The sequence below is a fragment of the Rattus norvegicus genome, chromosome 13 (assembly GCF_021556685.1).
Source record: "Rattus norvegicus strain SHRSP/BbbUtx chromosome 13, alternate assembly SHRSP_T2T, whole genome shotgun sequence".
Classification (NCBI taxonomy): domain Eukaryota; kingdom Metazoa; phylum Chordata; class Mammalia; order Rodentia; family Muridae; genus Rattus; species Rattus norvegicus.
The window spans coordinates 34,764,685-34,835,000 of record NC_141546.1 but is presented as its reverse complement, the minus strand read 5'-3'; the positions used below and the strand labels follow the sequence as shown (position 1 = coordinate 34,835,000).

The 70,316-nt window shown below is 43.5% G+C and overlaps 1 long non-coding RNA gene across 1 annotated transcript; it reads right to left on the bottom strand.

Moving 5' to 3' along the window:
• Window positions 1-13,489: 13,489 nt before the first annotated feature.
• Window positions 13,490-50,809, bottom strand: LOC120096233 (uncharacterized). Its single transcript, XR_015635464.1, has 2 exons — window positions 50,643-50,809; window positions 13,490-14,575 (listed from the first exon to the last, which is right to left on the bottom strand). It is a non-coding gene; the product is annotated as an uncharacterized LOC120096233 (long non-coding RNA).
• Between the last annotated feature and the right edge of the window lie 19,507 nt (window positions 50,810-70,316).

Sequence of the window (70,316 nt, the reverse complement as noted above, 5' to 3'; positions counted from 1 at the left end):
GAGAGCCTAGGTTGGAACCTGGTGTGCTGGCAAAGAGATGGGACAAGAGGGGAGCTTGCAGATCCCCATGGGAGATAGACCTCTATATACATACCTTTTTGTGGTTAATGCTGATTGTCAACTTGAATCACCATGGAGACACACCTTTAAGCATCTATGTGAGAGGCTGGGTTAACTGAGCTAGGAAGGCTTGCCTCCTAACTGGGAGCTGCATCATGCTGTGGACCGGGGTCCTAGACTGAAAGGATGCTGTGCTTCAGCATCCACCTTTCTGTATTCCTAAGTATAGAGGTCATGCAACCAGCTGCCTCACACCCCTGCTGCTGTGACTTCCCCACCATGATGGACTGTACCCTCAAACTGAGAGTCAACATAAGCCCCTACTACCTTAAGTGGGTTTGGGTAGACATTCTGTCCCAGCAAAGCAAAAAGCAGACAACATGAGTTGTAGATCCCAGGTCTCATTTCTCCAACTACAAAATAATCACTAGACATTCCTCTTGCCGACACTACACCTATAGAGTAGATATTGGAGGCTGTGTTCACACCAGCTCCTTTAAGGATGAGGGCGTGAAGTGGCCGGCACATAATCTACTGTGTATCTATGCAGATACATAATCTAATACAATCTACTGTGGCCAACGAGGAACTTACATAGCTAGAGAAGTCAGAATCACCAGGAGATTCTAGGCAAGCTCTCAGGAGAACCAGCTTGCCAAAGGAACTTTGTCCTCTGACACCATCAAGAGATCGTACCCTCAGCTTTAGGTACAGTGCTTTCTGCACAGACTTGAAGACCCCATGTTTAAAAGCTGGCCATGGAAGTTACTGTCTAATAATCCCTGCACTTGACAGCTAGTCTAGCTTTATCAGTAAGCTTCAGGTTCAATGAGAGATCCTCGTTCAAGAAATAAGGCAGAGAGAAATTAAGGAAGATAGCACATGTTGGCCTCTGCCCTCCATAGTCACATGCATTAGCACCTAGGTGCACACGTGCTCGTGTGTGTGTGTGTGCATGCTAAGAAGATAGTCAGACAGTCTGCAAGTGACAGCATCTACAACCTTTTCTGCCTTCCCTCGTATGGAGCATCTTGTGCCCTATGTTCAGACACCAGAATATGGTTGTGGTATTTTCTTCTGTCTCACAGATGGAGCTGATTCAGGGATAGAGACACTAAGCAGCTTGCCCAACATCCCTCAGCAGGCAGTTGCTGCTCTCTGAATTATCACCAAACCCTGCCCATTTCTCCATGGAGGCCAGGGAGTTACAGTGTCAATCATTACACTTAAGAAAACACTCCTAAAGTTGACTCCCACAACTGTTTATTTTGCCCAGCGTCACGGGCTCTGCGGACACAACATGGCCAAAGAGAGGCCATAGTGAGGTCATTCTCCTTACGCAACAACAGGGCTGGGCCTAGCCAGGGGCAGCAATGGCAGTACAATCTGAAAGCTGGTCTTGTTAACACACTTCACACTGCAGCTCTGGGCAATAATGGAAGAAATACAGTCGTTAAATTTTAATTAGGAAGAAAAGATGTTCATTATTAGTTGTCATTCCTCATTGTCTCCTAATTATGCTCCTTGCATGATAAAAGGAAAGACTACATTTCATTTGCATTGTTCTTGCTTGGGGCTTTTGGAAAGGAAAGGCGTTAGGGATTCTCTTTCCTCTCCTCACCTGAACTGTCCCACTATGGACTCTGCCTGAAAAGCCAGAAGGTAAGGGGGAGGATGGGAAGTCAGAGCCCTGTCCCCACCACCTACAGAAGTCAGGGTGGTTTCCATACAGTTGGTCAGTTCTTCCTTTGACTGCTTTTTCCTTCCTTTCTTTTTCCCTTCTTTCTTCTCTTCCTTCCTTCCTTCTTTCCTCCATCTTTCCTTCCTTCCTTCCTTCCCTCTTTTCCTTCCTCCATTCACCTTTACCTTCCTTTCCCCCTTTTATTCCACAGATTATGAAGTCTGGGTTGGCTGTCTGTACCCATGAAGACTGCTAAGTCCTCTGTACCTTCTGTGATGACCATCTTACCCTTCTGTTTGTCCAGTCTCAACCCCCGAGAGCACCTAATCTCCCTATGACCCATAGGAGACACTTAAATAGTAACTGTGACTGCTCATGTTGACTGTTAATTTTACAGGACCTAGAATTATCTAGCAGGAGAATTTGGGTATGCCTGTGAGCTTCTGCATTGGGTTAATTAAGGGAAGAAGATCCACTCTAATGATGGGCAGCCCCCACCATTCCATAGTCTACAGTCCTGGACGGTATTAAAAGGAGAAGGCTAGCTGAGCATCAGCAGTCATCTCTCCCTGCTTTTACAGCGAGCACATCTTTCTTCTCTTCCTTCCTTCCTTCCTTCCTTCCTTCCTTCCTTCCTTCCTTCCTTCCTTCTTTCCTTTCTTCCATCGGAGCCATCTCCCCAGCTCGCTGTATTACATAAACTTGTGGAATCATGGTCCATCTGCAATAGAAAGGTCATTGTGGAGCAGACGTCTGTGTCTAGATAAAAATCAAGGACTTACAAGAGCCTCTATGAATCTCGTGATGCTACCCAAAGTCAGTTACAGGAATAGCAGCTTGAAGTCATCAGTGAAATGGTTGGAGCACATAGGTCTAAGGGTGTCCTGTGAGAGCTCTATACCACCTGGCCTATAAACAGTGATTTTACAGTATTTGGTCTCTGGCAGCCAGGTGTCATGAAATAGGTAGGGCTAGCAGAGTGATTACTGCAGAGACATGAGGCAGTTGAAATCCTGTGTGGTACTAAGCTTAAGAGATGCTGAGTGACAGGTGCTAGGTTCACAATCGCAGAGGATACTCAGGACTTAGACTCTGACTCACCTTAATTAATCACACTCCACAGACAAGAGTAGATACTTGGGCCTTTCTGGCCACAAGACCTCGGAGAAAGGGAGGGGTGATCTCATCACCAGATTTTATATTATAACCCCAGGATACCTCTGTATTCTGTGAATGTGGTTGAGCTAAAGGCCAATGCTTTGGGGATCTATGTACCAGTCCTATACAGTCCTCCACTGCCTCCCCTCTCACTGTCTCTGGTCATTTCTGTGTACCCATTTCCAATTGAGTTTGAGAGCAGAATCTGGTACTAATCCCAGAGCCTTCACGGAAACATTGATCTTCCCCTGCCTGGAATGTTGATATTTCCTGGCGGTTCAAAAGCTCTCAATCCTCAGAGGCATGAGAAATGTTCTCTGGCTTCACCACCATCCACGGAGAAGAAGTTCCCATGTGCTCTCTCTAGAGCATTCAGTCAAACCCTGACCGGTTATAGTCTTTCTGCCAAAGAAGCATTTTTATTTTCTGTTTCCCTGTGTGACTGCTTAGAAGAGGGACTTTTCTCTATGTGACTGGTTAGGAGACAGGATCTTTCCTGTCATTCTCTTCCCCTCTGATTCTCTCCTCTCCTTTCTCCCCTTTGTCCCATCTCCTCTTTCCTCCTCTTCCTTCCTCTCTCTCTTCTCTTCTCTATCCTCCCCTTTGTACACTCCACTATCTCTCCTCTTTCCTCTCTTCTGTCTCTTCCCCTTCCCTCTCCTCCTTTCTTTTCCTCTCTTAAAGATTGGGCCCATGGCATGTAAAGCCCACCAGACCCTGGCTGCTCTGGATCTCTACCCTAATTCATCCATGCAGAAGTCTCTGTAGGCCACTGGTCCTGCCTCAAGAGCTCAGAGTCTCAGGTGTGGTGGGATGACCCCTACGGTAGCATCTAGGGATGAGAACTTCACAACGAGGCTTGGGGGAGTTTGAAAGGGTCCACAGTTCATGCAAATACACCATGCACCACACTGTGCAGAACTTGTGAAATGACAGGGCTCCCGCCCACCTCAGCACACTAACATCTCCTGAATGAACTGCCACAGACCAGAAGATGCCTGGAAATACCTGGGATACGTAGAGAAAGGAGCAGCAATATGTGCAGACTCCAACTTCCCGGAAACTGTAGGGTGTTGGGTCAGGAAATGCCATGCAGAGAAGACTGACTTGGGAGCCTGAGAGCCTGAGAGCCTGAGAGCCTGAGAGCCTGAGGGCTGGAAGAAGAGGGATTCCAAGGATCAGCACCAGCCTTTGGAACTCACCTTTGAACTACCACACTGTAGGTGTTTGTTAAGTGAGAGAATTGTCTTGTGAGTTAGAATGAGTTTGCTCTATGCAGGAAACTTCAAATAACCCAGCTAGCTAGATGGGTAATCTCCTCTAAAAGGGTAGAACCCAGAGAAGGACTGAGAAGTTAACCACCATCTGCAAGGATAGAGACACAGGACTGGTTAGCAGGCTGGGGTCCCAGGGAGGGTAGGAGTTTGAGAGATGGCAGGAGAAAGAAGATGGTCCTGAGCACAGAACACAGCCCCCAAAGGGGACATAAAGATGGCAAGAGCAAGGACGGTGGCTGTGGAGCAGCCAGGCTGGGTAGGGTTTGCTGCGCATGCTTGCAGACCTCAGCTTGGCTCCCCAGAACATATGGGGTAAGGTTCTTTGGGGGTGGCCTGGGTGCCTATAATCCAGACACTTAGGAGGCAGAGAGGGGAGAAGCCCTGGAGACCACTGGTCATAGAGGGCTAGCTCAATCAGGAAGCTCCAGGTTCAGTGACAAACTGTCTCAAAAACAGTTGAGGAAGAACTCAGATGTTGACTGTGGCTTCCACACAAATGTGTATATAGTAGCGTGTACACACACACACACACACACACACACACACACACACACACACACACACACACAGCTTTTGTGATCTTCCCTCACAATCCCCCCCAAAAGGCCCCCATTCCTCCTCCAGGCAACTGTTATTTCTTTAGTGTAGCTCTTTGCTTCTACCTGTGTCACAAGGCTGTTCTGAGGTACTAATGAAATAAAGATCAAGGTGTCTTGGAAGCTTTCAAGCTCCGAGTGCAAGGGAGGGAATTGGTAGGAGGTGTTGAGAGAGTCTTGCCTTCCATCTAGTGGATGAAGCAGAAGAAAGGGTTTTGTTAGAGTGGGAAAGTCCCCCCTCCCCCTTCCAGGTTTCTACCTGGAAACCTTAGGAATTTTGATGGATTTCTATGTCCATTCATCTACTCGTTTATTCATTCATATGTTTAGGGCAAGCACAAAAACATGACTGTACCACTGTCAGCTCTAGGCTGAGTATAACCATGCATCCCAGATGTTAGACCCTAGTCTCTTCTTATATGGCTAGAGAGTCCCAAGTGAAAAGGATACCTATCATAGAAAGGAAGTCTCTTCCTGGCCCAGAAAGGCAAACATTGCGGTGCCATGGAAATGCTAAGAGGCCTACACAATGCTTTTAAGGGGTTGCTGACAGCTGTCATTAGGGAGCATCAAGGAGCCAGTAATAATCACCACTGAGTGACTGTAAACACCACCACTTCCCATGAGGAAATATAACTTGTTAGCTTTTGTCTGGGCTGCAGAGAGGAAAGGCAAGCTCCCTCCGAGAGGGCATCTACCAGAGTCAAACATAAAATCAATCGTATGGTTCTAATTTAATTTTAATTCACATTTTTATACATGGAGTTTGTTAGGAGCGCTGACATTTCTGCTGTGGAAATCTATAAGGGCTGAATTGTCCTCACATTAGAGGATTTTTAAAAGAAGTTCTCTGCCACTGGGTTGCAATTTGTTAAAACAAACAATAGCACAGCCATGGCACAATCGCATGAGGAGACATTAGCCGGACTAAGCGGAAATCAAGTGATCTTTTCAGCCTCTTCTCTTGCGACTGAACTCCCGGGTAATGCCACCAAATGACAAATTGCGGGACGCATGTAAGAGCAGTGCCTTCAAAAAATACAATAGTTATACAAGCCATCTATTGTTAATGAAGAATATAATGCAATTTGCCTGTCTGTAATACAATTATGCAAATCAAACGTGGAGTTATCCCAAAATCTCTTTACATTCCGATTAAAATGAGATAATTTATCAAACAGAATATGACTGGTTATGTTTATGTGTGGCACATTAATCCTGTTACAATAATGTATCCGTCTCCTAATGGAATGGATTTGTGCAATCTAACAGAAAATGACTTTTGCACTATCCACAATTATAAAAATATTCACAGCATATCCATCCGGAGCAATAGCACATGCCCACAACGATGCAATAAACCCATTAAAACAAGCAGCGCTTATGAATGGAACCTTCATGCCAACAGCAGTGAGCGTGCCCTCAATTTTACTGTGCTCATTATCCCAGCAACCCTATGGCTGACAGATGCTAGGAGTAAATTAGTTTAACTTTCTTCGTCTTTTTTTTTCTTTTTAAAAAATGTTGTTTCTTTATTTGTGTGTATGTAAATGCTCCTGCATAGGTGTGCGCATGTGTGTAGAGGACAGAGGTTGGCATTCAGTGTGTCACTGTGCCTCTCTAATTTTCATCCAAGAGGCTACCTCTCTAGGGCTGGACTCCTAAGCACAAGCTACCATGTCTTGTTTTCTTAAGGAGGCTCTAGGGGATAGAACTCAGGTCCTCGTTCTTTTGGGGCTAGCACTTTATTGACTAAGTCATTTTCTTCCTCCTCTTTCTCCTTTGATCTTCTTCTTCCTCCTCCTTCTCTTCTTCAAGAGTTCTGCCTGGAAAAATGGCTCAGCAGATAAGAATCTGCTCTTGCTGATAATTGGGCTTTATTTCCCATCACCAATCTCTAGGAGCACACAACCTCCTGTAATCCCAGCCCCAGAGCATCCATACCCTATTGGCCTCCGTGGTCAGTGTACCCACTCACATGAACAAACTCGCACACAGACACACATATACATACACAATAAAATATTTTTTAAAAAAGAAATAAAAGGCATTCACTTTAATAGCATTTGAGGCCCCATTTTCCCAATCAGGATCTTTCATTTGGACTAATAACGATATGATTTACATGTGAGAGATTTCTAAGCCATCTTTTTTTTTTTTTTTTTTTAGAATTTTTTTCCCATCTTTATTAACTTGGGTATTTCTTATTTACATTTCAAATGTTATTCCCTTTCCGGTTTCCATGCCAACATCCCCCTAACCTCTCCCCCTCCAATTGTATATGGGTGCTCCCCTCCCAATCCTATCCCCATTACTACCCTCCCCCCAAGAATCAAGCAGGACCAAGGGCTTCCCCTTCCACTGGTGCTCTTACTAGACTATTTATTGCTACCTATGAGGTTGGAGCCCAGGGTCAGTCCATGTATAGTCTTTGGATAGTGGCTTAGTCCCTGGATGCTCTGGTTGGTTGGCATTGTTGTTCATATGAGGTCTCAAGCCCCTTCAGCTCCTTCAGTCCTTTCTCTTATTCATTCAACAGGGGTCCCGTTCTCAGTTCAGTGGTTTGCTGCTGGCATTTGCCTATGTATTTGCTGTATTCTGGCTGTGTCTCTCAGGAGAAATCTACATCCAGTTCCTGTCACCCCGCACTTCTTTGCTTCATCCATCTTATCTAGTTTGGTGGCTGTACATGTATGGACACATATGGAGCAGGCTCTGAATGGGTGTTCCTTCTGCCTTTGTTTTAAACTTTGCCTCCCTATTCCCTGCCAAGGGTATTCTTGTTCCCCTTTTAAAGAAGGAGTGAAGCATTCACATTTTGGTCATCCCTCTTCAGTTTCATGTGTTATGTGCATCTAGGGCAATTCAAGCATTTGGTCTAATATCCACTTATCAATGAGTGCATACCATGTGTGTTTTTCTGTGATTGGGTTACGTCACTCAGGATGATATTTTCCAATTCCATCCATTTGCCTATGAATTTCATAAAGTCATTGTTTTTGATAGCTGAGTACTATTCCAGTGTGTAGATGTTCCACATTTTCTGTATTCATTCCTCTGTTAAAGGGCATCTGGGTTCTTTCTAGCTTCTGGCTATTATAAATAAGGCTGCTATGAGCATAGTGGAGCACGTGTCTTTGTTGTATGTTGGAGCATCTTTTGGGTATATGCCCAGGAGAGGTATAGCTTGATCCTCAAGTAGTGCAATGTCCAATTTTCTGAAGAATCTCCAGACTGATTTCCAGAATGGTTGTACCAGTCTGCAATCCCACCAACAATGGAGGAGTGTTCCTCTTTCTCCACATCCTCGCCAGCATTTGCTGTTGCCAGAGTTTTTGATCTTAGCCATTCTGACTTGTGTGAGGTGAAATCTCAGGGTTGTTTTGATTTGCATTTCCCTTATAACTAAAGATGTTGAACATTTCTTTAGGTGTTTCTCAGCCATCCAGCATTCCTCAGCTATGAATTCTTTGTTTAGCTCTGAACCCCATTTTTATTAGGATTATTTGCCCCCCTGCAGTCTAACTTTGTGAGTTCTTTGTATATTTTGGATATCAGCCCTCTCTCTGTTGTAGGATTGGTAAAGATCTTTTTCCAATCTGTTGGTTGCCGTTTTGTCCTAACCACAGCGTCCTTTGCCTTACAGAAGCTTTGTAGTTTTATTAGATCCCATTTGTCGATTCTTGAAATTAGAGCATAAGCCATTGGTGTTTTGTTCAGGAAATTTTCTCCAGTGCCCATGTATTCGAGACTCTTCCCCACTTTTTCTTCTATTAGTTTGAGTGTATCTGGTTTGATGTGGAAGTCCTTGATCCACTTGGACTTAAGCTTACAGGGTGATAAGCATGGATCGATCTGCATTCTCCTACATGCTGACCTCCAGTTGAACCAGCACCATTTGCTGAAAATGCTATCTTTTTTCCATTGGATGTTTTTGGCTTCTTCCTCAAAAATCAAGTGACCATAGGTATGTGTGTTCATTTCTCTGTCTTCAATTCTAATCTATTGGTCTATCTGCCTGTCTCTGTACCAATACCACACAGTTTTGTTTTGTTTTTTGTTTTTTGTTTTTGTTTTTTTTTATCACTATTGCTCTGTAATACTGCTTGAGTTCAGGGATAGTGATTTCCCCTGGAAGTCCTTTTATTGTTGAGGATAGTTTTAGCTATCCTGGGTTTTTTTGTTATTCCAGATGAATCTGCAACTTGTTCTGTCTAACTCTATGAAGAATTGGACAGGAATTTTGATGGGGATTGCATTGAATCTGTAGGTCGCTTTTGGTAAAATGGCCATTTTTACTATATTAATCCTGCCAATTCGTGAGCATGGGAGATCTTTCCATCTTCTGAGATCTTCTTCAATTTCTTTCTTCAGAGACTTGAAGTTCTTATCATACAGATGTTTCACTTGCTTGGTTAAAGTCACACCGAGGTATTTTATATTATTTGGGATTATTATTAAGGATATCATTTCCCTAATTTCTTTCTCAGCATGTTTCTCTTTTGTGTAGAGGAAGGCTACTGATTTATTTGAGTTAATTTTATACCCGGTCACTTTGCTGAAGATGTTTATCAGGTTTAGTAGTTCTCTGGTGGAACTTTTGGGATCACTTAAATATACTATCATGTCATCTGCAAATAGTGATATTTTGACTTCTTCCTTTCCAATCTGTATCCTTTTGATCTCTTTTTGTTGTCTGATTGCTCTGACTAGGACTTGGAGAACTATATTGAATAAGTAGGGAGAGAGTGGGCAGTCTTGTCTAGTTACTGATTTTAGTGGGATTGCTTCAAGTTTCTCTCCATTTAGTTTAGTGTTAGCTACAGGTTTGCTGTATATGGCTTTTACTATGTTCAGGTATGGGCCTTGAATTCCTGTTCTTTTCAGGACTTTTATCATGAAGGGGTTTTGAATTTTGTCAAATGCTTTCTCAGCATCTAATGAAATGATCATGTGGTTTTTATCTTTGAGTTTGTTTACATAGTGGATTATGTTGATGGTTTTCTGTATATTAAACCATCCCTGCATGCCTGGCATGACACATACTTGATCATGATGGATGATTGCTTTGATGTGTTCTTGGATTCATTTTGAAAGAATTTTATTGAGTATTTTTGCTTCGATATTCATAAAGGATATTGGTCTGAAGTTCTCACTCTTTGTTGGATCTTTGTGTGGTTTAAGTATAAGAGTAATTGTGACTTCATAGAAGGAATTCGGTAGCACTCCATCCTTTTCAATTTTGTGGAATAATTTGGATAGTATTGGTATGAGGTCTTCTATGAAGGACTGATAAAATTCTGCACTGAACCTGTCTGTACCTGGGCTCTTTTTGGTTGGGAGACTTTTAATGCCTGCTTCTATTTCTTTAGGAGTTATGGGATTGTTTAAATGGTTTATCTGTTCCTGATTTAACTTCGGTACCTGGTATCTGTCTAGGAAATTGTCCATTTCCTCCAGATTTTCAAGTTTTGTTGAATATAGGTTCTTGTAGTAGGATCTGATGATTTTTTTGAATTTCCTCTGATTCTGTTGTTATGGCTCCCTTTTCATTTCTGATTTTGTTAATTTGGACACACTCTCTGTGTCCTCTCATTAGTCTGGCTAAGGGTTTATCTATCTTGTTGATTTTCTCAAAGAACCGGCTTTTGGTTCTGTTGATTCTTTGTACAGTCCTTTTTTGTTTCTACTTGGTTGATTTCAGCTCTGAGTTTGATTATTTCCTGCCTTCTACTCCTCCTGGATGTATTTGCTTCTTTTTGTTCTAGAGCTTTTAGTTGTGCTGTCAAGCTGCTGATATATGTTCTCTCCTGTTTCTTTCTGCAGGCACTCAGAGCTACGAGTTTTCCTTTTAGCACAGCTTTAATTGTGTCCCATAAGTTTGGGTATGTTTTACCTTAATTTTCAATAAATTCTAAGAAGTCTTTAATTTCTTCCTTGACCAGGTTATCATTGAGTAGAGCATTGTTCAACTGCCATGCATATGTGGACGTTCTTCCCTTATTGTCATTGAAGATCAGCTTTAGCCTTTGGTGGTCTGATAGGACACATGGGATTATTTCTATCTTTTTGTATCTGTTGAGGCCTGTTTTATGGCCAATTATATGGTCAATTTTAGAGAAAGTACCATGAGGTGGTAAGAAGAAGGTATATCCTTTTTTTTTAGGATAGAATGTTCTATAAATATCCGTTAAGTCCATTTGGTTCATACTTCTGTTAGTCTGTCTATGTTTCTGTTTCATTTCTGTTTCCATGATCTGTCCATTGATGAGAGTGGGGTGTTGAAATCTCCAACTATTATTGTGTGAGATGCAATGTGTGTTTGAGCTTTAGTAAGGTTTATTTTATGTATGTAAGTACCCTTGTATTTGGAGCATAGATTGGTAGATTTTCCCCTTTGGTGAATAAGAAGTGCCCTTCCTTATCTTTTTTGATGACTTTTGGTTGAAAATAGATTTTATTCGATATTAGAATGGCTACTTCAGTTTGCTTCTTCAGACCATTTGCTTGGAAAGTTATATTCCAGACTTTAACTCTGAGGTAGTGTCTCTCTTTGTCTGAGGTGTGTTTCCTGTAGGCAGCAAAATGCTGGGTCCTCATTATGTATCCAGTTTGTTAATCTTTGTCTTTTTGGGGGGAGAATTGAGTCCATTGGTGTTGAGAGACATTAAGGAATAGTGATTGTTGTTTCCTGTTATCTTTGTATTTGGATATGAGATTATATTTGTGTGCGTGTCTTCTCTTTGTTTTGTTGCAAAACGATTAGTTTCTTGCTTTTCTTATGTTGGGCTTTACCATTTATTGTCCTTTGTAGGGCTGGATTTGTAGAAAGATATTGTGTAAATTTGGTTTTGTCATGGAATATCTAGGTGTCTCCATCTATGTTAATTGAGAGTTTTGCTGGATAATAGTAATCTGGCTTCACATTTGTGTTCTCTTAGGGTCTGTATGACATCTGTCCAGGATCTTCTGGCTTTCATAGTCTCTGGTGAGAAGTCTGGTGTGATTCTGATAGGTCTGCCTTTATATGTTTCTTGACCTTTTTCCCTTACTGCTCTTCATATTCATTCTTTGTTTTGTGCATTTGGTGTTTTGACTATTATGTGACAGGAGGAGTTTCTTTTCTGGTCCTATCTATTTGGAGTTCTGTAGGCTTCTTGTATGTTTATGGACATCTCTTTCTTTAGGTTAGGGAAGTTTTCTTCTATAATTTTGCTGAAGCTATTTACTGGTCCTTTGAGTTGGGAGTCTTCACTCTGTTCTATACCTATTATCCTTAGGTTTGATCTTCTCGTTGTGTCCTGGATTTCCTGTATGTTTTAGTTCAGTAGCTTTTTCCATTTTACATTATCTTTGACAGTTGTGTCGATGATTTCTATGGAATCTTCTGCTCCTGAGATTTTCTCTTCTATCTCTTGTATTCTGTTGGTGATGCTTGTATCTATGGCTCCTTGTCTCTTCCTTTGGTTTTCTATATCCAGGATTTTCTACCTTTGTGCTTTCTTTATTGTTTCTATTTCCATTTTCAATTCCTTTACCTGTTTGATTGTGTTTCCCTGTAATTCTTTCAGGGAGTTTTGTGTTTCCTCTCTAAGGGCTTCTACTTGTTTACTTGTGTTTTCCTGCATTTCCCTAAGGGAGTTCTTTATGTCTTTCTTAAAGTCCTCCATTATCATGATCAAATGTCATTTTAAATCTAGATCTTGCTTCTCTGGTGTGTTTGGATATTCAGTGTTTGCTTTGGTGGGAGTTTTGGGCTCCATCGATGCCATGAAGTCTTGGTTTCTGTTGTTTGGGTTCCTGTGCTTGTCTCTCGCCATCAGGTTGTCTCTGGTGTTACCTTGTTCTGCTATTTCTGGCAGTGGTCTAAGCCATCTTCTAAGAAAGCATTAATCCTGTTGTTATGTCTTGGTGGGTCTTACAATGTGTGCATTTCTATAAGACAAGAGGTTTGCAAACATGCCTATTCTCACCTTCCTTACTTGAGTTCATTGTATTGGGAAATGTGTGTGTTATGCGTAGAAGCCTTGTCTGAGCTGCACTTTTCAGAGGGACACAATTCTATTCTTTTAAGGACATCACAGCCAAGGAGCAATGAATCGCATCGTCCAGATAACCAAGATCCTAAATAATTGGCAGAGGTCTCTCTTGAGCTTCTATTGCCAGGGAATAGTGCTTCTGTGTTTATACCAATCTCCCCTACCTTGATGAGTCATTGGTCTTGACAGTGAGCAATAATGGCCTTAAATCTTACACCTCTTGGCTCTGTTCACCATGTCAACATTTTCCCATCTGCATGCCTCCACAGCAGGCATGCAAGTTGACTTAGACAAATGTTGATCTTTTGTGGGAAAAGTGTAAACCCTAGTGTATCTGCAGGTTCTCAAATGTTTATCCATGCCTATAAATAACTTCCAGGCAGTTTTGCTTCTGATTATGCCTAAAATACTATTTCAGGGGCCTCGGAATGGTGAGAGTGTTCTCTTTCCTCTCTGATTAGACACTGCACGTTGCCACATTTAAGTAGAGTGCCCATAAACACATCAACTTCAACTTGCAAATCTGTTGTCTTGACTCAAGCCAGCATCTAATACAACTATGGGAGATGGTAGTTTTTTATTGAGAGTATGTTTTTCTCTTCAAGATATAGGAGATATTTAAGATAAAAGGAGGAAAAGGAAGGAAGGAGAGGGGGAAAAGGAAGGAAAGCAGGCAGCTGCAGTGCATATTCCCTGTTTAATTAACAATATTGTCAAAGAAGTAAACTGCTTTTTGACTTAGAACTGAATTACATCCTCATGAACATCCATAAATTAAAACTGCCATTGTGTCAAAAAGCATGTAACAATATGATTGACAGAGCATCACAACTTACAAGTAGTCCACGGTAGAATGTGGCTCGCTGTATAAAAAGACTAGTCTCAGAAAGGATCCAGATGAAAGATTTGAAGAATAGTTCTTACAGGATGCTCATCAATCTTGTACCACAATAAAATTGAAAAATGTAAGCCAAACCATCTCAAGTTGGAGACCTGTCATTTGGCAGGTTTGTACCAACATGCAATTGTGAATCTCAGGTATCTTCTGCTCTCCTGTAGCTTCAGATCCTACCCAGACCATTTGTAGATGACATTACCATTTCATGATGTCAAAAGATTGGATATCCCCGAAGGTTTTAACCATTTTTCATGGACATTTATTAGTGAAATTATTATAGGGCAAGTCCTTACTGCTTAGGGATTTTGGTGAGTTGGGACTTGGTTGTTTATTCAGTTCAAGGGCCTATGCTCCATCACAGCAGAGGGGATGTGGCAGCTGGAGCCAGAGGACAGCTGGCACATTACATTCATAGTCACAAATCATGTAGAGTAAACAGGAAGTCGGGCTGGGCTTCTCAAGGCCCGCCCCCAGTGACGCACTTCTTCCATCAAGGTGCAAACCCTAAAGATCACAGTGCTTTCCCAAATGGCATCACCAATTTAAATACATGAGGCTGTGGGGGAACATTTTACATTTAAACTACAACAGGAAGCCATTAGAGTTTCCCTTTCCACAGTGTACTAGCTGTTTTGGGGTGTGTTTGAATTTTCTTTGGCTTAAGTGAGAGATGGCTGTGCCAGGTGGTGACATTCCATAAAGGAACAGTTTTTGCTGTCCAGGATCTCTGGGAAGAATTTGTACCCTTTATTAGAAGGGTATCAAGGAGATCTTCCACTCAGTCCGATGTCTCTTGACAGGAGATCTGGCCTTTGATCAACACTGGTGGCAGTGAAGGCAATGTCAACACAGTAGGGGAGAAAGTCCTAGAAGACAGAACATATGGAATGCATCAGCCTCCTTGCCTCTGGCTGATAAGGGAGGCCCCTGCCTCCTTCACAAATGCTAACATGTACTCAAAGCTTGGGGACGAAGACAATGGCAAAAGAAAGACTAGGAATTTGATGAATGGTGCAGTACCCCCTGAGCCTCACCAGGCTGTCTTCATAGGATGTCCTGAGTGGGCTTAGGATTGGGATTTCCAGACTGCTCTGAGGATGGACTGAAGAAAATGAGATGAAGAAAATGTCCTCTGATGAGATCCGGCTGTAAGCATATCCGTGAGGAGTTGAAGAGCAGTTCTGTCTTAATCACGAACTATAGTGGCTCTTATACCAAAGTGACAAGTGTGTGCAGGGAATATTCTGGGATTTTAGGATGTATCTGTGAGCAAACAGGGCACAGTCTCTGTCTGCATGCAACATGCTATCATAGTGGAGAAAAACGGGAGATAGTATAACGTGCTCATAGGTAATAAATATTTAGAGGGGAAAAAGGCTGAGCAAAATGAAAATAAATCAAGAAAGTAGAGGCTGAGAATCTCTGTCAATAAATTTTAAATGTGTTTGATCTACCTATTTTGTATTCATCTCCTATCAGTCAACTACCTATTATGCATGTATATATGCATGTATAGATATATGTATGCATGTATGTATTTGTCTATTATCTATCTGTCTATCATCTATCTTCATTTGTCTATAATTTATCATCTATTCAACCTCTGTCTATCTATCTATCTATCTATCCCATCTATCTATCTATCTATCTATCTATCTATCTATCTATCTATCTATCTATCTATCTATCTATCATCTATCCCATCTATCTATCTATCTATCTATCTATCTATCTATCTATCTATCTATCTATCTATCTATCTATCTATCTATCATCTATCCCATCTATCTATCTATCTATCTATCTATCTATCTATCTATCTATCTATCTATCTATCTATCTCCATACCCCTTTCACCTAAAACTTTCCTGAGAGAGAGAGTCTTGCTAAGTTTTCAGTTGGGTCTTGATCTTGTCATTCTCCTAAGCAGTTTTAGTTTACACATAGGCTTGTGTCACAAGGCTTAACACATTTGCTTCAAATAAAATATTCTGACTAATAACAGTAGACTCTGATTCATGGGTCTTTGAGAGTCTTGCTCTCAACTAATTATGTCATAGAATATATATCTAACGACAAAATGTAAGAGTGAGACTTTCTAAAATAACACAGTGCAATAAAATGAGCATAGGAGGAAATTTCAACTAATTATTTTACTAGTTGTTCTCTTGCGGTAGGAAACAATCCATTGTTCCATTTTAGCTGTGATAAGACATTCGCTTGTTATCACCTTTAGACAAGGCAGTTCAGCTACATTTCTTTGAAGAAAATGTAGATTGAGATCACAGAAGACAGTACTGGAGTGTTGACTGTACCTCCATGAGTATCCTGATGGCTGGCTTTTTGGGTAGAATGGTCCACATCTGCTGGTAGAATTCATCTTGCAACATGCCCTGTCACCAGTAACAACCAGTCAGACACGTAAATCCCCAGTGGTATAAAGAACTAGATCCAGGTATAGCTCCAATCCTGGACCCCCATTTAAGGTGGAATAAACCATTCCTCCAGCTGACATAAACATTGGCAGAACTCAGTTGTCCCCTGGAAATGGTCAGAAAAGTCTGTGTCCTGTGCCTTAAGGATAACTGGGAAGGGGCAACCTAGGAATGAGAGCTGCCTGAGTGGTCAGCTGAGGCCTCTGAAGGAACAATTGGAGCTCCATTTGTGGCAATCACTGGTAGTTACACCCCCAATTAAGTCATTGTCTTTACAGTACTGTTGCTGTCCTGCCAACCTTGGACCCTTAAGCTCTGCCTCTTGTATCCAGGTTGGTTCTCCCCTGGGAGACTTTATGATAAGATTCAATGTTCCTGCCAATTGTTCACCTTCTAGGTGAGAAAATAGGCAAGAATTCCATCCATTATCACCTACTTGGCTGCCAGGATTTATTGCTGGGGGTGCTCCTCTCTCTCCCTCCATCTTGAGCTGCTGGATTCTTGAATCTCTGTCTTTAAAGGTTCTGCCTTATTCTTTCCATCCACCAAACTTCAAATGCCACACCATCACACAATAATCATGATGCTACAGGCCGCACACAGCAGCCCTGGGGTCATTTTTTCATACATGTTGGTTAAGTTCACAGGCACACAGAGGTCCTCCAAGCAAGAGGTCCTCTTACGAAAAGTTCAGCCATCATGATTTCAACCACGATATGTTCATGAAGTTTGACTTAGATTTGAACTCCTGCCTTAGAAGTCAGAACTGGGTGGCTGGAGAGAGGACTCAGTGGTTAAGAGCACTGACTGCTCTTCCAGAGGTCCTGAGTTCAATTCCCAGCAACACATGGTGGCTCACAACCATCCATAATGGGATCTGATACCTTCTTCTGGTGTGTTAGAAGTCAGTGACAGTATATTCATAGACATAAAATAAATCTTTAAAAAAAAAAGTCAGAACTGGCTTGCTTCACTCATCTTTAACTAACCCTCCTTAGCATACTATCTACCAGAATTTCTATCCACAGCTGGTCTTAAGCTCTTTTGTGTTTACCTGGGGCATCACCCCACTGTAAGTGACATTGGGAGACTTTCTTCAGTTGTCTGTCTGTTTAAAATTACCCATGGCTCCTGTATGGATGGGTGAAGTTAGTTCATCCAAAGACTCGCACATCCTGTGTCTCCACAGTGCTCATTGTTTCCCCTCCAACACTGTGTGGATTGCTGCCCTAAGGAATGTCTTTGTACTTTTCTAGGAGCTAGGTAACCGGATCTCCCTGAATGGAAATTGTCCTTCGAAGACTTTTTGGCATCCGAGTTCACTTTCAACTCTGCAAATCTTATTTTGGAAAAAATGGTCATTTATAATATCAACATTTCTAGATCATGTTTTCAAGACAGCTACAGGCGCATGGTGCAGCTACATGCCAAGGCTGTCTACTTCTGATCTAACAGCCCCCTAGGTTGAAACCAGAGTGAGACTTGGAGACAGCGGCCAAGAGCCCCAAAACTCTTGGGGAATATTTATAATCCCCGAATTCAACCAAAATTGTTTCCACTCAAAATTAATACTTGGAAACAGATTTTAAAGCCCAAATTTAGATGCTGTCTACAGTCTTCTGGTCGGCTGTGGAGCCAGCTTTGTGAAATAAGAGCATTTGAAGCTGACTGAATGTAAAATTGATTGTCTTTTACATTGGACAAAGTATTTAAAGGGATGCGCTCTTTATCCGAAATCTTTCATAGCAGGAGCCAGAATTGGCCGACATCCACAGCCAGGAAGGGTGGGTACTGGGCAGGCTTGCGGACTGAACCTTTGTTTACATATGTGAATCCTTTCTGGCTTAAGGAAGGGGCTCTGCTTAGTGAATAGTTAGGGCTCATATTTAGGGAGGTAATGCGATCCAGTGGAAGGCACTTGGCCTGGAAGCTAGAAAGCTCAGTTCAAAGTGCTCCTTTATCAGTTCCAAGCTGTGCAATCTTGAATAAATCATTTAGCCTCTCCGTTTCTCCATAAATAAACGGAGGCCTACCAGTCCTGTTCTGCCTGCCTCTAAAGAGCTGATGAGAGGCAGGAAGAGCTGCCCCAATACCAGATGCATAGTTACTGTGTGCTGTTCCAGCATTAAAAAATTCCCTGTTCAAATCTCAGCAGTCTTTGCTGGCTCAGATCAGGGCATCAGACCTTGCGTAACCCAGTGCTTTGATGTGAAGACAGAAACATAAACAGAAGTAAAATTGGTTGCCCAAAAATGAGCCCTGGTTATGAAATGAATTCTAATTAGGGCACCATCTTTGTCCTAATGCCAAGGGACTCTCCTCTCCCTCTCCTCCTCTCCCTCTTCTCCTCTCCTCTCTCCTACTCTCCTCTCCCCTCTTGTTCTCCTCCCTTCTTCCCTCCCATTTCTTCTCTTATCCTCTTCTTCCATTGCACAGATTATCAAACGTAGCCACTCACAGCCAACTTAAGCCACTGAGCTGTCAATTATTCATATATTTCTGTATTCATGCATTTCACAAAATGTTATGAAGACATGTAAAGTTCCAGGCAATGTTCTATGTTAGGGCTGGCAATAACAGCCCCGAGTTTCAGATCATCAATAAATCTCACTTTAAATTTAAACTTACATTTAAATTGCCCACACATCAACAACCAAGGATTACTTTTTAATACTGTGTGGGCACAAACATTTTTGAAAATGTCATGGGATATATTTAGGCTTAAAAGTTGTCTGCTGTCCCTGAAATACAAGCGTGCTTGAGCATCTAACCTTCTCACTTGCTTCGTCTCTCCATGCCACCTGTGTGTTGGGAATGGAGGGGCCGTTTCCTCAGGCACATATGCATCTCATGGTAGGAGACAGATACAAGAACGTACAAGATGCATATCTCAGCTTGCAATAGCTGTAGCTAAAAGGTTTATTATTGAAAATATCTCGAGTCAAAAATGCGATTAGGATGCAGAGGAGAAAACCTGGTCTGTAATGCGCCTGTAGCATTAACATAATGCCCTGAGCTGATCCAGAGAACCCACACATGGGTGTGGTGTTGTGTTGCATTCTGAAATACCAGTGCTGGAGAGGTAGGTACAAGAGAATCCCTGGGACTTGCTGGAAAGACAGCCTAGGTGACTTGGTGAGGTTAGTGAGAGACGATATACCAAAAAAACAATTTGACTGCGGGATACCTGATGGTGATCTTTGTCCTATGCATCCTCGCATTCTCTCTCTCTCTCTCTCTCTCTCTCTCTCTCTCTCTCTCTCTCTCTCTCTCTCTGTGTGTGTGTGTGTGTGTGTATGTGTGCGTGCGTGTGAATTTTCAAGAAAAATAAACAGTCTAGGACTGATGCGAGATCACAAGGCTGAAGATGATAGGCACAGACTTCCTACAAGACAATGAAGAATGACCATGGAAACCCGAGGTATGATTGGCTCAGGCATGCAGTAGCTACCTCACTTCTCTAACTGGCCAGATCTATAGTTCAAGTTTTTGAGAGAAGCTAAATATTCATATTATTTCTTAGAAACCTTCCAAGACTTGGCAGTCAGGCAGTGCTTCCAAATATGATAGTGACCAAGGGAAATGTGCCAGTGGGATGGACCTAGACCATACACTGTGAAGTAATGTCCTTCCAAAATGGAAACATTGCATCTTGAAGGGAGGGTCATTAAGGCTTAGGAAACAAACAACTCACAAGTTCCAGGAAATCCCTGAAACGTATAAGATTCATAAAAGCCACTTCTTCCTCAAATTATATAGGCAGCAAAAAATTATTGGAAAGAAGAGACTCTAACCTGTGAAGGTGTCTGCAAGTTGTGCAAGGAGTTCCAGAAATGGAACTTACATGAGTCTTCACCCAAACTATGTGAACTTTTGTGTGATACCACTGCCTCTGAGTCACCCATGTCCTGCAAGTAGTCCTAATAAACTGACTGGCTCACCAAGCTATAGTTGGGTGTAATCATTTCTCTTATCTGCTGTTGGTTTGCTTTATTTGGTATTGAATAGATATTTGTTCATAGCTCCCAGGTAATGTCACATGGTGACATGGTCCACCAGTTTGCCACTGTGACGTAGATTTTCGGAAAATATCACAATTAACAAGGCCTTTGCTAAGTACTAGCTGGGAAAGGGGAATGACCTGAATGGTCTATGGCATAGTAGCATTTGCAACTGTCCTAAGCCACAGACTTGAACTACAGTCTGACTTACAGAGCTAATGACTTCAATAAGACTTAATTCTCCCCTGGCAGAGAGGAAAAGCAGACTGAGTATTTTTGTCAGGAATGACCATGTACGTTTGAATTTAAGCAATAAAGTGGTAAGTGTTTGGTGGGAATTCTGAATGGGAAATTTGTGGCTTCAGGAAATGTGATTCAAGAAAAAGCCAGCACTTTAGATAAAATTTCCAGTCACAAATTTGGGGGTTTGGGAACGTCCTTGGCTGTTTCCCTAGAGAATCTTTGAAGAGATTTCTGAATGTGAATAGGAAAAGAAAATATTCTAGCTAAAATCAGGACCAGCAAAAGGAAGGCAAAAAAAAAGTCCACTTATTCCCATATAGTGGCTCAGATCTCTTTTGAATGGGATATTCAAGCTGAAGCAACAACATTATAGGAAATATAAAACATGTCTAATAATGCTGTGTGATATATACATTATGTGCATATGTGCATGAGTGTATGCATATGTGTATATGTGGTGGGCATGTGTATAATGCATATATGTGTGTGATGTGTGTGTCTGAACTTGTGTGGGGGTCACAGGGCAACATTGGGTATTGTACCTCACCTTCAGCCTTTTTGAAACAGGGTCTCTTGCTCTCTGTTGCATACACTAGACCAGCCAGTCTGTGACCTTCAGGAGACTCTTGTATTCACCTCTCACAGCCAGACTGGGATTAGAGACATTCACTACCGCCCTTGCCTTTACACAGCTTCTAGGGACCTAAACGGAGGCCCTCAGAACTGTGAGGCAAATACTTTAGCCCACTGGCCATCTCCCCAGCCTTCCTAATTGCTTCTGACTTATGATGCCTCAACCATAACTTTCTGGAAATCAAAGATAAAGGTCTCTTGTCCCCAAGCTCTCAAAGTACGTCACACATATGGCTTTTCTGGTTAGCATCAGCCTCAGCCTCTCCCTGACTTTGATTATAGTGATCTCTGTCTGATTTAACTCTTAATATCATTCTCAAAAAGAATATAGTAAGAATAAGCATGTGGGGAGGCAGGGAAGTGACTCAGTGAGTTAAAGGTTTGCTGCGAAAGCCTGAGGACCTATGTTCATATATCCTTAGCACATATATCAAGCAAAGTGCAGTACGATGATTTTGCAACCCACATGTTTCTATGGAAGGATGGGCAAGGAGACAGGTGTACCTCTGGAAGCTGCTAGGCCAGACCATCTGAGATGTGCAATGGTGAACGGCAAGCTGTCTCAAACAACATGGGAGGTGAGTTTGTTATCTGATCACCACTTGTGTACTGTGGTATCTCTCTGTACACACACACACACACACACACACACACACACACACACACAGAGGGAAGGAGAGGGAGATAGAGGCAGAAAGAGACAGGGAGAGAGAGAGAGAGAGAGAGGGAGAGAGAGAGAGAAATGGGGGGGGAGACAGAGACAGAAACAGAAACAGAGACAGAGATCACTGGTCAGAAAAGCCAGTGCAAATGGTCTCATCTAACCCCTTTCTCTGGAGAAGTTCTTGTGCCAGTCCTGCTTTATTCCTGTGTAAACAGAAGGGATAATACAGATCTCATAATGACAGCATTATCTTGTGTCATGCCTGGTATGCAGTTGGCGCTCAGTCCTTGCTCCTTTTCCATTGTTTCCTTCCAATGTTAACCAAACCTCTGAAGTCCTGAAATCCAAATGGAGTGTGTCCAAATTCTCTCATCTCTCCTAGAAGGCCAAGGGTGAGCTAATGGAGGATGACCTCAGAGTACCACCTCCAAATCCCAGGATTCCCTAGGTAGAAATGCACACTGAGTATTTTTCTCCAGCAACCCTGACCCTTGCCACACTTAATAAATCAATTAGTGAGCATGGTCCATTTATTCTACAGACCTTGGCTTGTTTTCCATCTGCTCAGCCTAAGACAGTCTTGGCCCACGAGGGGCTGTCCATCCAGAGAAGTGCAGCCTTGTAAACAGAAAGTGCCATAAAGTATTACAAATATGTATTGGGTGGCAGATGTTGGAGCCAGCTCACCCTCACATCTGGAAAGAATATGCACTGTAAGATTTTCTGAGCAATGCCTTCCCCAAAAACCTCTGTAAAAGTGGTTAGCATTCTGAGTGTACAGAACATGGTGGTGTGCTACCAGTGCCCTGAGCCCTGCTGAAATCGACAACTGTGTTGGCAGCTTGGAGGGCCCCTCTCCTACTGTAACAGCAAGATGGGGATTCTAGAGAGAATTAGATTTTGTGTCTGGGTATTATACAAACACATCACCCTATGAGAACTGCTTTACATCAAAGGGTGGAAAACACAACAGCTGGCCTTGAAGAAAGAGGAGAGGAAGGGAAGCAAGGGATCCTCAGGCTGAAGGACTGGTTCTGTTTGGTGAGCTGAACACAGGGCTTCCCTCTGAATGGCCTCTGCCAGGCATGCTGCTCTCCTGGCTGACAGAGCTCGGAATGAATGGCCTGTGTACTCCTGTTTTCACACAGTCCATCAGCTCCAAATGAAAGGTTTGCGCTGCAGCCAGGAACAGAAAATGATGACTCTGCGTCACTCTGGGAAACGAGGATAATTTAAGCAGACCCCAGCCTCAGAGATCTCTCAATGTGCTATCGAGCAGGGACCTCCCAGGACTGTTTGTCCTTAAGGCCCACCCACTGCTGCCAGCCCAGGTTTGCCCATTCTAAGGAACTCCCAAGCTAGGGAATCCCTTGTGTCCCTCTGACATCTGGGAAGGAATTCAGATCTTTGGCTTCTTCCTTAGTGAAGAGATATGTGGTTTACTAGTAAAGGTTAAAAGTAGAAGCTAGCTATGCCTGGGAAAAGCAAAGCCCAGTCTATAGAGTGTGTGTGTGTGTGTGTGTGTGTGTGTGTGTGTGTGTGTGTGTGTGTGTGTGTGCGAGAACACTCGTGCTCACTCAGGTATGAATGCAAGTGTCTGGGAAATCCAGAAGAGGGTGTCAGAACCCCTGGGGCTGGAGTTACAGATGGTTATGAGCGTTGGGAACTGAACTGTTGTCTTCTACAAGGAGAGCATGCCCTCCTAACTGTTGGGCTATCTCTCTAGCTCCCACCTTTGTATTAAGACAGGCTTCCTCCTTTGTCCTGAGCTCATCCAATAGGCTAGACTGGCTCTCCTATTCAGAGATCTAGCTGTCTCAGCTCTCTAGCTCAAGAATTACCAAATGCCACCTTGTTCCCTACCACCCAACACATTCAGCTTTTCTTAAACGAGGGAACTGGAGATTGAACTCAGATCCAGTCTGATGGACTAAGTTATCTCACCCCAACCCCCAGGGGTATCTTGATACAGCTGACCATTGGTTAATGAGGCCAGTGGGCAAATCCTTGTAGAAGAGTAGACTTGTAGAAGAGGCAGCAGTCAATGTGAGCAAATGCTAAGCATTTCATCCCCACCTCCCTCAGTCACTAGGGACAACATTGCCTAGCTAAAGGCTCATTACAGAACTAATACTAGCTGCTTTGGCTGCCAATGACTCGTTTTACCCACCCCCTGTCACCCACCTTTGTGTGTATGTGCACACGCATGCACATGTTTGTACGCGTGAAGGTAGTGTCTGCAGGGGCCAAAGTATCGTCAGACACCCTGGACCTGAGGTTGTGAGCAGGCAGATACAGGAGTTTGAAACAGAACTAGGGTCCTCTGCATTTGCTCTTAGCCACTGGGCCATCTCTCTAGCACCTTCTCTTTCTTCTTGTGTAATTTTCCAGGTATGTTCTCATGCACTACATACCACAGGCTTCAAATTAGACCATTAAGAGTCTGAACAGCTAATTGGCTGTCATGGGAATGGTGGGGCTTAAGGTGAACAGAAGGTTGTGTGTCCACGCTCAGTCCTCAGACTGTTCCTTTCCAGAGCACAGGCCCGGCAGTGCAATTTCCTCTTGTTTTCAAAAGAAACCAGGAAATTTGATTTTTATTTTAAAATAGTCATAAAAACATTTTTGTTACATGAATAGCTGTGTGTTGTGGATTGGTTCTAATACTATTTGTGTTCATTTGGCTCCCAGAATCACACGGGAAACTGCATAGTTGCCTGTAAGACGCTGAGGGGCCCTGCCTCCAGTTGGCCCTAATTGGTAAGTCAAGGTGCTGGTGGCCAATGGCTGGACAGAGAGTCAGAGTTGGGACTTCAGATTTCCTAGGCAAAGGGACCATGAAGGAGGAAGAGTTTTTAGAATCTCCATGATGGAGAAACAGAAACGTCAAGCTTGAGAGATTCAGAAGAGAAAGCATACAGTCATGTAAGAATCTGGGTAAGAGTGGCCCCAGGAGCCAGTCCCCTGATTAGCTCTGGGAGAGCAGAGATGAAACACAGATTTTAGTAAATAATAATTCAGGAATATTGGAAGGGAGGCATTGACAACATGGAAATTGGGGAGTGGCCCAGCCATTGAGCTGCTTTGTGCATATTAAAAATAAGGTGTTCTCTCTCTCTCTCTTTCTTTCTCTCTCCCCCCCCTCTCTCTCTCTCTTTCTCTCTCAGTGTGTGTGTGTGTGTGTGTGTGTGTGTGTGTGTGTGAATGTGGCCACACCCAGAGGACGTGTGCCGAGAGGTCAGAGGACAATCTTAGCTCACAGTCCTGGAGTTGCACCTTTCTTGAGTCAGGATCTCTGGTTGTTTGCTGTTGTACGTGTCAGGCTAGCTGTACTACAAGCTTCTGGGGGTTCTATCTCCATTCCCTCCCTTTCCAAAGAAGCATTGCAATTGCAAAAGCATGCTATTGTGCCCAAGTTTGTGTGACTTGATGGGATTTGAAGTCAGTTCCTCATACTAGTGTGACAAGTGCTTTAAGCAATGAGCCATCTCCCTAGCCTTAATGTATTAGTTTGGTTTGTTGTAGTTCTAACAGTGTTCACCAACCTCTTACTTCATACATGGTACATTACTCCCCCTTCCCTCATTTTATTCTTTTTTTCTTTTCTTTTCTTTTCTTTTCTTTTCTTTTTCTTTTATTAACTTGAGTATTTCTTATTTACATTTCGAGTGTTATTCCCTTTCCCAGTTTCCGGGCCAACATCACCCTAACCCCTCGCTTTCTTTATGGGTGTTCCCCTCCCCATCCTCCCCCCATTGCCGCCCTCCCCCCAACAATCACGTTCACTGGGGGTTCCGTTTTAGCAGGACCCAGGGCTTCCCCTTCCACTGGTGCTCTTACTAGGATATTCATTGCTACCTATGGGGTCAGAGTCCAGGATCAGTCCATGTATACTCTTTAGGTAGTGGCTTAGTCCCTGGAAGCTCTGGTTGCTTGGCATTGTTGTACATATGGTGTCTCGAACCCCTTCAAGCTCTTCCAGTTCTTTCTCTGATTCCTTCAACGGGGATCCTGTTCTCAGTTCAGTGGTTTGCTGCTGGCATTCGCCTCTGTATTTGCTATATTCTGGCTGTGTCTCTCAGGAGAGATCTACATCCGGCTCCTGTCGGTCTGCACTTCTTTGCTTCATCCATCTTGTCTAATTGGGTGGCTGTATATGTATGGGCCACATGTGGGGCAGGCTCTGAATGGGTGTTCTTTCTGTCTCTGTTTTAATCTTTGCCTCCCTATTCCCTGCCAAGGGTATTCTTGTTCCCCTTTTAAAGAAGGAGTGAAGCATTCACATTTTGATCATCCATCTTGAGTTTCATGTGTTCTAGGCATCTAGGGTAATTCAAGCATTTGGGCTAATAGCCACTTATCAATGAGTGCATACCATGTGTGTTTTTCTGTGATTGGGTTACCTCACTCAGGATGATATTTTCCAGTTCCAACCATTTGCCTATGAATATCATAAAGGCATTGTTTTTGATAGCTGAGTAATATTCCATTGTGCAGATGTACCACATTTTCTATATCCATTACTCTGTTGAAGGGCATCTGGGTTCTTTCCAGCTTCTGGCTATTATAAATAAGGCTGCTATGAACATAGTGGAGCACATGTCTTTGTTATATGTTGGGGCATCTTTTGGGTATATGTCCAAGAGAGGTATAGCTGGATCCTCAGGCAGTTCAATGTCCAATTTTCTGAGGAACCTCCAGACTGATTTCCAGAATGGTTGTACCAGTCTGCAATCCCACCAACAATGGAGGAATGTTCCTCTTTCTCCACATCCTCACCAGCATTTGCTGTCACCTGAGTTTTTGATCTTAGCCATTCTCACTGGTGTGAGGTGAAATCTCAGGGTTGTTTTGATTAGCATTTCCCTTATGACTAAAGATGTTGAACATTTCTTTAGGTGTTTCTCAGCCATTCGGCATTCCTCAGCTGTGAATTCTTTGTTTAGCTCTGAACCCCATTTTTTAATAGGGTTATTTGTCTCCCTGCAGTCTAACTTCTTGAGTTCTTTGTATATTTTGGATATAAGGCCTCTATCTGTTGTAGGATTGGTAAAGATCTTTTCCCAATCTGTTGGTTTCTGTTTTGTCCTAACCACAGTGTCCTTTGCCTTACAGAAGCTTTGCAGTTTTATGAGATCCCATTTGTCGATTCTTGATCTTAGAGCATAAGCCATTGGTGTTTTGTTCAGGAAATTTTTTCCAGTGCCCATGTGTTCGAGATGCTTCCCCAGTTTTTCTTCTATTAGTTTGAGTGTATCTGGTTTGATGTGGAGGTCCTTGATCCACTTGGACTTAAGCTTTGTACAGGGTGATAAGCATGAATCAATCTGCATTCTTCTACATGTTGCCCTCCAGTTGAACCAGCACCATTTGCTGAAAATGCTATCTTTTTTCCATTGGATGGTTTTGGCTCCTTTGTCAAAAATCAAGTGACCATAGGTGTGTGGGTTCATTTCTGGGTCTTCAATTCTGTTCCATTGGTCGATTTGTCTGTCTCTGTACCCCCATTCAGTTTTTATCACTATTGCTCTGTAATACTGCTTGAGTTCAGGGATAGTGATTCCCCCTGAAGTCCTTTTATTGTTGAGGATAGTTTTAGCTATCCTGAGTTTTTTGTTATTCCAGATGAATTTGCAAATTGTTCTGTCTAACTCTTTGAAGAAATCGATTGGTATTTTGATGGAGATTGCATTGAATCTGAAGATCGCTTTTGGTAAAATGGCCATTTTTACTATATTAATCCTACCAATTCATGAGCATGGGAGATCTTTCCATCTTCTGAGATCTTCTTCAATTTCTTTCTTCAGAGTCTTGAAGTTCTTATTGTACAGATCTTTTACTTGCTTGGTTAAAGTCACACCGAGGTACTTTATATTATTTGGGTCTATTATGAAGGGTGTCGTTTCCCTAATTTCTTTCTCGGCTTGTTTCTCTTTTGTGTAGAGGAAGGCTACTGATTTCTTTGAGTTAATTTTATACCCAGCCACTTTGCTGAAGTTGTTTATCAGCTTTAGTAGTTCTCTGGTGGAACTTTTGGGATCACTTAAATATACTATCATATCATCTGCAAATAGTGATATTTTGACTTCTTCTTTTCCGATCTGTATCCCCTTGACCTCCTTTTGTTGTGTGATTGCTCTGGCTAGAACTTCAAGAACTATATTGAATAAGTAGGGAGAGAGTGGGCAAATCCCACTAAAATCAGGGACTAGACAAGCCTCATTTTCTTCTTATCTCAGTACTATTCTAATGAAATTGTTGGTTAGGCCAATAGCTATTATGTGCAATGTTTCCACTCACTGGAAGGAACAAGTGGATGTCCTGAGTGAATCTGTGTTGTTCACATGGGCACAGTCAGGCCAAGGACCTGGATCCCACAGAATAGCAGAGCCTTCCCTGGGTGAGGCTCAGAGGGATGGAAAAGCCTTCCTTGGGACAGAGTGTGAACACTAACAGCGTGTGCAGAAAATGTTCATTTTAGCTTCTTCTCTGCCCCCAGGTAAAACATCTTGAAGACTACTCCAGATACTGTCCGTAATGAGATTGGCTCAACCTGTCTGCATGTTCAGATGTATATAATAATCCTGTCTATGTGGTCAGATATATATAATAATCCTGTCTATGTGGGCAGATGTATATAATAATCCTGTCTGAGTGTTCAGATGTCTGTAATATTGCTGCCCCCTTGCTTAGCTCTATGTAATGACCCCATCTCCTTATTCAGGTGTATGGAATAATCCCACTGTCCTGTTCAACTATATATAATGAGCATTCTATGGATAATAAACATGCTGAGATTCTATAACACTTCCTCCTGGTTCAGGCATATGGAATAATCCTGCCTTGCTGTTCAACAGTGTACAATAAATGTGCCGTACTCTCATAGCCCCACCTCCCTGTTCACTGTTTGACTGATCCTCCCTCCCTGTTCAACTGGATATAATAAACATCCTGAGCTTCTGGGGTGGGGCAGTTTCTCCATCTGAGAGCCCAGGCTACCTGATACCAGCTTTCCTGTGTACATGTGTCTGCCTGCCGTCCATCCGTCCATCCATATCTATCTATCTATCTCTCTCTCTCTCTCCCTCCCCCCACTCTGTCTCCAGTGACAGGGGTCTTACTATGTAGCCCTGGCTGACTGGGAACTCACATAGACCTGCCTGCCTCTGCCTCCCAAATGCTTCAGTTGAAGGCATGTATTACTGCGCCCAGCACCTTCATCAAGCTTCTTAATTTTAGTGGAAATAACTCAGCCTCTTGAATTCCTTGGTTCAGTGTGTCATTTTTTCCCTTTACTTTCAGTAGCATTCTCTAACACTCTCTTTCTATGCCATGAGTCAGTCCCACGTTTTCTTTGAAGACCTAGCCGTCCTACACCCTTCGCTCTGAGTAAGTGTGGTACAGAATAGGCATCGGATCTGCTGAGGGACTACATAAACAAAGTGTAGAGCAAGGGCAGATCTGCACTAACACTGCAGGAGAGACATCATCTTGTCCTGTTCTTGGATGTTCTTGCTTCCTATTCTGTGCCCACATGACTTCCCACATTTCATGTGTGTGAACCAGATCCCATAGTGAATTCTCTCACCTAGACAGGTGTCTGTCCCCTCCTCCACCTATTACCTATTATCTAGCCCCCTGTCTCCCTCTCCATTTCTCTCTCTCTCCCCCTCTCCACCTGTTATATATCATCTATTTATCTGCTATCACCTATCTATCTATTGATCTATCTATCTATCTATCTATCTATCTATCTATCTATCTATCTACCTACCTACCTATCATCTACCTATCATACCCACCTATTCATGAACTATCTGCTCATGAGTTATCCTCATTGTTCTTTTTCTCCAGAGAGTCTTAGAACATATTTTATGTCTTTGTGAAATTTCATCCTCAAAGTCGCTGGGTTATCTCAAGAGTGTTTAGGAAAATTAAGGCTGCTATTAGCTCTTCCTTTGTAGGTCCTCTGCTAGGGCTGCTTCTGCTCCACAAGCTTCCCTTCTTCTACCTGACTCCAAAATCCTTTACCATCTTTTGTTGACACTTCTTCAGTTATTGTTGTCTTTGAGGCCTGTTAACTTTAATTTTTTAAATGTATTTGAGTGTTTTACCTATGCGATTGTCCAGGTACCACATGTGTGTGCTTGTGCCATCAGATCTTTGGGACTGGAGTTACAGTTGTCTGTAAGACACTGCATGTGTTCTGTAAAACAAATCTCAGTCCTCTGGAAGAGCAGCAAATGCTCCTAACTTCGGAGCTGTTGCTCCAGCCCCTCCTTTAAAAATTTTAGTTATTCAAAAAAGGACATTTGATATTTCATTTCATATTTTACTTAATTGTGAATGAATATTAGAGGGAGAGAGGGGGAAGAGATGGATAGATAGATAATAGATGATGGATTAATAGATAGATACTAGCTAGGTGATAGATAATAGATAGATGATAGACAGACAGACAGACAGACAGACAAACTCTATGTGTATATGCCCCCAGCACTTATGCCGGGGTTTGAGAGAAAGCTTGCAGGCTTAGTCTCCCTTTCCACCTATGGGTTCTTGAGATCATACTCTAGTTGACAGGCTCCATGACAAGCAGATTTATGTGCTGAGCCATCTTTCCAGGTCCCTAGTACCTTTCCTTTTTTGTTGTTGTTGTCTTTTATTGGATGGGAGAAAAATTAAGTACATATTGCCCGTCATGCTAATTTCAAAGAACCCTTCCATGTGGGAGGAGACTCTTGGAAGTGGTGAAAACGTTTACAGCATTGACAATGAAGGTGGTTTCATGGCTGTATGGGCATATGCTTATTTCCAAATACACCAATTTGTGTGTGTGTGTGTGTGTGTGTGTGTGTGTGTGTGTATTCGTTATCATATAGATTACTATATGTGACAAGTGTATGTATCTTAAATGTTACATTTATAATGTTATACGTCAATTTCCACTTCGATTAAACAGTTAAAATTTCTATAACCATCTATGAGGTAAACAAAAATAAAACTGAAGAGCAGAGGAGGAAAGCGAATCAATGGGCAGCTCAGCTAGCTTCCCAACCGTTCAGTCACAGCTTATGTCTTAAAACACAGTACCAATAACGAAGGGAAAGGCAAGGGTCCTGTTTGACCTGAGGGTGTTTAATCTCTTCAAGGACTTACCATGATGAAAACACGGAGGCAAGTGTTATGAAGCCACTGGAGCAAAGAAAAGTGGGGTTGCAAATAAAGCAGGAAAGAAGATGGAAGGAGGGTGTCACAGCAGGGGGAGGGGTAGGCATGCTCTCCTGCACCAGACCAGACCTCAGCAGCCCAGGACTGAACCCTTCAGAAGAAGCAAAGGAGTTAGGAGCCCAGGAGTGCTGGACAGGCCTTCTGATTTCACAGGGTTGAACTCTGTGGAGTTGAAGGTTCTGCCTCATCATAAAAACAAAACAAAACAAAACAAAACAAAACAAAACAAAACAAAACAAAAGTTCTGGCTTAGAACAGACCACAGGGTCTGTAGGTCAAGTTTGAAAGCAGGTTAACTGAATGACTTTGGCTGCAGGCCCTTTGTGAGGAGATAGACCAAATGTTGGCCAGGGATACAGGTATGAGAAGACCCTCCTGAGCTGGAGGGAATCACTTCTAAGTAAAATATTGCCTGGAAGTCCGTTTCTGACCAGGATATGTTTGTTTCTCTAGAACAGAGCTGTACCTGACTGAGAGTGAATGAACAACTTGCTGCTAGAACCTACTGAGCCTTGTATGACCTGACCTCCAGGACTGAAAATCACAACCTCCAATTCACGTATTACAACAAAGTTCAGAATGCCTAAGGGGAAGATAATTAGGCTATATACTCTTGAGGAAAGGGACACAAAAGAATTTGTGGACATTTAAAACCACTGGATGGATCTTTTTAATTACTAAATTGGACAATGTTTTCTTTTGTCTTTTCTTAATCTAATGGAAGGAAAGATGAATGAACTTTATTGATATGTTATGACTATCAAACACGTGTGACATAAAAAAATACATCAGTTAAAATTTCATTCTCTTGCTGGGAAGACATAAGGGAGTTCAAAGTCTTCTCTTACTCTGTGCTATGGTTAGAATGCATCTCCTAATTCCATCGTTTGAGAACTTGGTTCTTGTCCTAGTTCGTTGAGGGTTTTTGGTGCCACTTCTAGGAATTTGGCATTTGTCACTAGGCTCGCACAGGAAGTAGGCTCAGATAAGAATAACAATGACCATGGGGCTTTGTTTACTATTTTGCTTAGTTATTACCTTGTGTGATCCTTTTGCTTACTACTTTACTTAATTACTATCTTGTGTGACCTTCTTGTTTACTCCGCTTGATCATGTTGTCTTTGATCTAAAAACCGACCATGTGTTTTGGATAGACCAGAATGATATAAAAGCAGGCTGGAGAGAACTAAAGCTGCTTCAGCCGCAGCACTGGCTGGAGTCAGTTATAATTTTGTCTAATTGTTTTCTTCTTTTTCAATCCTCCCTCCCACCCTTGAGACCCTGTTGACTCACTGAGCTGGCTTGGTCACTAGTTGGGTTTAGTTGTCGACTGGATACAGACTAGAGTCATCTGAGGGGAAAGCCTTGATTGGCAGGTGGCCATGTCTGTGGGGGATTGCCTTGATTGTTAACTGGTGCAGGAGGGAAGCAGCATCTCTAGGCAGGGGGTCTTTGGCTACGGTAGAAAGCTACTAAACATGAGTCTGTGAGTGAGCCATAGCACAAGCCACAAGCAATATCTCTCCGTGCTTCTTGTCTCTAGGTTCCTGCCTGGAGTCACCGCCCTAATTTTTTCCAATGATAGATTGTGACCTAGAATTGTAAGCCAAATAACCCCTTTCCTCCTTCCCACTTTTGTTGTTGTGCTGTGTTTGTTTGTTGTTTGTTTGTTTGTTTGTTAGGTCAGAGTGTGTGATAACAGAAAGAAACTAGAACCATCCTCAGCAGAGCAGAGGTGAGAGGCAGAAACTTTGCACAGTGGGAGATGAAGGCAAGGTGCCTGTACAGTCTCAGCCTGTGACCTTCCCTGCAGAGGTGTGTACGAGCACCAATTCACACTGGATAAGACACTGATGACAAACCAAAGGAATGAGTCTACACATCTAGCTCGATGAACCAATGAGTGTGACTTAAAGCAGCACAGGGAAGCTACGTTAACATAGGTGACAGCTTCCATAAACTCCATTCCTCAAGGGTCCTGTACAACTTTCAGGTAACACTCCATTGGAGAGTGCATTCTTCTCAGCAACCGTTGCTATTTATCTATAACCTTTGGGAGGGGCCTCATGAGTCATATGACTTCCTGAGTTTACGGAGTCTGGTGAACCTCCTCATCTTCCTTTATCCTATGAGTCTCTGTAGGTCCATGAGGCAAAGTTTCTGAGAGAAAACAACTAAACAGCAGTGATTATGTGTTGGGGAACAGACGGCTGTGCTGTGAAAGCAGGTTTTCTAGGCTTCCCTCCATGGTGTGATAATGCAGGTTAAAGAGCCCCCTCAAATGTCAACCCTGTTATCTTGGACTTCCTAGTCTCCAGAACAATGAACCAATTAACTTCTCTTTATATTTAGCTAAATCAATGGCATCCAGATACAGGAAGGAAGAATGGGCTAAGATGTTCTACTTGTCGCTCTGTTACACATATTTAGAAAGGAGTCTTCGTTTTGGGGAGGTGTGAACAATCTTGTATTAAGCAGATAATTTCACTAATCCTTATAATCGTTCTTTCAATGCCCCTGCCCCGGGTAGGTATTGTCCTTAGTTACACTTATGTATTTCATTCAATAAATATTTATTCACTACATATGATATTTCAGGTCGTTAAAGAACTGTAGTTTAGTTTGTTTATTCATTCAGCAAATCTTATTGAGTTCCCATGATGTCCTAGGGTACATCGAGAGTCTGGCAACACTTTTGAGCAAGATGCAACAAGTGGCTTCTGTTTAACTCTTGAGGGGGTGAACCCAAACATAATTCCAGATATGTGTGTGTGCGCGCAACATTTGGGAGACTGCGGCATATTACATAGTGAGTTCTAGGCCAGCCAGGGCTAAAATGATAACTTTTCTCAAAAAAAAAAAAAAAAAAAAAAAAAAGACAAGGGCCTGGAGAGGTGGCTCAGGAGAAAAGAATGTTTGTTGCTCTTGCTAAGGATCCACGTTTGGTTTCCAGTACCCATGTTAGGTGGTTCACAACCACCTGTAACTCTATCTCCAGCATATTTGAGTCCCTCTTCTGGCTTCTTAGGACATCTCATTCATGTTCAAGCCCTCCCAACCCCACACATAGTTAAAACAAAAATTAAAATCTTTTTTAAAACCCCTAAACCAAAACTAAGGTATGTGTCTAAGGCTGGACAGAACTAAGCTATCCTAGGCTATAACCATCATTGATAGATTGATTCACAGGGGCTGGGACTGAGGGAGGCAATAGGGAGCTTTGACTGTACCAGGAAGTCTTGATCTCTACCAGGAAATGGTAGACACTAAAGAAGAATATTTGATGAGGAAAGAGTCTGTCCATTTGTTCAACCATATGGCTTTAAGCCCAAGGAGCTGATATTTTGGGCATTCTAAGCCAGAGAAACAGGGCATGTATCTAGGGGAAGGATATGCCTCAGCTTTTTCCACATCTCTACAGATGGCTGTTCTCTTTGCTTCCTGTAAGATTTCAGCGGTATTTCTTGAGTCCATGGTATCTACTAACTCAATTTGTGACCTGGTACCTCAAAGAGAAGGTAGGAAGTCAATGTTGGTTCAGGCACTGACACATTCAGTCAGCCGATAGTAATGACGCATTAAGGAGGCCTAACTTGCATTGTGTTGGGAGATTAAGAGACTAGAACTCAAGCAGAGGGCAATTGTGAGAGGCAGAAGTGAAAGGGAGAGAGGTGGGGCTGGGACAGTGGTTTGGTGGCTCTAGGTTCCAAGTGAGAGAACATGCCTCAGTGTATAAAGCAGAGAGCGATCAAGGAAGGCACCTAAACTTAGTCTGCAGATGAGCTAACATGAGCGCCCATACACATGCAAACGTATGGATGCATACACTGCACATACATACACACGAAAAAAGAAAAGGAAAGGAAAACCTGAATTTGCAGATGGCTGGTCCCAAGATAGGGTGGGTGTTGGGAGCTTTTCTGGTCTGTTGCTGTTGTAATTACAGCATCGGAAAGCTTGCGTGACATTGCTAATTTTAGAGAAAATGGGACACTGATATCTGCAGGAACACGCAGGCTTGGGACGCGGATTAACACTCCCACCTCTCACAGAAGCAAACCTCAAAACGGTGTCGGCATTGGGAAATATTATTATTAGAAGAATGTTCCTGAGGATGAAATGAAAAACTGTAATGTCAGCTCTTTAGAAGGGTTTCGTGAGACTGAGTGGTAATAAAACAGCCGGGGGGCAAGCTATTCGTGGAACTGAGCTCTAAAATGATGGAGTCCATTTAATTCTGTTTTACTGTGGCACTGTGTGTGTGTGTGTGTGTGTGTGTGTGTGTGTGTACACAAAAATAAATTAGTAAAGTAATTTCCCTCCAATTCATGAGAAGACTCTACAATGGGGTACATGTTGATGAGATTTTTCTCATTAGTTGTGGGGAAAACAAAATTTAAGTAGTAGTGATGATCATAAAAAGCTCTAGCCAGGCAGCTTAATGGGTAAAGGTTCTTGATAAGTAAATTTGATGACCTGTGTTTAAGTCTCAGAACTCATGGTGGGAAGGAGAGATCAGACTCCCAGAAGGTGTCTTTAGACCTCTACACACACACCATATTATACTTGCGCCTGCATTCACACATATCTTGAGAACATACAGCGATAATTAATTAAAGAAAAATTGAAATAACTCTGACGGAATGGCTCAGCGGGTAAGGACATTTGCTGTCAAATCTGATGATTTGAGTTTGATTTGGGGAACTCAAGTGGCATGCCCACACACTTCACCCTCAGCAAGTAAATAAAATATAATTGAAAAGCGATAGAAAGAGCGTGTGTGTGTGTGTGTGTGTGTGTGTGTGTGTGCGCGCGCGCGCGCGCACAGGAGAGTATATGTGCAGCTAAGAACGTATAAGCACAACACTGAGATACAGAAACGGGCAATTTAAGGTCACTTAAAGAAACTTTTCTTCCATGGGATGGCTTTTAAACCACACCTAGGACTAGTATAGAGGTAGGAATAAGAGTGAGAAAATGTGAAATGGTAGCATTAGAGATAAAAAGTGAGGAATATTTAGGCCTCAAACAAGCAACACGAAAGCTTATTTGCTTGTTTTGACTCAGTCAGAGAATAATTCACAGAAGACCTGAATTCTCGGGATAATGGCCCAAAAAACCCACTGCCCAGCTTCGTGACGTAACACAGACACAGGCTGACATCTTGTGAAGTTCACTGGCATTGTGTAAATACTACTGTGGATCTGTGCTGGGCTTCCACGGAGCTGGAGGAGTGTGAACTCTGAGGCCCACACGGCACAGGTGACTTTGAGCCCTCTTCATTTCCTAGTCCCCAGGCTCCCCTCTGTGCCAAGAAATAAAAGTGCTAATCTCTTGGACTTGGGCAGGGTATGTTCAGGGTATGGCTGGTACCTTTTCTCCCCCTTGCTAAGGACAAGCACTCACTGGGGACAGGTGGGCTATGGAGATGGCTCAGCCAGTGAAGTGATTTCTTCACAAGCGTGAGGATCTGCACCACCCATGTGAACAGCCAAGCTTGGGAGAGCTAATCCCAGCACTGCACAGACATAGGAGGTTCTCCGGTGCTTGCCAGAGCGGCCAGTCTTAACCAATCCAGCCTGTGGGTGAGCTCCTGGCTTAAAGACCGTGTCTCCAAATAAAATAAGGTAGAGAAATAAAAGAGAAGACACTGAAGTCCAACTTCTAGTTTCTATGTGAGCATGCAACACACACACACACACACACACACACACACACACACACACACACAAATAAGAGGGTTGAAAGGGAACATGTGGCCACTGCCACCTAAGCAACCAGCAACATCCTTAGCCGACAGCTGAGGCTTGTGCTTGAACATAGTCCCGAAAGATCAAAGTTTGCTTTACTGGTCAGCCGTCAGACTTCATGCTATCTACATGAAAAACCTATGAAACATGTGAGGTTCGGGGTTGAAGCCATTAAAGGGACACTACAGTAATGAAACGAAATACATTTAGTGTCTGTGGTTCTTGGACAATACACGGAAGTCCCAGATCAATTCACTGATGGTATCTTATTGGATGTTTGTGAGTCTTTCTAACTTGGGAACAGGAAGATCATTACCTCTCTGACCTCTGTTTGCTTCATTCTGAGATGGAGACAATGTAAGTCCTCAGTGTCTAGGCATGCCATGCTCAGAGGGTTACACAGAAGGTTATAGGTAAAAGGTAGGAAGCCTGGCACAGAGTGACACTTGGTCAAGGCCAGAACCAATGAAACAGTGGAAGGGGCAAACAGAATCCTTCCACCTTTGGAAAGACCTGAAATCCTCTGCTCTCGGTGACTCTTGGCTGTCAGCCCTGGCCATATAATTAATCACAGTACAGTGAGCTCTCGATTATCTGCACTAGTGAAGGGCAGAGGCGTGGATAATACAAAACAAGGGACAATCTAAAAGTCATTTATATCTTTGGCTTTGGAATGAAGTCAGAGAGACACACATGCACACACGCAGACCCCTCTCATTACGATTTCTATTTACTGGCTCAGGATTCCTGATTGTGGCCTCTGTAAACGGCTTCTGGAGGACTCAGCATCGACAAAGACGATGCCTTAGATATCAAAACGCTATCAGACGTAATAGACATTTGATTGGTCAAATAGCACGTCAGGTGAGAGTTGGCTGTGAAAGTGAAAGGAACCGTGTTCAAAGCCCCAGCAGGCACATGCAAGCCAAACGTGGGCACACCTGTCTGTGACTCCGGCATTCGGAGGAGGGTCACGAGGATTATGGGGGCTCCCTGGTCAGAACACGTGACTTAAAAATGGCGAGCTTCAGTCTGGGTGAGAAACCCTGCCTGACCACCTAAGGTGAAGGAGACAGAAGACATCTGACACCCACTCTGCCCTCCACATGCATGTGTGCATCAAAATGCATATGCATGCACATATACACACAGTGCAATAGACAATGCTTTAAATACAGGCAATATTGTCGTCAGTTTTTTAGCAATACCTTGGGAGGTGAGGGGGAGGGGTGGTCAGAAGTCCAAGGTCAATCCTTGGCTACCTATCAAATTGGAGGCCACACAGATTCTGCCTTTTGCCTCTCTAGCTCTTCACCTACTTGCTTATTTATGTATTCATGCCATTGTCTTTGTTATTTTGTTGGGTTTTGTTTTGTCCTTAGTGAGCATGTCTCTTAGAGTACTAGGAGGCCAATAGATCTGAATCTCTTAAAGATGTCTCTTACTGATTGGCGCCTGCCAGCAGGTTTTGAATGCTTGATTCTTCTCTTTCTGTATCTTTCCTTCCTTTCTCTCTCCCTCTTTCTCCTTTCCTTCCTGTGTCTGTCTCTATCCCCTAGTACTTCACCCTGCCTTCTTTCTGTCCCTTCCCTCCATTTCTTCTTCCTGTCTTTTACTATAGCCCTTCCTTCCTTTCTTCCTTCTTGACAGTTCTTTTTCTCTTTGTTGTCCTGTAGCTTCATCCCCCCTCCCAGCTTCTCTAAGAACCTATCATGATTTCCCTAGCTCAACTCTTTAGCAGAAAATCCATCTCCAGGGCCCTAGTCCATGGTCCGGAAGAGGAAGATGGGAAGGAAGTTGTTCCCGTTTATCTGAGGCGCCCTGGAAATTGGATGCGAGCCCCTGGGTCATGGGGCTTCCTTCCTATCCTCCAGATCGCTAAATACTTAGCATTGGGGCAAGAAAAGACAGGGGAGGGAAGGAGGGGTAGGTAGGAAGCCCATGGCTGTGTCTGCTTGTGTTTGCCTCCTACAATGGGAGGATAGGGATAGAAAAGACCCAGGCGCGACATAAATATTTCCTATTATGGAAAAACTGAAGCCACAATGGAATCCGTCATGCTTGTGATATGAGAGACGGACAATATTTCGGGGCTGCCGCCACATTGGTACCTGAATGGAGTTTATATTTTGTTTATGGAGCTCAATCCGAAGCCTTTTTATTTATTTATTTATTTGGCCCAGCCTGTGTAATTCTTCATGGGAGCTCGAAATGGCTGCGGGAGCAGCTCAATATTCCATTTATTTTATTTATAAAAGAAATTCAAAGGCTGAAAAGATGAAGTAATTGACTTACCGGGATGACAGTTAAACCCACTAAATTTAATCTTATCCTCTCAAGTACAACATATCGCGCTTACAAATTATCGCTAGGCACCAGGCAGCCCCGCGTTCCTCACCTAATGCAAATGGAATGGAGGCCGCTGTTATTGTATTATCTGACTTTACTATCGGCATTAATCCGGCTTAGCTCACTTAATGATGCCACTTGTGGCTCGGCAAAGGCTGCAGAGAAGTCTATAAACTACTTCCATTAAAATGCAAATCGGGCCCGCCGAGAAAATAAGTGACAGGGAAAAAAAAAAAAGTAGGAGACTTGGGCCCTGCGAGCTGGGCCCCCACAGCCCGCGTGATCCCAGGTGATAGCCTAGCCTCGATTATCTGCGCGGGGGCCCAGAAAGGGAGCCAGCCCCGCACGCAGCAGCCCCACAAAAAAAAAAAGTGCTCCAACAAGCCAGGCTATTTAATTTCTGGAGAGATTTATATTTCTTTTTGTTGTTAGGAAATGAACAAATACTTATCAATGTAAAAACTGCTATCTCCCATCTCCCTGCCAGGTTTTTCATACTGATATTATTTGCGCCGCATAACACAGGAAATGAAAATCTTCTCCATTCAGTCTCCGCTGTATCTCCAAATCCTCTGCGAACAGTCTGGCTGCCTCCTCCCCTCAGTCTCCCCCAACCCCCAGTTCTCTTCCTGGTAAACAGAAAGGAACACTTCTGTGAGCTAAGGAAGGAGATGGGGCTCACAATTCTACTAAACTCGAAATCTTGGGTTTCTGGGAGAGCTTTTTCTGTGCCTCTGACAATAGCTGGGACTAGTGGAAGCCGGAGGGGGCTGGGAGCTCAGCGCTAACATCTGTTTTACTTAAGGGGCCTGATTTCCTTTTAGGAGGGAAAGCATGTACTCCCTTTCAGTGCGAAGCATCCTGGGCCCTGGGGCTTGTATTGATTCTGAACAAGGCCTAATAAAAGTAAGGGGGCGATCTCCCCTCGTATTTCGATTCCTTAGTTCCAACAGTTTTTCTCCAGTTCTTCTGTGACACTGGGGAATTCTAGCATCTCTCTTTGACATTGGGTGGAACCTCGGGCCCTTCTCCTGTGGGTGGCCTAGGAAATAGAAAGATGGATAGCATCCTGCCCTGTCCTCTGTGGTCAGGGTTTCAAATCCCGTGAGGATTTATGACACTCACTGAGGGATCGATCCTGGTTTTTAAATACTACAGTACCTTTTATGGAGACAATATTACAACACAAACATTTTATCCTGCCAGGAGTATCCAGTTAAAATTGATTTGGGGCCTGTCATTGGTGAACTCCTTGCTCCAACCTCAGCTTTTTCTACAAAGGAGGAGAAAGCTAGGAGGAGAAAGCTACGGGTTCCAAAAAGGCATGGTGCTGTCTTCCCTGGGCCCCAGATCATGAGAACTTTTGGAAATCAAATGAGAGCTTCCTTCTAAGTCTCAAGTACTCTTTTTGGGCCCAAGGCAAAGATGACTAAAGTTGGGGAGAAGGGAGAGACCTTGTGTTGAAGAAGTTGGGATGAAGGATGCCTTTAATGGTGGGCCCGCCCATGGGGGTCTGTCCAGGCCTTTATGTGACCACAAATCCTTGGCCACATGGCTAGGTACTCAACGTCCCTGAGAGTTCTCAAGTCCTTTACCCTTCTCTTCAGAGAGAGCTGGGTCCTGCTTATTTTCCAATAGACTGTGCACACACTACCCTCGGCTGTGTAGTACCCATGTAGTGTTTCTGCAGCCTCATGCAGAGAGGGGCAGCTCCACAGTGGAGCCTGCAGCCAGGCAAGTGGACGTCCTTTAATCTTTCAGGGACAGTTCCTTAGGTAAAACTAGATCCTTGGCTTCCAGAAATAAAGGACTCCAGAACAAGCCATTATAAAGTTAGAATAGAGTTTATTAAAAATAGAAAGAAAGGTGATCAAAGAAAGACCAAAAATTCCACCTCGGAGCATGAGAGTGGGATTCTCAATGAGAGAGGCACAACTTATTTAAAAACAGGACAAAACAGAAACCTGTTTTAAGCACAGTGGTCAAGGGGAAGAATAAGGCACATCCAAGTGTGGGTGAAGGGTCCCCAAAGGAGAGTCACAATTAAGTGCCTTAGTGCTAGCCACATTTGGGTGACTTTCAGATGACACCTCAAAAGGGTTGCTAAAAACACCTGTTCTTTTTGCCATTTCTCTCTTCAAAAGTGAGAGTATAGGGTGGTACCTTGGGTGAGGTATCTATCAGTCTGATATGATAAAACCAGAAGCCACGAGGATTGTGCGAGTGGTTTCTAATGAGATTTCTAGAAAGTTATAGATCTGTAATTGGGAAAGGAGAAAGGCTTTAGGTATATATTGTTAATTGTCAGAACTGATGGTTCTATGCTGGTAGAGGCTTCAACCAGATTCTCAAGTAAATAACCCCTTTCTCTTCCCATGTGCTTATAGTTTTTATCTTGTCATGTACAGTATATGTTCCATATGAGAGGGTAGATGGTCAGGTAAGATGATCCAGCAGGTAAAGATCCTTGCCACCAAGTCTGACAACTTGAGTTCGATCCTAGGGACACACAGGGTGGAAGGAGAGGATCAACACACAAAAGTCATCCTCTGGCTTCCACAAGGGTGTCACGGTACGTGCCTGTGCATGCACACACATTTAAATATCTCTGTGTAACATGATGCACATACATGTACAGATACCACTTATCTACGTAGAGAGTGAGAGCAGGAAGAGTTTGTTAAACAACTACAGGAGTGGAAACTATAGTTTGAATCTCTGCTACTATACATTTATTAAAACTCAATCACAAATATGATTATATTAGAAGATGAAGTATTTAGGAATTATTTGGTTATGAGAATGGATTTTGCAGGTGGTACAAGCTTGCAGAGTTTGCTGAAGGAGGCAGAGGCAAGAGAATTACAAGGATAGGGCCCTTATGAGTGGGGTCCCAGCCCTTGTAAGAGGTCCCAGAACTACGAGGTCTATTCTGAGACGTGATGATACACAGTGAGTTATAGCTGATTCTCTCTGGGCTTTAGATCTCTAGTACCTTGATCCTGAACTTTCCAGACTTTGGAATGATAAAAAATATCTGTGCTTTTCGATGCTAGAGGACTGAGGATCATGCATGCACTTGTGTGTGTGCTTGTGCGTGCGTGTGTGTGTGTGTGTGTGTGTGTGTGTGTGTGACCCAAAGTTATAGCTTGGTTATTTCCCTTTAACACTGTGACTAGAGAGATAAAGTCGTAAGCTTGTGTAAGCTTGTATAGTGCTCCCTTGATGGCGAGTGGGGCTGTCTGCCTGTGGACCTACTGTGCTCTGATGAGATTGAGGACATCCGTGCTTGTCAGAGTAGGGACCCAAAGATGATTCCTTTTCTGTGAACCCCGCTAAAGTGGGCATCTCAACACCAGCATGGACTGCTTAGGTCCAGTTCATAACAGAAAAAAATGAACACAGGCTGAGGAGATGCTCAGCGCACATCCTACACAAAATAAGGATTGGAGTTAGTGTCTTTGAAACCCACATTAATGTTGGGTGGATGTGATGGTTGGTCTACTTGCAATCCCAGCTTACAGGAGTCAGAGATAAGGGTCCCAGGAGTAAGTTGGCTAGCTAGCTAACTGAAAGGACACTCTGGGTCAGATGAGAGACTTTGCCTCATTAGATAAGGTGGAAAGTGATTGAGGAAGACACCAAATGTAAACCTTGGGGCTCCACACCCATGCTCGTATACACCTGTGCACACACATGTGCACTCACCCACATGTGCACACATTCAAACACACGTCCATCCATGCGCTCCACACATTTACATACACAGGCAATGAATAAACAAAAAGGGGAAATCATCCCCTCCGTTTGCAGACCTAAATTGTATGAGTATTTTTTTCTTTCTTTCTTTCTCTTTTTAAAAACTTGGGCACATGCTTTCTGAACGTGGTTTCTGTGCAATGAAATTGGACACGTCCAAGTTCCATGGTGTTTATCTGCTTGTTCATTATCCCACAAACGTTTACAACGTGATCATGATGTGCCAGGCCCTAGGATGGGTAAGCAGATATAGCAGTGAGGAGGATGAACAAGATCAGGGAGACTAAGGGGCTTCTATCCTAATGGGAGAGGAAGAAATAAAACAAACACACACCAAATAAATCAATACAGGAGCAAATGAAGACTACAATAGCCAATCGTGATAAATGCCGGTAAGAAAACGGAGAGGGTGATGGGGTAGGGAACGTTCAGTCCAAATATTTTGATTTCCAGATCATGCCTTCTGAAAATGCATAAGCATAAACAGCTTGCGTGACGCCTCCCCGGCATCTACAACAGCTGCTTCAAGTTACCCTCCACTGGGTAACAAAACACCCCCAAAGCCAGCGACTAAAAATATCAACAATATTTATTTTACTCGAAAACAGCAGATTAGGCAAAACTGACTGAAGAGCGTTGGTCTGGCTCCGAGTGCCTCCAAGTGGGGGAGGCGAAGGTTGACTGCTGCTGATGGTGGGGTCCTCTAGGGATTGTCTGATTCACAGGTCTGAGGCTGATACTGGTTATCACCTAGGACTGCTGCTGGGGCTGGAGTGAGCAAACCCCGTGGCCTATCTGTGGGGTAATTCGGCTTTCTCATGCCTTGCAGCTGAGTTCTAAATCATAAGAAGCCTAAGAAAGAAAGGGCAGGCAAGGAAGAATACTGTTTATCCTGTCCTAGCCCCGAAAGTTCTGTCGTGACCTATCTGCTCACAGCCCAGCGTTAAAGGTTAGTCACTGAGATGGAACCGTTTTCAAGGGGAGGGGAAGTAGAGTTCATGTTCCCATAGCAGGAGGGTTAAAAATCTGTAGTCATCGGCACAACATTGGGCACAGGACTCTCCTGCTGGAGTTGGGGAGGGACTCACAATACGTAATCCCTCCCTTGGAATTCACAGGCAGTCAGTGGTGGCTAGAGGGTTAGGGGTGGGAGTGTGTGTGTGTGTGTGTGTGTGTGTGTGTGTGTGTGTGTGTGTGTGTGTAGGTTCTTTAGTGGAGTAGTGACTGGTATGTTGCCCACGGTCCTGTCAATAATGCCTTGCTGATACTCCTCCAAGTAACCCTAATTAAGCATGTAAGCTCTCATGCAGAAGTCTAGACTGTAAAGGGAGAAGACTAGCTGGAAATAGAAAGGGGATCCGGGACAGGGGAAGGGAGACAATAGGGGGTAATGAAGTGAATATGATCAAAATACATTTGTATGCATGCAAATGTTATAATGAAATCCATTGTGTGGAATTAACACATGTTAACTAAACACTTAAAAATAGAAGAACCACTGGTTGAAATTTCAAATCACTCCGAGTGTACAAGACAGGCCCAAGTTCTCATCTCCTATGACCCCCTCCTTCTGGCTACTCTCTCGTCCATTCACTGGGCTACACAACCAGGTTCCCTAATATATTGTTTGGTTTTCATTTTGTCTGCCTCTCCTGTTGCCTTCAATTGTCTGCTCAAAAAACACCAGAGAACCCCTCGAACAGACATGCAAAGTGCTCGCACATCTGCCTAAGGATCTTTCCCTACTTTATTTCCTGAACCTTTGGAAAGAGATTGGATTTAAAGAGAAGAGAGCCCAGCCAAGTGTCTAGTTATTCTTCAACCAAATGATACACAGTATTGTATGTCTTTGTCTGTTATCCTATGAGACTGTTCCCCAATTTCTACTTATCCCTCAATTCAAATTCAAGCCGGACTCCATTGTAAGTCTGGTCATAATCTACTACAATCAACAGTAGTAGCCATCAACATTTATTGAGTGTTCAATGTACGTCAACATTGAAGAAGTTTTGTATTTATGTCTACTAATCCTTATTTCTTTTTCCATTTGTGTGTGACAGGTGATGAGCATATATGTGTATGATTGTTTACATGCGGGTACAAGTGTGTGTACATGCATGTCTGGAAGCCCACGTTTTATGAATGGGGTCTTCTTCCATTAGTTTTTCCACTTTACTCATTGGTACAGCTACCCACCATTTACAAGGGTTCTAGGGATCCGAACTCACGTCTTTACACTTGCACGAGAGGCACTTTAACAACCTTGCCTTCTCCTCAGCCCCATTTCTTACAGCACTATTTAGTTTTGTCGGTGGAACAGGTGGAGACACACACGGACAAAGAGACTTTTTTTCTCAAGATAAACAGGCTAATACATGATGCATTTGAAAGTCAAATCTGCCTGTCTTGAGTCCTAGCCTTTTCAACAACAATTAGCACAAAGTCTGCGGGCTACAGACAGGTAGTGAATGAAGGAAAACTACTAGGTACTTCAGAGGCTGTTCTCAGGAAGTAAGCCAGTCAGGAAATTGCCATTGGTCATTTGATGTTACCCGAGCAATCCATAAGTCCATTCTAACAGACAGGATTTTTTTGAAGGTTACTTTTATTTTTTACTTATGCCTATATCTGTGTGAATGCTGGTGTTCATGGAGGACTGAGACACGAGCTTCCTTGGACCTGGAAGTACAAGCATTTGTGAACTTCTCAGCTAGGGCGATGAGAACAGAACTCCAATCCTCTGCAAAATGAGCAAGTGCTCTTAACAGCTGAGCCATCTCTCTTCAGCCCTTGAAATGGAAGGTTATTTGTCTGCTAGCCTCATCAGACAGCCACCCTCTAAGGCATAGTTACAGTTTCCTTAGCCTTTTCAACTGTCAGCTGACCAGTCAAGATTTAGGGCCTGGGTATGAGGAAGGGTGTCATTGGTGAGTTAGGAATCAAACAGCTACTCAGCTTTTCCCAGCAAATACTTATTTTGAAATAAGTACTTGTGGATCTTAAAAGGCCGTGGGTGTGGCTCTGTTGCTAGAATGCCTGCCTAGCTTGTTGGGACCCCTGGGTTTCAGCACAGCATTAAACTAAACCAGGCAGAGTGGTGCAGGGCTTGAGAGTCAGGCAGGAGGGTCTGAAGTCCAATGTCCTCAGCTACATAGTGAGTTTGAGACCAGCTTGGGCTACCTGAGACCCTACTACAAACAAACAAAGGCACAAACCCTCCTTTCTTCCAGTGTCTGTGCTCCTGACGATGGATTTCTGCTTCTTCACCACTAGAGTTTGGAATATTTCCCCCAAATACCAGAGGCTTACTCCCTACAGTGGCATTTGGAAGTGGTGGAAACTCTGAGGTGAGATCTCGTGTATGAGCATCTGCTATTGAGGTGTTCCCTTTGCAAAGTATCTTAAAAGGGTGCCTCAGTCTCCTTCCCTCTTTTTGGCTCCCTGGCAACAAGGTGATCAGCTTTTCCCCATCGGTAGCTCCACAGTGGTGTGCATTGCCTTGTCCCAGGCCTGGAGCGACACAAAGCTTTGCTTTCTTAATAAAGTTTTTTGAGGGCACTGGATCATGGCTGAACTCTCCACACCAATGAGCTCAAAGCAACCCCTCTTCCTTAGAAGTTGCTTTATGTCAGGAACTTTTTGTAGTGCCTGAGAAAAGTAGGGAAACCTGAGTCACTCCCCCACACATACCAACATTAACCAACTATCAAACTAGCAAGCTATCTATCTATCTATCTATCTATCTATCTATCTATCTATCTATCTATCTATCTATCTATCCATCCATCTAACTAACTGAGGTGCTCTACTATGGACTGCCTGTAACTTGTGTCAGCAAGGAAGTCTTGTAAGATGAGAAGGAGGGATTGCTGTGGGACACCTGAACTGAGGGCTTGGCAAATTTGCGTCTCCTTTTTCTAATCTGCCACAGAGCTGCCATGGTAGAAAAAAAATCTGGAAAGGAAGTCCAAATAGATATTTTGTCTCACAAAGTTAGACATAGCACATAGTAAACATGGATTAACTGATGTACATCTAAACCAGTCTCATTTGACATGGGAAACCTATGCCTCCATAGATGACAAACATACTTCAATCCTGAAGTTTTTCCTGTATTAGGCTGGTCTGTGCTTTCTTTTTCTTCCTTTGCTTTACTCTTTTTTTTTTTTGTCTGCTTGTTTTAGGGTCTATCACCTTACCAGCAGTGGACTTTTGACCAGGTTGAATTTACAATGCTAGATGTGAATTCCTGCTTGTGGAGCTAGCTTCAAATCTAAGCACAAACTGATTGGTTACCCCCATAATAGCTTTGCCACTCATGAACAAGGGGGTACATCTTGTGGCTTTTGTCCTCTTCAGAGGAGCTGCCCATTGGCTGGGCTACAGAAAGGAAGAAGAGAGAAGAAAATCACCACACATACGTGTACACACACACACACACACACACACACACTCAGAGAGAGGGGGGAGAGAGGGAGGGAGGGAGGGAGAGAGAGAGGAAGGGAGAGAGAGAGGAAAGGAGGAAGAGAGGGAGGGAGGGAAGGAGGGAGGGAGGGGGAGAGAGAGAGAGAGAGAGAGAGAGAGAGAGAGAGAGAGAGAGAGAGAGAGAGAGATACCTATGTGCATTAAGTAAAGAAGAATGTTTGGGAGATTTGTTGAATCATTTATGAACATGAAGCATTTATGAACTTTTAAGGATAATAGTGCATCTTTTAATTTCTTGTTAAATTTCTTATTTTTTATTAAAAGGTTTTCACTGAATCTCATAGAAGAGAAAGTGGAAAAGAGCCTCGAACTCATTGGCACAGAGGAAAGCTTTCTAAACAGAACTCCAATGGCTCACACTCTTAAGATCAAGAATTGATAAAGGGGGTCGACCGACACACCTCTGTCTCTTGGGTGGGATACGTGTCGGCCCGGAGATCTCCGTAATAGATCTTCGTAATAAACCTCGCCTTTGCATATTACATTCAAAAAAAAAAGAATTGATAAAGGGGACCTCATGAAACTGGAAAGCTCCTGTAAGGCAAAAACATTGCCAATAAGACGAATCGGCATCCTACAGATAGGGGGAAAAAATCCCACTAACCCCACATCTGATAGAGGGTTAATATCCAAAATACATAAAGAACTCAAGAAGCTCACCACCAAGAAACCAAACAACCCAATCAAAAAATGGGGGATAGAACTAAACAGAGAATTCACAACAGAGAGATCTCAAATAGTTGAGAAGCACTTGAAGAAATGTTCAAAGTCCTTAGGGATCAGGGAAATGCAAATCAAAATGACCCTGAGATTTCACCCCACACCAATCAGAATGGCTAAAGTCAAAACCTCAGGTGACAGCACATGTTGATGAGCCGTGAAAATGGAACACTCCTCCTTTGCTGGTGGGATTGCAAACTGGTCAAACCACTCTGGAAATCAGTCTAGAGGTTCCTCAGAAAGTTGGAAATAGATCTACCTGAAGACCCAGCTATACCACTCTTGGGCACATACCAAAAAGATGCCCCACCATGTCACAGGGGCATGTTCATAGCAGCCTTATTTGTGATAGCCAGAAGCTGGGAACAACCCAAATGTCCCACAAGGAAAGAATGAACACAGAAAGTGTGGTTCATTTACACAATGGAAAACTACTCTGCTATTAAGAACGAGGACGGGGGTTGGGGATTTGGCTTAGTGGTAGAGCACTTGCCTAGCAAGCTCAAGGCCCTGGGTTCGATCCCCAGCTCCGAAAAAAAAAAAGAATAGGAAAAAAAAAAAAAACGAGGATGTCATGAGTTTTTCAGGCAAATGGATGGAAGTAGGAGATATCATTCTGAGTGAGATAACTCAGACCCAAAAGGACATGAAAGATATGTACTCACTAATAAGTGGCTATTAGCCAGAACAGTACAGAATACCCAGCATACAAGTCACAGAACTCAGGAAGGCTACCAAGCCAAAGGGCCCAAGTGAGGATGCCTCAATTCCATTTGGGAGGGGGAAGAAAGCAATCATGGCAATCGTTGGGTGGGGGAGGGAGGGACCTGGGTAGGAAAGGAGATGGGAAGGGGAGGAAGGGGAACATGAAAAAAATTTAAAAAGGTTTTATTTGCTCTTCATTAAAAATATTTTTTTCACTCCAGCTTTTCCTATGAAACAAGTAGTAAGTTTTCTCTACTAAGGGCCAGATTAGAGATGCTGTAGTTATTCTGTGCTTCAAATATCCCTGGGGCTGGAGAGGTGGCTCAGCGGTTAAGAGCACCGACTGCTCTTCCAGAGGTCCTGAGTTCAAATCCCAGCAACCACATGGTGGCTCACAACCAACTGTAATGGAATCTGATGCCCTCTTCTGGTGTGTCTGAAGACAGCTACAGTGTACTCATATACATAAAATAAATCTTTAAAAAAATATGTAATATATCCACGACAATTCGGCATTAGTAATTCAAAAGCAGCCCTACCTAAGCAATCTATAAGTAAATGCATATAGCTGCATTCCAATAAAGCTTTATTTGCAAAAGCAGAAAGCCTGTAGTTTTCTAGTACCTACTGTAGGAGATTGGAATGAGTGATTGCTCTGGTTTTATTATGTCCCTGTGATAAAACACTCTGACTGAAAGCAACTTAAGGGAAGAAAGGATATCTTTAGTTTATATTTCTAGCTCACAGCCCATCACTGGGGAAGTCAGGACAGGAGCTCAGGCAGGAACTTGAAGTAGAGACCGTAAGCGCATGCTTAGCCAACTTCTTACCCAGCACAGGGCCACTATTCCAGGAAAAAGTGCTGCCCAGAGTGAGCTTACGCTTTCTAAATCAATCAACAATCATGACAACCCTCAGCCGATCTTATCGGAGTAATCCCTCTTTTGAGGCTCCTCTCTCAGGTGACCCTAGGTTGTGCCAAGTTGACAGTCAAAGCTAACAAGAACAGTAGTAAAAACTTTCCCAAACATTACTTCCAGGCTCCTATATGCACTTAATATAAGCAACAAAGTGTAGGTGAATTTCCATAATTCTAAACTATTAAAACAAGGAAGACTAAGTCATTGTATTTGTAAAATGGAGGCACAATGTATAATCTAAGACAGTTAAAAATTAGAATTATATGTAATTTGAAGTTGTGCCCCTGTGCTGCAGCCCTCCCGTCTGTGAGGGTTCTGAGTAGAGAGGTTATTATTTCCCACTGATGAACCACAAATGGGCCGCGGATATTTGCATGCCTTTTTTTTTTATACATAATATATACCGGTACTCTAACCTCTGATTCTTCTTACCAAATTCCATTTAATTTGTCATTAATTAGTAAATTGTTATGTGAAATGCCTGCAAAGCATCTTGGGTGAACTGGCCCTGGCATGATTATTCTTTTGCAAGCTATCTGAAATTGTTATTGCCGAGCAATTTCCATGAAAATAGAAGGGCCCCGCGAGCTGTTCTTTTAAAATAAGAATAAAATGAACCAAATGGAGGGGAACAAATACAAGCAATAATAAATCAAGGACAAAAGACAGGAAACTAGTCTCCCCCAAAAAGTGTCTAAGAAAGCCTTAGCCTCTCGTGGATGCGGGTGCTTCCTCGACTTTCCGCGAGGACCGAACAAACACACGGGACCGACGGACGCAAACACAAATCCAGAAGAAATCTTGAGAAATTCCGTCAACGTTTGCATTAAGAATGTTTGCATTAAGAATGTTTGCATTAAGAATCTTCGGAAGAGTAGGGATGTGCCTCTGGGTGAGCTGGGTACCAGCAAGGCCTTTCCTTCTCCAAGACACACTGAGCACGTTTACCCTTTCGCGGTCAGTTGCAGATCATGGACGCTCCCTCCCAACTTACTTTCTTTTCTTCCCTTCTTTAACTTACAGCCAGTGCAAACTCACCTTCACTTTAGATGGGACTTTTGCCTTCAGATTGCTTCCTGGGTAAATTCCTCTTTTGGCCTTCTCCGGAACCAAGCCCAGATGAAAGGGGAGCCTCTGCTGCCCCCCTCCCCGCCCCCTATCCTCCCTTCCCTGACTGCTCTTCTGCCGGGTTTCAATGGCTGATTGAACAGTGTGTTAGGTTCACTGAACTTGGTGTTGGCTTGGGTTCCTCACAGAGACAAAGTCAGCTTCCAGGCCAATTTCCATATGAAAGCAGCTGAGGTCTCTTTTCCCATTTTGGAATTCCAGGCAACACTTCTGGGCCCAGACTACTCATTTCCCACCCCCAGATCCCAGCCCATCCCTAAGCTTCATTCACTTCAACTTCTCTAGTTAGGGATAGCTCTCTCCAGTTCCTGGAGCTGAGAGCCGGAGAGAGCAACCTTGAACACAAAAAGAAACAAAACAAAACAAAACAAAACAAAACAAAACAAAACCAAAAAACCCCCAAAAACAAACTAACTACACTTGCTTTCTGTTTCCTGGGGTCAGAGGTAGAAGAGTCTGCCTCTCAGGGAGTCTGTGAGGTCTCAGGGTGTAAGGTGGGGTATGTGAGGTCCTTCCTAGGAGGAAGGGCAAGTGGAAACTGAAAGGTGTCTTCAATGCTGTTTTGAAGAAAATTATAATTTCCACTGCCAACTATGTAAGAACAAACATAACCCACTAAGACTTTCCCTGGCTGTCTGTACATTGGGAGTTTGGTCTTTGGTGAACTGCTTCAAAATTCTTGTTTCCTTTCCAAGGTGTGGTTTCATCAACCTAGAAAATCCATAAGGGAAGGGCTCTTTGGGCATCACAGAAGGCCTGTGAGTAAATCATATCCTCAGACTAGGAGGTCACCGAGGCCCAGAACTGTGCAGGCCCGTTGATGGAACAGGACCCTCACATTCTCAGCGCTATTCCCTCTCAACACCTTCAGAAGTTGCCAGGGACCTGGGCAGATAGCTTAGTAGGTAGAGCACTTGCTGTGTAGTATGAGAACCTGAGTTCAGATCCCTGGGACCTCATATAAGTCACTGGACAGTGCATATGTCTAATTCTAGTACTCACATAACCAGCCATGAGGCAGAGACAAGGGAATCCCCCAAAGGTGGTAGACTGGCCTTCACGGCACAAGGCAGGGTAGACAACAAAAAAAGCTGACTCAAACAAGGAGGAACTGTGGGGCATTAAGTTGTTTTCTGACCTACACACACACACACACACACACACACACACACAGACACACACATGCATTCATCACACACAAACATAAAGGTTAAAAAAATTGCTAGTGTCTGTATTAGCTTATATTCACTGGCTTGCATTCCTTGGTATCAGTAGCCCCCATTTCCATACCTGGTCACATTGCAGTTACTCTTCAAACCACACTCTGCTACTCCCCATTGTGAAGGAATACGATGAAGTGTCTAGAGAGTCTGCTGAGCACACGCTGGTGTTGCTTTCATTATGTCTCCTAAAAACTGCCAGTTCTCTCTGTCTCTGTCTCTCTGTCTCTGTGTCTCTGTCTCTGTCTCTCTCTGTGCCTCTGTCTCTCTGTCTCTATCTGTCTCTATCTCTGTCTCCCTGTCTCTATCTCTGTCTCTCTGTCTCTATCTCTGTGTCTCTGTCTCTATCTCTGTCTCTCTGTCTCTCTGTCTCTGTGTCTCTGTCTCTGTGTCTCTGTGTCTCTGTCTCTGTGTCTCTGTGTCTCTGTCTCTATCTCTGTGTCTCTGTCTCTATCTCTGTCTCTCTGTCTCTATCTCTGTCTCTCTGTCTCTATCTCTCTGTCTCTCTGTCTCTGTCTCTCTGTCTCTCTGTCTCTGTCTCTCTCTGTGCCTCTGTGTGTGTGTGTGTGTGTGTGTGTGTGTGTGTGTGTGTGTGTGTGTGTGAATATTTGGAGAGGGTTGTCTATTGTGGTTTTTAAACTTCTCTGCCCCATGTGTACTTATGTGTGTACCTGTGCCTGTGAGTACCTATGCCCTCAGTGTGTGTCAGTTCAGATACTCATGTGCCCCGGTGTGACTAGAGAGGTCAGAGAACAACCTAAGCTATCGCTCTTCTCCTTACATCTTGCTTAAGAGAAGGTCTCTTGTTCACTGTGGAGTAGACCAGGCTAACTGTCCAGAGAACTTTCTGTTCCCTCATAAGAGTTTACAGACACACACACACACACACACACACACACACACACACACACACACACATACTGGCTCTGGGGATTTGAACTTGAGTCCTCACATTTGTACAGAGAGCCGTTTGCCCACTGAACCATCTCTCCAGCCCCAGTATTTTCCACTATATGTGTGCAGACATACTTGGGTATGCGTGGGTGTGTGTTCAGTGAGTGTGTGAGAAATATATGCCAACAGACTTGCACAATGGGATCTACATTTGCATAGGTAAGTGGGCATGTGTGTCAGCCAGTGAAGTGGACGAATGTGCAAATCAGGAGATGGACTGCTGCCAAGAGAGGACCGAGCATCCTCTGGGTTGCCAAAGGCTTTGTTATAGTTGGTTCCCAGCAGGCTCCAAACCTCAGTCTTTGCCTGGGGATACAGGATGCTCTCCTGAAAGGAGAAATTATTGAAACATTGCTGCAAACCCAAGCTCGTCTTAGCTTTACAGGCTGGGTCCCTAAGAAACAGCCTGGACATCACTGCAGTTGCAAATCCTAAACAAAAACACATGTGGTTGCTCAGCCTTGAAATCCAATGGCCTTTGAGCTCTGTTGAAGAATGAAGGAAGAAAATCTGAATTATGCCCCCCTGTTTGGAGCCTGGTGTCATTTATTATGCTGACCAAGAACCTTCTGTGTATATCATAATAAAATAAACCCTTTCATTCTCCCTGACGCTTTGGTGTGTGAGTCCAGGTCGTATGTGTGTGCTCAAGTATGCCTGTGTACTTGTGAAGACCGTGAGGGGACATGGGAGATGTTCTGTGTCTTTCTTTATCACTCTGCCTCTCATTTCCTTGATAAAGTCTCTCACTGAAGCTACTCTGGCAGCTAGCAAACTTCAAAGATCCTTGCACTTCCTTGCCTCACAGTCCTGGATTTACAGGCATTGCATGCACCCATGCCCACCAGTGCTGGGATTCGAACTCCTGGACTCATGCTTGCACAGCAAATGCTCTTACCCACTGCACTACCTCCCCAGCTGCAATCTTTCCTGATAATATCTGGAGCTAATGCCTTGCCCTGCATCTGGCCTTCGCGATGAATTCATATGTCTACGGATGGCCAATCAGAGGAAGAGTTTAAGGATTTCAGCAGCATGACTATTGATCACAGAACAGATTAAGAGACAGCTAGGAGGAATTTCTTCATAGGATCAAATTTTGCCCCCACCCTTTGGGTCGTGGTTGGCAGGCACAGACAGACATTTATCAATGCAAGGATTTCAGCTCTCGTGTAAAGACGCACATCTCAAAGATTGTGCGTTTAACAAATCAGTGCATTTTGTCCTTAAATCTACTCTGTGGTGACATTTTTGGCAGCAGTGTTGCCGGGCTATGGGATAGGATGTGGAGAATGTCCAGGGAAGGGTTTCCCACTCCCAGCTGCTGCACGGTGAACTGCATTGTCCTGGGAGAGGTGGTTATGATTAATGATGTCCAGGTCCCTAGGACCTACTCTGCCCTTCCCCCTCTCCTATTCCATAGGCTTCTATGACAGGAAGAATGATTTACGGACTAGTTGAGAGTAACAGATATCAGGTCTTAGATCCAATGTTTAGTGTCTTTATGTGTGTGTGTGTGTGTGTGTGTGTGCGCACGCGCGTGTGCAAGAGACAGTCAATGTCAAGATTTCACTTCCTGCTATTTATCTATTGTTTATCTTCTAGCTATCATTTATCTATTTATCATCTATTTATCTACTATATATTTATCATCTCTCTATCAATTTATCACCTATCATCTAATTATATCTACCCTTTATCTATATGTTTACAGTGTGTGTGTGTGTGTGTGTAGTGTGCATATGCAAGTGAAAGTCAGAGTCAATGTTAAGATTTCACTTCCTGCTATCTATGTATCTATTGCTTTTCTTCTATCTATCATCTATCTATTTATCATCTATTTATCTACTATGTATCTATCATCTTCTATCAATTTATCATCTATCATCTAATTATATCTACCATTTATCTGTGTGTTTACAGTGTGTGTGCGTGTGTGCATGTGTGTGTGTACACAGTGTAGCCATGCATATGCTACATGTATACATGTAGCATGTATACATACAGACTTCAGAGGACAACCTCAGGCGTATGTCTTTGCCTTCTACCTTGCCGCTTGGCTTGTTTGTCCTCCTTCTCCATAAGTCAGGCTAGTTAGCTGGTAATCTGCTGGGGATTCTCCCATCTCTGCCCACCCTCCCCGCCATCTTGCTGCAGGAATGCTGCATTGTAGATGAACAATATCACATCTGGGTTTGCTTGAGTTCTGGGGATTTGAACTCAGGTCCTCATGCTGGCATGGCCATCACTTTACCCACTGAATCATCTCCAAAGTCATCCACCTAAAGTGTTAAAACAGAGTCCCGGATAGGCAACTAGCTCTCTTGAGAAGTACCTGACTTTGCCACCCACCAGCTCTAGTCCTGGGGTTACAGATTCCATTACAAAGCATCTTCTATGTGGGTGCTGGGATCTAAACACAGGCCCTTTGCTTGTGGAGCAGGCACTTTACTAAATTACCCCAGCCATAGTTTAGTATATTTTGGTAAACAGGCAGAGCCTTGCTTTGAGCCCCTTCCACCATTGTCTTTTTACCTTTTATTCTGATCCATCTGTCTCTGCTCCAGATCCTACCTTGTTTGTTTCTTTTAGTCCTTGCCCCTTCACTCAGCCTGCAGTCTGGCTGCTGAGAGCTACTTCATGCATTTGCATGGAGTGCCTCCCTGTCCTAGTCTCTGCATTTCCTCTTCTGGTGACTCTCTCTCCCCTTCCTGCTTAGTCTGCATCAGGGGCTCTCTGGGGCATCCTTCACCGGCTAGGACCCAACCCGAATCCCTGCTGGGCTCTCATTAGTTCCAGGGATGGAAGCCCAACTCTTGGCCAGCTCCAGCTGTGTTCCGAGAATTACTGCAGGAATGAGATTTAATAGGAAATAAAAAGGAAGAGGATTCTGGCTTATTGACTGTATGCAACATGCCAGGGAGCGCCGTGCAAAGACGCTTTGTGTGTACAGATACCTGGCATCGTCTGGAGGATGTGTGGGCTCCCTGTGGGCTAACCTCTGCAGAAGCCGGATAAAAAAGAGCTGAAATAACTCGCCCAAGGTCACTCAGCATAATTAGTGAATTGAAGACTCAGGGTCTGGGCTAAGAAGATGCTCAATCAGAAATAACAAGCGAGTTTTTTTCCCCACCAGAACCAACTCACACAAAACCTTGGTGTGGTGGCAAGTGCTTATAACCCTAGTTCCAGGGAGGCTGGATGTCTACCTGGCAAGCTGGCCTAGCATACTTGGATAAAGGCTCTGGCTGTGCTTGCTGTAACAACCAGATGTGGATACCTATCTGTAATGCCTGCACAGCAGTGGAGTGGGGTGTGGTCAGAGACAGGGGGATCAAAAGGATTGCTGGCTGCCTGCCTAGCCCCCAGAATAGTGAGAGACTCTGGCTCAAAGAACCAGAGCTGGAATTGAGAGAACAGGACACTCAGTGGCCTCTGCCTGTATATTTATAGGCATGCGAATCCACATGCCAGATGTATACATACACCTCACACATATAAACAACTCTCACACATACACACTAATAAAAGAAATGAGAAAATAAATCAAGGCAACTAAAGAAGACACCCAATGTTAACCTCTGGCCACAGCATCCATAATGCACATACATGTGTTTACCCATCAACATAAATGTATGAGTATCATTCTTCTAAGTACCCACATATATGTACATATACACAGAGATAAAAATAAAAACACCGTTCACTTTTATCACTCACTGAACTGTTTTCTTCTCTCCTATCCTTTCCAATAATGGTAAAGCCAGTCACAGTGGGATTTTCTCAACATTTATATCTGCTGGGCTTTGTGCTAATTAAACCGTTTCCGTTATTTCTTTAAAGAAAATTTAACATTAATTTATTTATCATAAAACCTACATTTTAAAAGTGTACAACTGAGAAACTGGTGAGGTGAAGCAGTGGGAAAATGTGCCTATTACTACCCCCCGACATGAATTGGATTCCAGGAACCCACAAGGTGGAAGCAGAGAACAGATTCCTGTAAATTGTCCTCTGACACCTGACACCTGGGCCTTTGCACACGTGTGCACACACACACACACACACACACTGCAAAAGAATTTAAAAGTCAATACTTGACAAAAAGGTAGACAAGTTCTGTAAGAAATACTTATCTTACAAAATAACATTTGTATTGGCACCCCTTCCCCAAAAACTATATCCTTATCTATATGAAATACAAATTTGCTTTCTGATGTTGTAGATGGCATAGCCTATAAATCTCATAGTAATGAAATCTTGTTAAATGTGGCCTTTAAATGCTCCTGTGTGAATATGATGTATGATGCATGCATGTGCATGGACATGACAAGGCACATGTGTAGAAATGAGAGTTCAACCTCAGGTATCAGTCTTTATCTTCCACCTATGTTGTGACAGGGTCTTCTTTTTTCTGATGTACACAAAGTTGCCTGGCCTGTGAGTTTCTGAGGATTCTCCTGTCTCCACTATCCATCATCCCAAAGGAGAAATGGGTTTCATGTGCTACCATGTCTGGCTTAATGTGGGTTCTTAGAACTCAAGTCCTCATTCTTGCACAAGTATTTTATCCACTGAGACATCTTCTTGGCCCTGTGATATGTATTCTTTTGTGTCTGGCTGTAGTTGAACCGTAAGGCTGTAAGTGATTCTTTTTTTTTTTTTTTTGGTTCTTTTTTTCGGAGCTGGGGACCGAACCCAGGGCCTTGCGCTTCCTAGGTAAGCGCTCTACCACAGAGCTAAATCCCCAGCCCCGTAAGTGATTCTTAACTACAAGGAGACCTGGTGAAATACGAGAACGGAGTTCAATGCAAACACAAGAGGTTTATTTTTCTAGCACGTCAGGGTAGACCCTCAATCAGCCCCTCATGGGGAGTGACTAGAAGGTGACCCCGAATGGCTATAACAAGCAGTTTTTATACTTTTTAGGGGTACAGGTTACATCAGCAAGGTTACAGTTTAAACTTATTGACTAAGCATATTGACCTTTCAATCTATTGGCTAGCAAGCATATGACATGCATTCGAACTCTACCTGGGACCAGAGGGTCAGGTGACTATCAGTCAGTACATTCTGAGGTTTTTCAAGATTGTCCCTGCTCTTCCTGAGAACTGTGGGTAGAGAATGGAACTTGGCTTAGCCTTGACCCGAGGTGGGAAGCTGGTACTTGGCCTAATCTTGACCTGAGGCAGTAGGTATAAGGCTGGCAAAAGCCCGTAGGGTCCTTCACAGGAACCCCATGACCTACCTACTTTCTACTGGGTCGAGCTTCTTAACAGCTCTTACACTTCAGTAAGAACTAGGGTCCTTCAGAACCAATTTAAACTTATCCCCATTGAGCTGAAACATGAATGTTTATTTTATTTGACTTTGACAATTACTGGGGCTAACCCCTAATTGACTTTTCTAACCACTAGACTGGCTACTGCTCCAGCAGTGTTCCCAAACGCTTGCTGTTTCTCCTGGCCATGTGCTCATGGTCCATCTCTTCTCAGGCCTGCTTCTTTCTCTCTCCCATGCCCTTCTCTCTCCATTCTATCAGTGACCCCCAAGCCAGGTAACTGAAAACCCACCTACCTCTATTCCCTCCAGTAACTGGCTATCATCATTTTTTTATTTAACCAATAGTTTTCAATTAAGGAGGAAAGTTTGCACAACAAAAGCTGGTATACCTGAGAATTCACTTGTCTTGAAGCAACTAGACCTTGGGATACAGATTTTACATCACAATATATAGCAACAGGCCAAACTTCAACATTTGACTTTTTCCACTTAGTGTTGTATTTTCCAGAATATTTTTGTTCCTCCTTCTAAGAAGGTCTGAGGCATTGACACGTTGGTCATCCTTCTTGAGCTGCATATAGTTTGCAAATTGTATCTTGGGTATTCTGAGCTTCTGGGCTAATATCCACTTATCGATGAGTACATACTAGGTGTCTTCTTTTTGTGATTGAGTTATCTTACTCAGGATGATATTTTCTAGTTCCATTCATTTGCCTAAGAATTTCATGAAGCCATTGTTTTTAATAGCTGAGTAGAATTCCATTGTGTAGATGTACCACATTTTCTGTATCCATTCCTCTGTAGAAGGGCATCTGGGTTTTTTCCAGCTTCTGGCTATTATAAATAAGGCTGCTGTGAACATAGTGGAGCATGTGTCATTGTTATGTGTTGGAGCATCTTTTGTGTGTATGTCCAGGAGAGGTATAGCTGGGTCCTCAGGTAGTACTATGACCAATTTTCTGAGGAACCTCCAGACTGATTTCCAGAGTGGTTGTACCAGTTTGCAATCCCACAACAATGGAGGAGTGTTCCTCTTTCTCCACATCCTTGCCAGCATCTGCTGTCAGATGAGTTTTGATCTTGGCCATTCTGACTGGTGTGAGGTGGAATCTCAGAGTTGTTTTGATTTGCATTTCCCTGATGACCAAGGATGTTGAACATTTCTTTAGGTGCTTTTTGGCCATTTGATAATCCTCGGCTGAGAATGTTTTGTTTAGCTCTGTACCCCATTTTTAATAGGGTTATTTGGGTCTCTGGAGTCTAACTTCTTGAGTTCTTTGTATATTTTAGATATTAGACCTTTATCAGATGTAGAATTGGTAAAGATCTTTTCCCAGTCTTTTGTTGCTGTTTTGTCCTAACAACAATGTCCTTTGCCTTACAGAAGCTTTGCAATTTTGTCCCATTTGTCGATTCTTGATCTTAGAGCATAAGCCATTTGTGTTCTTTTCAGGAAAATTTCCCCTGTGCCCATGTGTTCAAGACTCTTACTCACTTTCTTTTATATTAGTTTCAGTGTATATGGTTTTATGTGGAGGTCTTTGATCCACTTGGACTTGAGCTCTGTACAAGGCAATAAGAATGGATTGATTTGCATTCTTCTACATGCTGACCTCCAGGTCAATCAGCCCTATTTGATGAAAATGCTGCATTTTTCCCACTGGATGGTATTAGCTCCTTTGTCAAAGTTCAAGTGACCATAGATGTATGGGTTCATTCTGGGTTTTCAATTCTATTCCATTGATCTACCTGCCTGTTTCTGTACCAATGTCATACAGTTTTTGCCACTATTGCTCTGTAATACAGCTGGAGGTTATGATGGTGATTGCCCCAGAAGTTCTTTTATTGTTGAGAATAGTTTTCCTGATTCTGGGTTTTTTGTTATTCCAAATGAGTTTGCAAATAGCTTTTTCTAACTCTGTGAAGATCACCATTTTTTATTGCATTATCTTTTCCTGCAAAGGTAAACAGATGTCTGTGCAACCAGCTAGGACATAAAGACAAAACAAAGAAATAACTCTACCCAAATCTAGCTTGTAGTTTTAACTGCCAACTTCATCTGACCTAAAAATCACCTTAGAATAGAGTCTTAATGAATTGCCCCATAAGATTGGCCTGTGAGTATGTGTCTGGACAATTTTTTTTTTATTTTGGCTTGGTAATTGATGCAGGAAGAAGAATACCACTGTGGGCAGGACTATTCCCTAGGCTGGACCCTGAAACATGTAAGAGTGAAGAAAACTAGCTGAGGAGAAGTAGCAGACAGGCAGGAATGCATATATTCTCTTGGTCCTCTTGCCCACGAAGTTGATTGAACTAGGTGGTTGACTTAGTTTCTGCTTTGACTTTCCTTCAGTGAAGGGCTGTGTCATAGTTTGGGTTTTACTGCTGTGAACAGATACCATGACCAAAGCAACTCTTATAACGACAATATTTAATTGGGGCTAGCTTACAGGTTCAGAGGTTCAGTCCAGCATCAAGACATGAGCATGGCAGTGTCAAGGCAGGTATGGTGCAGGAGGAGCTGAGCATTCTCAGCTTCATCTGAAAGGCTGCTAGGGTTCCACTCAGTTAGTATGAGGGTACCAAGGCCCACAGTGACACGCTGAATCCATCAAGGCCACTCCCTGGCATGAACAAACCATCACAGACTGTGACGTAAAGTAAATTGTTTCTCCCCTCAGTTGCTTGTTGCTAGGATTTTTCATCATAGCAACAGAAATGAAACCAGAACACTCACTCACTGAGTTTATTCACCTTACTTACAGAGCATATGGAAAGAGTTACTTACAGGAGCATGGAAGCATACAACAGCTGTGTTCCTGTCAAGTTACATGCCATTGTGGATGGTAACATCATGAAAGCTGCATCATGAACTCTGTTTTCAGTCAATCTTCTACTTGTTGTATGTTCTCGCATCTCCCAAGGTTACAACTGCAGTGGGTGAGGGCAGGAAGAAATAACAGCTGAATCTCAGGTGAGGGACTAGTGAACCTCCCTTCCAGGCATTCAATAGCTCTATTATCATAGATCCAGCTACTAAGACTTTGGTCTGCTCATTTACTGCCAGGGTCACTGGGCCAAGGTAGCATCCACTCCAAGTTGATGAACATGCTCTGCTCTACAACAGTGTTCTCAACCATTCTAATGCTTGTGACCCCTTAATACAGTTCCTAATGCTGTGGTGACCCCCAGTCATAAAATTATTTTGGTTACTATTTCATAACTGTAATTGTGTGACTTTTACAAATCATAATGTAAATGTCTAGGACTTTTCCAATGGTCTTAGGTGGCCCCTATGAAAGGGTTATTTGACCCCCAAAAGGATTGGGACTTACAAGTTGAGAACCACCAATCGAAGGAAAAGAAGTCATGCTTCAGGAATCCAGACTTTGCCACACAATTCCCAGGTAGGAGATTCATCCTCAACCTTTCAGCCCTTTGTGGCCTCCTTGCCCTTAGCAATTTTAAAGTGTGACCTGAGACCAAGGTCTGGCACAAGAGAGAAATGAGGAGATACTTTCGGAGGGTGCACCTGACTGGGTTTTTTCACCCTCCTCCTCATTTTCCATCGTTGTTCACCAGAGACCTCAGAAACAAAAGGGTTTATAGATTCAAGAAGCCTAAGAATCTCTGTTTCTGTCTTTCTGTCTCTTCATCTTCCTATCTCTGTCTTTCTCTCTTTGTGTGTGTGTGTGTGTGTGTGTGTGTGTGTGTGTGTGTGTGTGTGTGCTGGTTCCTGCAATAGCCAGAAGAAATTATCTGATTCTCTTCTGTTGAAGTTTCTACCTGCTGTAAGCTCGATGTGGATTCTGGGAGCTAACTCCAGTCTTTTGTAAGAGCAATATGGAGCCTTAACTGCGGTGTCATCTCTCCTGCACCTTTTTCTATTTTTCTGATGGTAAAACACTGACCATTGCTCACTGAAGAGTATGTATAGCATAGCATAGTTCCTACCCTCATAGGGCTTATGTTTTCAGACCGTGAAGTTTTCACACAAAAACTGGTGGCCATAGTGAGCTCTGATGCTGTCACACACTGGCATGGTAGGTGACAGGTGTGCTAGAGTAATCAGAAAGGAGGGGACTATCACAGGGAGAAAAATGCTGGGAATTACTGTTGCTGTAACAAAATATAAGAGGAAGGCAACTGAAAGAAGGTAGGGTTTATTTTGTCTTACAGTCTAAAGATACACAGTCCATCATGGTGGGGGAATTCATGGCAGCAGGACTGTGAGGTAGTCACGTGACATCCACAGTCAGGAAGTACAGGGAGGTGAACTCTGGTGTGCAGCTCACTTTCTCCTTTTTATTCAGTCCACATCCATAACCCATGGAATGGTGCTCCTTAAATTAGGGTCACTCTTCCCACCTCAACTAACTCAATTTAGAAACTTGCTCACAGACATGGCTCTGAGGTGATTACATCCTGTGTAGGTTAAAAGTCAAGATTAACCATCCTAATGAGTCTAAGGAGTGTTGGCATCTTGAAAGAAGGCTAGAATTTACGGAATTCCAGAAGAAGACAAGTAGAAAAACAGGTCAGGACAATACAGGGTAAATCAGAACTGGGCATGCTTGGAAAAAAGTAGGAAATTGCATCTAGTTAGAATCTTGGGAGGGGACTACGTTGAACAAATAATTTTGATTTAGTCTGCTTAAGTAAAACAAAGATAAGGGGAATTTTCAAAAGAGGTCCACTGAGTGTGGGGTAATGTTGGGTCCCTGGAATAGAAGCTATTGGCTTGGTACTCCTCAAGAAAAAATATCAGAGCTCAAGGGCTCAAAGACTCATGGGTCCCTGGGGATCACTGTGCAGCAAGCCTCAGGTTCAGTGAAAAACCCTGCCTGAAAATGAGGTGGGCATCTCATTTAAACTACTACAGGTTCTTCCTCAGAACCTGGAGCTGGACCTCAGTAATCCACTCGTCTCTGCCCTTTACAGCTCTGGGGTTACAGGTGTACATGTAGCCATGCCTGGCTTTTTACACAGGTGCTAGGATTTGAACTCAGATCTTCACACTGGAATAGCAAGTGCATTTACCCACTGAGCTATCTCCCAGGCCTCCCTGGTCTCGACTTTTGCCGTTTCGATCCATATTCAAGGATAAAACCTAGTCTAGGATTTGTTGCTTGCTCTGCCCAAAAACATAGGTGCTGTTTGTAAGGTCAGTATCAAAACTTGGCGGCTGCTACCTCTTCTCCCGTTCTTAACAGGAGCTTAGCCAACATTCTCTCTTACAACCAGGACTTTGATGCTGAAAACCCGTGGCTCAGTTTTGCTGCAAGTGTTCAACAATCTAATACTAGTATTTCTAGTGAAATTTAATAAGTTAGCTTGCCTCTAGGAAGATGTCATCATGTCAGTATAGATGCACACTGTCTGTTTATGTTCTTTGTACAGCTTGGTCTCCTGGTTCATACCATCCTTTGGGGATGCATAAGGACAGATGCGCTCACACGATGTATGCACACACTAGCTCAACCTGTCATTGAAGGAGAATGCACACAGATGAGGGGGAGGAGATAGCTGCACTGGGAGAACTCCTTGCTTGCCTGGGGAGATCCAGATGGAGGCCTAGCTGCGGGGTGGGGTACAGGGGTGAGGGTGAGGTCTACACCCGTGAGACGCCCCCACTGCCTGGGGGCATCCTGGGATTCTGTCACTAACCTTTACATTCCAAGCATCCTCTTGGAGGACAGTGCCTGGGGATGTGAGCCTGAACTGTTCACACTGGGCAAAGAAATCTCACCCATATGTTTCGGATTCATTTACACTCATAAAAAGATGCTGTTTTCACGGGCAAATCGACATGCACTGAGTGCTCTAGGCTGTCCCTACTGCTCAGTCTCTGCTCCCAAGAGTGGACACATCCTCACTGCCAAGAGAAAAACAGACTGGAATCTTCCACCTCAGAGGTAGAAACAGCAGGGCAGCACACACAGGAGGGTCCTCTGCTAGCTGGAGGTGACTCCCAATGACATGTCTCCCAGCTGTGACTGCAAACTGTCTTCTGCCCTTCCAGGAGCCCTAAATTTATTTTCTCTTCCCCTCGTGGGCTCTCCATGGGCTAGCAGCATGGTGGCTCTGCTGGCTGCTTGGAAGGAAGGTTTCACAGCTGCTATTGTCCCCCTTTACTTCACAGGCCCTTGTCTAGAGCCAACCCACTTCACTTCTTTTGTTTCTCATTTTTATTAACTGAGATATTGAAAATTCCCTCAAATCCTTATTGTCTTGTAAAGCATTTGGCTCACTAACTGTGGGTCTTGTGGAGGGAGAGATGGCTCAGGGAATAGAGCTGTAAAGCCCATGCACTGATCTTGCATAGGACCTGAGTTCAGGTCTCGACTCTCACATAAGGAGGCTTACGAGTGTCTGTAACTCTGACTCCAGAGGATCTGGAAGCTCTTCTTGACTCTATGGACACACACACATGTACTAATACTAATGACAATGACAATAATAAAACATGCCTTAACTATTTAAAAAAAAAAAAACAGCTGTGGATATCGATCTCTAGTGAGCTGGCCTAGCACTGTTGGGCAGTAGTCTACTATACTGATCTTTTTTTTGTCCTTGGAGACAGAGTGTCATGTAGCCCCTAATTACAATGTTCTAGCTTCTGCTTACAATTCCCAGTTCATCACTGTGGAGAGTGTCAAGTAGCAGAAACTTGAAGTAGCTTGTCATGTGACGGTCAAGAGCAGAGGGAATGAATGGTGTGTGCTTATTATTCACCCTGATTCTTTGGAAAAATCACTTTTTAGCACCGCAAGCCAGGGAATGGCTCTATACACTTCCAGGCTAGATCCTCCCAGGGCTGTTAATTGAGACGGTCTGCTCACCACCAGATGTGCCTACATGTCAACCTGATGGAGACAGTCGCTCACTGAGACAGTCTTCCCGAGTGATTATGGATCCTGTCAAGCTGACAGTTAACACCGACCCTCACAGCAACTGAAGATGACGTTGAACATTTCTCTTTCCCCTGCCTCCACTTCCCCAGTACTGAGCCTGCTTTGATGGATGCTGGGAATCAAATCAGGGTTACCCTGCCTGCTAGGCACACACTCTAACACCCAAGCTACATCCTCAGCCATTCTTGTGTTTTTCTGGTGCGTTCTGTAATTATCAGTTTCAATGTTCCCAGATTCTTACTGAACCTGTTATAGCACCATTTCTAAGTGGAATGGAGTTTCTGAGTAGAACTACTGTTGCAGCCTAAAGGAAAAGAGAAAGTCTGGAGGTCACAGACTAGAAAATCTTGGCCTAGCATCTCTACTTGTATGGTCTCGGTCTTCTCTTCTTTCTTCTAAAACCTCAGGGTTAAAAGGCCCAGCTCCAAGAGTTGCTGTGAGAGCTTTAGACTGTGTTGGGTGTGGTGATGCACACCTGTAATCCCAACACTGGGGAGGCAGAGACAAGAGGACTCTAGAGGCTCACTGGCCAGTCTATCCCAGTCTTGCCTATTGGATAAATAGCAAACCACAGAGACACAGTCTCAAACAAAAACAAACAAACAGGTGACAGATACCTGAAGGATGACATTTGTGGTTGCCTTCTGGCCTCCACACAACACCTACCCATAAACACACAGAGAATATTGTGTTATCAACACAGAATAATATAGTGATTGGGGAGAGGAGGAACAGTGTCATACTGATTAGTTTCAATGTCCTTCAGCTAAAGGACAGCAAAACAGTCACCGAAACCAGACATGGAGAGCAGCAAGTTTGATGTATAACTCACTGCGGAAGAGATCACACAGATCCATGGGGTATCTCGGAAAAGTGTTTCTGGAGCTGGGAAGATGGCTCAGTTGGTAAGGTACTTGCTCAGCAAGCATGAGGAATGGAGTTCGAGCTTCTTGGATTCAGGTCTTTCATGGTACCCAGATTTCCCCATTGGAAAGCTGGGCAAACTCCATGGATCTGCTTGTTCCCTCTTCTGCTGGGTGCTGGGGTTTCAGATGTGTGCTACCCTGCTAGGTGGGGTTTGCTGGGTGTTCTAATTCAGGTCTTCCCTCCAGCTTTCAGAAGGTCATTACTTACCAACTGAGTCCTCTCTCCAGCCTCCCTATTTGGCAGTGCTTCTATCTATCTATCTGTCTGTCTGTCTGTCTGTCTGTCTGTCTATCTATCCATCCATCCATCTACCTTTCTTCTATCAATCTATCATCTATAATCTATCTATCTATTTTTAAATTACATGCATGCATGTATGTGTATGTCTATGCTATGCTATGCTATGCTATGCCATCCCATACCATGCTATGCCATGCTATGCCATGCCATGGAGCACATGTGGAGGTTAGAGGAAAACTTGTAGAAATCTGTTTTTCCCTTACATCATGGGTCCCAGAGACTGAATTTAAGTCATCAGGAAGGCAGAGAGCACCTTTACCTGCATCTGTCTATTTTTGTAGCCATGCTACAGAGTTTTAAATACTTTCACTTCACATCACTGTGTAGAGGTATTTATTAAGTGTTTTATTCTTTTTTTATTCTCTCGCCAGAGTGTATTTTCCAAGACTATGCGTTAGCATTGGTCACTAACACCTGATGGATATAAGTGACTCTTTATTCTCAAAGGTTCCTGTTTTTAATCTTCCCTTCTGATGAAGTTTCTCCCTACCAACATTTCAAAAATAAAAGAGGCTGGCGGCTGGAGATAAGGTTCAGCAGTGGGGTCTGGAAAGATGGCTGAGAGGTTAAGAATGCATCCAGATCTTCCAGAGGACTTAAGTCCAATTCCCAGTACTCAAGTTAGGTGGCTGACAGCTTCCTGTGGCTTCAGCTTTAGAGAAGTCTGATGCCCTCTTCTAGGTTCTCCAGGTACTATAACCATCTATACACACACACACACACACACACACACACACACACACACACACACACACACACACGAATGAATGAAAGACAGAAAGAAAGAAAGAATGAATGAATGAATGAATGATGACAAAACAAACAAGACTGCAGAGCAGAAAGAAAGCTCAGCTGGTAAAGTGCACACCTTGCAAACAGCAGAAACTGAGTTTGAGCGCCTAGAACCCCTATAAAAAAAATCCGGGCAGGGTGAGGCAGGCTTGTAATCCCAGCACTGAGGAGGCAGAGACAGGAGGCTATCAGAGCTCCCTGACCAGCCAGCCTTGCTAAATTGATGGTCTTAGTCCAGTGAGTCCAGGGGCAAAAAGGTAGACAGCTCTAAGGAAAGACATCTGGGGTTGTCCCCTATCCTCTACATGCACATGGATGTGCACACCACTCCATGAAATTCTCCCTTCATCTTGTATCTGAATACACGAGAGCACACATGCATGCACACTCACAAAGTAAAGTAAAAGAAAATGAAACTCAAGTTCTGTTCTGACTTAAGAGTGGTCACTGACCATGACTGAGCACAGACTGAAGCCCAGGAGGTGACACCCCTTTCACCTACTTATTTAATTTTAGAGGAGGGAGCTTGTGCCACTGTGTGTCCCAGCAATTGAACTCCAGTTATCAGGCTTGGCGGTGAGTAGCTTTACCTGCAGAGACATCTTGCTGGCCCTTACTCACTCTTTAACATTCAGCTACACACAGATCATTCTGAGATTGTTTCTTTGCTTTCACAATGGGAACAATAGCGTTTGCATTGACTATTTTTCAATAAAAAAGTACATTAGTTTATTGTATGTGTATGTGTGTACATATGCACAGCCCACTGTGTCATGTGGAGAACAGAGGATGACCGGGGCAAGCGGCTTTTCTTCTTTCACCACGTGGGTCCTGAGAATTGAATTCAGGCCCTCAGGCTTGGTAGCAAGCACTTTTAGTTGCTAAGCCATCTTCTAGGCCTGGCCTTTCTGTTTTGTGGTGAGGACTATATCTATCATTAGATATACTTGGACTACAAGTGCTTAACTAAGTATGTGCATCATCAGATACACTTGGTCTAAAGTGCTTAACTAAGTACACACATCATCAGATACTCACCCTGACTGTCATTCCGTTCCCCACCTGAGCCCAGACGGAAAATTGCAAGGCAGGCAGACAAGACAGTGCCTAGTCCTCAAGGCTGGGGGCTGGAGTCTACAACCTGGGGCCAGCATGTGCTGTGCTGGCTTTCCTCCTTCTCAGAGCCTTTATTGTATCCATCTCTAGCTCTAGCTGTGGCTCAACCACTTCAGATCAGCCACCCCAGTGTGATTCAGGAACCCTAGCATGGGGTGCTTGGCACAGTGAAGGAAATGACACGGAGTTTTCTAGAAGGAGAACAAAAGGAGAGACTTTCACCCGATTACCGCTTTGGTGGCTGTCTAGGTGACCTGGAGAACTCCCCTCAAGCCTCAAGACGGTATCGTCACCACCAAGATCCACTCATCACTGGCCAACAGAGAGCTGTTCCTAGCATCCTCATCATTCAATACCCAAACGCAGAGGGATGAGACGCTGAGATTTCTTTTTAAAAACGTGTATGTGTGCACATGTGTTCATGGGGCTGTGTACAGCTGTGTATCAGCCACGGTATGCTCGTGGCGGTCAGAGGTCAACCTTGGGTGTTGGCTACTGCTTGAGATGACGTCTCTTGCTCTTGCAGCTGCATACACCAGACTAGCACTCCAGTGAGAGCCTCCAGGGATTGGCCTGTGTCTGCCTCTCATCTTGCCATGGGACACTGGGATTTCTGATATGTGCCACTGTATCTGACTTTACTTGGCTCAGGGGAGCCAAACTCATATCCTCACGTGCTTTATCCACTGAGCCATCTCCCCAGTCAGGCATGGGGATCTCTGCTCCGTGTTAAGCTCTTCATTATTTCTGACATAAATATTATGATATCATTACAGGTTTAATAGTGGATAATGATAATGCAGTCCCTAAACGTTGGGTGTGACCCAGGGTGACTCTGGTAGGGACTTTTAATATCAGGCAGGTATTCTGCACGTGAAGGCGAGTGTGCACTAATAGAGCCTCAAACAATGGACACCGCAGAGACGTGACCTGCACAATAGGGGCTGAGAAATGAACTTTTCAGCCAGCACTGCTATGATTGACATCTTTTTGTGTCCATTCATAGCTTAAAAAAAAAACAACTCAGTATAGCTACAGAGAACTGCAAGGCTTTTTCTAGCAGCTGTGATGGAGATGTTAAAAGATGGGAGTTCTGAAAGCTTCAAGTCAACTGTTTGCAAAGCCAAGGAACAAAATGAAGTAATTTTGCAACTTGCTGTTATTCAAAGATGTTTCCTTCCAAGGCTTCCCCCCACCCAGAGGCATCTCAATGATAAATCTTCCCACAGCCACAGGTGGGAGGCGTCCATTCCAGGATCTCTGTAAATGCTTCCAGGGGGCTCCCATAATGCTATGAAGCAGGAGAGAGTGGCCCAAGTGGCCGAGCTTCTGAGCTCAAGCCAGGCTAGTGTCGGGGCTGACTCATCTCTCCTTACTGTCCTCTTTATTTTTTCCTCCCTTGTCTTTCATGTGGGTTTCACATCTGGAGTTATCCACTTTTCCTTACTATCCCCAAGGATTGATGGTTCAGATCTGACTGCTCGTCTGACTTTATTACTTCTTCGTGGGTGTGTTCTTTCCTTTCTGTTGTTGTTGATATCCTTATGTCTCTCTCTCTCTCTCTCTCTCTCTCTCTCTCTCTCTCTTTCCCTCTCTCTCTCTCTCTGTATGCTATGTGTTCATGAAGGTGCATGTATGTGTGCATGTGTCTGGAGGTCTGTCTGTCTTGTCTTGCACTGTAGACACACATGTGTAGAGGCTAGAAGAGACGCTGAGAGTCAGAATCTATCTCTCTCTACTCCCTAGAGACAGTTTCTCACTGAACCTAGAGATAAGCTAGCAGCCATTAACTCCTGCCTCAGTATCATTCTCCAGCTCTGGGGTCACAAGCATGTATGACCACATCAAGCATTCTTACTCATTGGACCATCTCTTCAGTTCCCATGTTGAGTTTTAAGACAGGGTCTCTTGGAACTCACCAAGGAGGCTCAGCTGGCTGGCCGCTGTAGCCCTGGTACCCTCAAGTCTTTGCTTTCCCAGTGGTAAGATCATAAGGGTGTGTCACAAAGCCTGTTTTTTTTTATGTGAGTTCTGGGGATTAAACTGTGGTCCTCATATTTGCAAGGGAAGCACTT